Source organism: Triticum urartu, chromosome 1A (genome assembly GCF_056163025.1).
Source record: "Triticum urartu cultivar PI428250 chromosome 1A, HENAU_Tu73, whole genome shotgun sequence".
NCBI lineage: Eukaryota > Viridiplantae > Streptophyta > Magnoliopsida > Poales > Poaceae > Triticum > Triticum urartu.
This window is the reverse complement of record NC_141873.1, coordinates 579044395-579116483: the sequence shown is the minus strand read 5'-3', so window position 1 is coordinate 579116483 and position 72089 is coordinate 579044395. Positions and strand designations below refer to the sequence as shown.

At 45.9% G+C, this 72089-nt stretch overlaps 3 protein-coding genes, 1 long non-coding RNA gene and 1 pseudogene across 4 annotated transcripts; 4 read left to right on the top strand and 1 right to left on the bottom strand.

Annotated features, from left to right (window-relative positions):
• The first annotated feature begins 34508 nt into the window (after nt 1–34508).
• Nucleotides 34509–38444, top strand: LOC125531747 (uncharacterized). The gene is made up of 9 exons (XM_048696031.2): nt 34509–34851; nt 36065–36179; nt 36270–36376; nt 36756–36881; nt 36992–37112; nt 37216–37300; nt 37405–37518; nt 37611–37650; nt 37924–38444. Exons 1-9 carry the CDS (start codon nt 34648–34650, stop codon nt 38074–38076), a joined length of 1065 nt encoding a protein of 354 aa, XP_048551988.1. The 5' UTR covers nt 34509–34647; the 3' UTR covers nt 38077–38444.
• A 45-nt stretch (nt 38445–38489) lies between these two features.
• On the bottom strand, nt 38490–39330 carry LOC125533210 (putative E3 ubiquitin ligase SUD1; annotated as a pseudogene).
• Nucleotides 39331–40207: 877 nt separating this feature from the next.
• LOC147993001 (uncharacterized) lies at nt 40208–40607 on the top strand. Its single transcript, XM_087542121.1, has 2 exons — nt 40208–40332; nt 40429–40607. The coding sequence occupies exons 1-2, from the start codon at nt 40260–40262 to the stop codon at nt 40605–40607; spliced, it is 252 nt and encodes an 83-aa protein (XP_087398247.1). The 5' UTR covers nt 40208–40259.
• Nucleotides 40608–51216: 10609 nt separating this feature from the next.
• On the top strand, nt 51217–53289 carry LOC125540243 (AAA-ATPase At3g50940-like). Its single transcript, XM_087542114.1, has 2 exons — nt 51217–52374; nt 52511–53289. Exons 1-2 carry the CDS (start codon nt 51343–51345, stop codon nt 53198–53200), a joined length of 1722 nt encoding a protein of 573 aa, XP_087398240.1. The 5' UTR covers nt 51217–51342; the 3' UTR covers nt 53201–53289.
• Nucleotides 53290–58503: 5214 nt separating this feature from the next.
• LOC125540236 (uncharacterized) lies at nt 58504–59906 on the top strand. Its single transcript, XR_007297249.2, has 3 exons — nt 58504–58985; nt 59135–59266; nt 59599–59906. It is a non-coding gene; the product is annotated as an uncharacterized LOC125540236 (long non-coding RNA).
• The last annotated feature ends 12183 nt before the right edge of the window (nt 59907–72089 follow it).

Below are 72089 nucleotides of genomic sequence, written 5' to 3'. Positions count from 1 at the left end.
ACACGAAACACGTACGTGGGCCGGAGCAGCGGCGGCGGCGGAAGGTAGCCGGAGCAGCGGCGGCTGCTCCGGCAATGCAGGCTTCGAGGGCATGCACACCCATCGCATGTGGTTGCAATCCCACCCTCCTAGGATGCCATGTCAGCAAGTCCAATCCAAAAACAGGCACAAGGGCAACTACAACCGGGATCAGAGACGTCAGGGTACAGACTTCAGGGATTTAGACGTTGAGGTTCATTTGCGTCACGTTCTACATTCACTAGTAGAAAAAGGGTCATCTGTCCCGGTTGGTAAGGGACTTTTGTCCCGGTTTGTGAACCGGGACAAAAGGGTCGTTACTAATGCCCTGGCCCTTTAGTCCCGGTTCTTACACGAACCGGGACTAAAGGGCCAGGTTGGTGGATATCCGCGTGGCCGGTGCGCCGAGCCCAGGCAGGAGAGCCTTTGGTCCCGGTTGGTGGCACCAACCGGGACCAATAGGCATCCATGCGTCAGATTTCAGGGGTTGGGGTTTTTGTTTTTTTTTGAAAGGGGGGTTTTGGAGGTTTAATTTAGGTGTTTCATATATTGTGTTAGCTAGCTAATTAATAGAGAGAAGTGTCCTCTCTTTTGTCCGTGCTTGGTCGACGCTATATATACGTATATATAGAGAGGACTAGACACGCTAGCTAGTAAGCAAATGAAGGAAACAGAAGATCGTCATGAACATATGCATACAGAGAGAAGTGATATCGACCACCTCTCCTTCTTCGAGAGATTGGGCGAACAACAAGTTCTCGTATATCTATCCGACACTACCGGCTACATATATACAATAATTATCTCTTACAGTATAATCTCCTAATTATATATGAACACATGGTCCACATAGTATTCTCTGTCTTCAGCGATCACGTGGTCAAGGAAGAATGCCGCCAATTCCTCTTGAATTGCTCGCATGCGATCTGGTGCTAGGAGTTCATCCCGCATCCGAAACATGTAATTTAAACAAGGGGGCCAATACATATATATATATATATATATATATGAATAAATGAAACTCAACAAAAATGATGGTAATAAAATAAAATTGTGAATATTATTGCTTACGCACTTCATATTGTTCGTCAGAGTACCCCCGTTCACAGGTCGTGTGGCGGATGGACTCGCAAACGTAGTATCCACAGAAATCATTCCCTTGTTCCTGCCACCACCACTTTACAAGAAATAGAGGTCAATCAAACTGATAAGCAAGCATGCCAAATGGTATTGATGAAACTAGCGCTTGAATCACTAGGAGATGCGCGGAACATGTTACTATAGTACTTACTTTCGGGTGTCTAAATTACAGCTTCTTCGGCAGTCCCGGAACTTTTTTGGTGAATTTTCTCCAAACCCTGCCAGACAAACAAAACAATTACTTGATATCAGGAAATGAACAAAGTTGCTGATATGGTGGATAATGATCGATTTAACTTACTTCTCAAGCATTTGAGTCATGTCCGCATAGTCCTGGGGATCTTTTCGTCTCAAGTCTAAGACGGTTACTAGTCTCTGCTCAAGCTTAATCTCTAGGAGAATATAGTGGAACCTGCGCACACATGCATAACTCATAAATTACATTACTATAACCTGGAATAATAAGGGAAACCGAATATGCACAAGACAGTAACACTCACTTGAAGTTGTAAGGAAAGAGTATTATATCTTTGTTTTCATTTATTACCAACGATCGTAGCAAGTTGGCCTTGGTATCTTCGGCATGATATTTAACCTCAGTTGCATTTATGATATTTGTGTTAATGAACCCAATATCACCGATTTGTCTTTTCTTCAATTCGGCGATCTTCAATCTGCATAATATAGTGAGGATAATTATAAATACATGCAATGAAAGAGCTGACCTATATAGAGAGACTTAATGACAGAAGTAGTACTACTTACAGACAGTAGCAAGTGACCTTTGCTTTATCGAGGGCCTTTTGATTGAAAAACTGGAAGAACTCCTCAAATGGAACATTCAATAGTTCAATTCCAACGAGGTCATGCTCCTCTCTAACTCTCAGCGTCAAAGTATTCCTCCCCCGGACTCTCTGCAGGTTTTCATGTACCAATCATGGAATCTTTGCATCATTGTTGATAGAGATCTTTCATCTTTGACGAGAGGCTTCCCGTACTCGTATTTGTGTTCCTCCACCTCCAAGAAATCATAATGTACATCATCGGGCAGGTAATCTCCAAGATTGCTATAACCGGGCATCATCCTCGGATCATTAGCGACGATGTCGCTAGACACCTTGAGCGGGGGGCACGATTAGTTCACTTGTTCGCCGAGCTGGGCAATTTTTTCCCATCTCGTCGTTCTTTTATCCTTTGATCACTGACAGTACATCCCGACCAATCCGCTTCGACAAATGTCTTTGCAATAATGCGCTAATAGTTGCCTTTCGGCGGAGACTTTGGTGGTTTTTTCAGGGCAGCCAGAGTGCGCTTCGCTTTCACCAGATCTACCTTCTCCTCCGGAGGTGGATGTTTCTTTGCTTTCACCCCTTCAAAGAAGTTCGTCACTTCGGCGCGCGCGATCTTCACGTTCTCCTCCGGGGTCCTCTTGTATGATAACTTCTCTGGAGTCTTCAAAGAAGGACCGAATCTGTATTGCCTCCCGCCTCTGGCTGTACTGCTAGACGCCGGCAAAGCAAATGGAGCAGCTGCGGCTGTCTTCTTTCCTTCCTTACGAGGCGGAGGAGAAGGACTACGACGCGCCGAAGTAGCCGAGCGGCGGCGGGTCTCTTCCGCCCTTGCTGATGAGGCGGAGAAGGAGGAGGCTGGCTGCTCGGGCGCGCCGGCGCAGGCGGAGAAGGAGGCGGAGTGACGCCACGCGCCGGAGAAGGAGCCTGAGTGCCCTGATCACTCGCCGGAGGAGGAGGCACGGGAGGAGGGGGAGTGCCCTGACTTGCCGGAGGAGGAGGAGGAGGAGGAGGAGGCGGAGGCGTCCAGTTCAGAAGGTTGATGAGCTCCTTCCGCCATAGGCATGGAGTCAATAGACAAGAACCCAACCGAGTCTCCCCTTCACCGGTAGGGTAGTCAAGCTGGAGGTCCTCAAATCCCTCCGTTATTTCGTCCACCATCACCTTGGCATATCCTTCCGGAATCGGACGACAGTGAAAAGTTGCACCGGGTTCAGGAGGTCAAACAGAGCCGACGGCCGCCTTGACTTTGAAGTTCTGCCATTGCGTCATAAGGTGGCAATGTTGAGACTCCATGATAGCATCCACGGGGTAGCTAGTAGGAGCCGTCAAGACATGCTCCGGCTGAAGCAGCTCGGTGGAAGCCACGCTGCTTCTCCGGTGAGATGGCGGGGTAGTTTCGGCAGGTCGATTGCTGCGAGCTACTTCTCGTTCCTCTAGCGCTTGAACGCTTTCGTGCAGCGTCTGAATTTGGGCATGCTCCACTTTTTCCCTCCTCTCCTGGCATTTGTAACCGCATGCATCCGGAAAACCAGCCTTCCACAGAACGGAGCCTGGCGTGCCTCGTGTCCGTCCAGGGTGCATAGGATTCCCGAGGGCCATTGTGAGCTCGTCCTTCTCTCTGTCTGGAACGAACGTCCCTTGCTGCGCTGCATCAATATAGTGCTTAAGCCTCTTGACTGGTATTCTCATTTGCTCGTCCATCCAAACGTACTTCCCTGATACAGGGTCCAAGGTTCCGCCAGCCCCGAAGAACCAAGTCCGGCAACATTCTGGCCAGTTCATTGTATCTGGTTCGATCCCTTTATCAAGCAGATCATTCTCAGCCTTGGCCCACTTAGGCCGGGCTTTGAGGTAGCCACCTGACCCCGTGCGATGGTGAAGCTTCTTCTTCGCAGCATTTTTCTTATTTGTCGCCGACATCTTCTTACTCTTTTCCGATGTCTTGTGGGCCACAAATGCGGGCCAGTGATCTCTGGTCTTCTCATATTTGCCGATGAATTCTGGTGTCTCTTCTTTGTCGACAAACGTTTTCAGCTCATTCTTCCACCTCCTGAATAGGTCTGCCATCTTCTTAAGAGCATGAGACTTGATTAATTGCTCTTTAACTGGCTTCTCCGGATCCTCCTCTGGCGGTAGGGTGAAATTTGCCTTCAGCTCAGTCCAAAGATCATCTTTCTGCATATCATTGACATAAGACACCTCAGGGTCTTCGTTCTTAGGCTTATACCATTGGTGGATGCTGATCGGAATCTTGTCCCTAACAAGAACCCCGCACTGAGCAGCAAATGCTTCCTTTGTCCGGATGGGTTCAATTGGTTGGCCATCGCGCGTGATTGCTGTGATCTCAAACCTTTCATCCGAGCGCAACTTTTTCTTCGGGCCTCGTCTCTTTACCGAAGTTGTGCTCGATTCGGAGGGCTAGAAAAAAGAAGAAAGACGAGAGTTAATTAATATAATGAATGCATCAATTAGCTAGTCAGCATAGGCTTAACTAATATATTTACCTGGCCGGACTCTGTTCGGTCACCGGAGCCGTCACCACGGGCTCCTTCTTGCACCAGCATTGGGTTATCGGAGCCATCATAATCATGTCTTTCCTCCTCCATTATTTGATCACCGTAGCCTGCTTCTTCGCCATGTTCTTCCATACCATCATTATCGTTAAGATACGACAAGACATTACCTCCAGCTAAGATTATGTCCCCCAACACCCACTACAAAAAAATACACTTCCGTGATGATACGTGTTTGTCACAGTAGGTCGCGTTTTTTGTCATGCATGTACATCCATGACAAATTTATGATAGAATCAAGATAGTCATACCTGTGCTATCGTAGAAAGTGTTCCATGACATTACCAAAATTATCATCACGGAAATGTCCACTTCCATGACGATAAATCACGCATCACAGAAGTGCTTTTGTCAAGGGTGACCGACACGTGGCATCCACCGTAACGGAATGCCGTTAAGCTATCGGGTCGGGTTTTGGATCCGATAACCCATTAACAGCCCCGACCAATGGGAAATTTCCACGTGTAAAATTCTTATTGGCCAGACGAAACACGTGTCAGCTCGTCAATGGGTCAGATAGGCGCCTATGATACATCGACACGTGGCACGGCCCAACAGAGGCCCATTCCTGTGAAAAGGCCGGCCCGTTTGACTTGGTCAAAAGGTGGCGGGTCGGCCCATGGAAAGCCTGTTAACGGCCTGTTCGCATATAGCCCATTTACAGCCCTCTAACCCAAGGCCCGTTACGCCCTATCTGAATTAGGCCTAGTAGCGTCATCTGGGCCATCCAATATGATTCCAGCCCGTTTTCACTTCTGGCCCATGTATGGCCCATGACGTCTTCCGGCCCATATGAGGCCCTATGTAACTCTTGGCATATTAACGGCCCGTGGTGAAACTGACCCGTAATGAACAGTGTATCACTTTACACCCATTAACGGCCCATGGTGAAACTGGCCCGTAATGAACAGTGTATCACTTTATACCCATTAACGGCTTGTTATTCCGTTGGGCCGTTTCCAGCCCATGTTATCTTTCGGCCTTCTCAGAGCCCAATTATTCTTGGGCTCATTTCCAGCATTCGTTTACTTACGGCCTGTTATTGTCATTTTCTGCTTGTGGGCCAAATTCAGCCCGTGGTTACAGTCGGCCCATTTGTGGTCCGTTAATACGTTGGGCCGTTTTCATAGCGTCATCAAATACGACCTATTAACGATGGCCCGTTACGGTCGGCCCATGAACGGACGATTCCAACTCTAGCCCGTTTACGGCCATAATGCGGCCTGTTATTGGCCCATGTTTGGCCAATCGATCATACGGCCCGTATAAGGCCCATTGATGATACGACCCGTAGAAGGACCATTGTTTCTACGGCCCATAGAAGGCCTACTGTTTCTACGGCCCGTAGAAGACCCACTGTTTCTACGGCCCGTAGGAGGCCTAGTGTCACTATAGTAAATATTAGCCCATGGTTATTGTGGCCTAGTTTTAAAAAATAGGTTATTGCAGCCACTAGTTAACCGCGGAAAAAGAACTGCAATGACTACAAGCAAACAAATAAACAAGACAACAAGGAAATAAATAAGCAAGCAACTAACGCTAGGCTATCACGGCTATTACACATATTACATCCACTGGGCATCAAAGTTCGCCACCAGTGCAAATATATGGAACAAAGCAGCATATCATATACAATGGCCGTCAAAATTGGCCACCATTGCACATAAACACGGTAGCAAAACAAGAGCATAACTGAAACAACTTCAGAAGAGCTCAAGAAACATTATCCTGGGTATCCACCATGCTGGCAATAAGCTTAGCAAGCTGATTAGCTTTGTCCTGTTTGGTGCTAAAATCCTCCAACGCTTGTTGTTGCACCAGAAAGTATGCATCTGAATGCTCCAGGGACTTCCGTTGTCCTTCTGCTTCTTGTCGCGGCACAGCTGATCGATGTCTTTTAGCTTGTAGTTGAGACTCAAGAAACCGAACTGATTCAGACAGTGAGTTTGAATAGCTTGTGCAAGCGGTAGTGGCCAGTAACTCCAACACTAAACCAAGACAGGATGTGTCACTATCCTAAACCTTATCTACATTACTTCCTTTACCGTTGCTTAATAAGGCACTCTTCCCCAATATTCTGTCAGCATTCTAAAAGAAGAAACAAGCAGACACATAACAAGTTTAGCATGTACTAGTATATGAAACTCATTTCGGTGAACCAGTTCATTAGTAAGGTGGATAGGATTAAACTACCAAGTCTTCTATTGCCAAGTACTAGTACATAATAAAAGCATCAAACAAACATATATCTATGTCCTATGGTAGCAATGGAATCTTAAATTAGAACAGTTGTTCTTCAGGTTTAGGCACTTGTTCTACATGAACAGAGTACAGTAAGACGCAAGAATATAATACTTAAAATAGAAAATGAGCTCATAGACCTTACCACATTCTTGGTTCGGGACCAGTACAGAACAAGGCGTTCCCAGTCATCGTCCAGTAAATGTGTCTTAGGAGAACGTAAGGGAATTTGATGAGTTTCTTTGCCAGTGAAGTACGTTTTCTTCAGGTAATTCCGATACTGCCACCAAGCATTCTTGAAGATAGCAGAGGTATTAGCACAGGTTACCTCATCTGAGTTTCTAAATCGGTCCTTCTCTATAGAGAAAAATGGGAAATTTTGTTGTATTATAACCATCATGGAGGTAGGATGTATGGGACGAAGCAAAGTAATTGCCATGAATAACATTACTTACACATAACTCCTGGACAAACACCTGCAACTGGCATTTTCCTTCATCTTCAGTATAATATTTCCAAGATGGGAAGATACGCACATACGATTTAACAACATCAAATGCGATTGATGCTAAACTACGACTAGCTGGTTGTGCTTCCTCCACAGGAATAGGCGTACTAATTGGTGGAGTTGGGGTTCATCGTGATAGTACTAGCCCTTTGGGCACTGGAGCTGCCTTACTAACTGCTCTTGTTTGGGAGCTCTGTGGTGGAGATGGTGCTGTGTCAACAGGAACTGGGTTACTATCGGCTGGGGTTGGGGTTAGATTGGGTGAAGCTGGTTCTCTGTCCATCGTAGTAGGGGTACAATCTGCGAGAGTTTGGGTTATGTGTGGTAGGGCTGGTTCTTGTGCATGTACAACCGGGGTGCTATCTCCACCAAGAGGTAGCACTGTTTTATTTGAAGGTCGTGTTTTTAGTCCGCTAGATACTGGCATCACCCGCTCCAATTCAAATGGATGATAAACATGAAACATAGTTGAATGTGCAGACATTGTATGAGAGACAGATGCAACAGATAGTGTGGAAAAAAGAGGGCATGAAATAGTTGACATGCATATTGTTTAACTAAAACGGATAGCATGACATAATTTCACATATATGATGTCTATCTAAACTGGATAGCATAGCATAACATAATTCAAAGATATGATGAATAACTAAACAGGATCGCATGACATAATTCACCTACATGTTATCTAAGTAATCAGGATCGCATCATTTAATTCACATATGTGATTTATATGCTAAACAGAGGGCATTCGATAAGATGTCTAAACTAAGATCATGGTGTTGAATATTGTGTATATGATGTCTAAACTATGCAATGCAAGACACCATATGCATGATATGAGCAGTATAACAGTGCCAAGTTAGAGCATACACCTCAGTGGGGGAATAGGACTGGTCATCTGTCTCTGAATCCATCTCTGAGGAGCTATCGGTACCCAACGAGAGATCTGCTTCGACAGGTAGCACTGTCTGCTCTGAAGGCCTTGTTTTCACTCCATATTTTTCCATCTCCCACCCAAATGGTTGATTCACAGGAAGAGTAGTTTAATGTACAAACATTGTCGACAAATGGAAATGTAATGAAGAAAAGGATGTGCAAGATATCATTCAAATATATGATGCCTGGTTAAACAGGATGGCATTGCGCATTTCACATATATTATGGCTGGCTAAAAGTCATGAGACTGCATAATTCCCATGTATGATATAGAAACTAAATAGGTGGCATTACAGAACATGTCTAAACTAAGCAGATGACATATATGATGTCAAAAGTAGGCACTGCAAGGCAACATATGCATGATATGACTAACATCATCATGCCAAGGTAGAGCAAACACCTTGGGGTAAATAGGAGTGGTCAGCGGCGTCCGAATCCGCCTCAGAACAGATATCTTCCTCTGGATTACAATCTGGAGAGGGGTGGGGAGGGTTTGCCATTGAACCCATCATGGAGCGATGTCTGCATGACATTGTATTGCCGCGCAAAACTCTTCTCTTTTTCTCTACATGTTCAGCATGATTGTGTACAATATCTGACATGCATACGGAAAAAATATGGTGAGATTATGTAAGGAGAGCATGCAGAAATTTAGAGTGATGGTAACAACCAGTGGATCGATGTTTTTCCGTTGAACCAAAATAGCCCTAATGGATTGACGTGAATGTATAGTAATAAGTGGTGCAACAAGTGTACAACCTCTTTGCTGTAGCCGTGTTGACCTCGGCATCATTGGGTTGGTCGCTGAAGCAGTTGAGGCGGAGGTGGCTGTCGGAGGTGTGGAGGAAGATCTGAGGAATCTGTAGACGGCGTCCAGGGCACTGCTCTGTTGTGATGGATTGTTCTGTCGTTGGAGCAGCTCCGGTGAGCCGTAAGACGTCAAGGCTAAAGCAGCACAAGACAGACATCATCAATCTCAAGTGGGATTCTAATAGCATCTCCAATAGATGATGTAAAATGAATGTAAAATTAACATCACCAAAAACCACCTGACTACAACAGATGAGGTAAAAACTGTTGACTCTGAACTTAACTGTCGAAACTGAAATTTACTGTGGAATCTGAATGCTACTGTCGAAACTGAATGCAATGGTAGCAGAGAGGCACCTGACATGTAGTTTAGGGAGGGCCTGTAGTTCATCTTCAACCTGCACCCCCCTGAGCCGCCAGCCACCACCGGCCGAACCGCCGACCCCAGCGCCGCCTCGCCGCCCCGAAACAACTCGCCATCGCCGCCCCGGCCAGCCCTCTAGGCCCCCCGCCCCACCCTGAACCCTAAGATAGATAGTGGGGTACCTCTCCGGCGAGCCCCCGTCCCCGCTGCGGGTGGTTCTTCCTTAACTCCGGCGAGCCCCCCAACCCCTGAAAATCGACTGACCCAAAAGTTGATTTAGTCAACTGAAGTGTGGCTTAATCGGAGCAGAGCAGCAGCACGAGTGAGGGGGAGAGCAGCAGCAGCAGCTGGGCGAGCGAGCGATCGAGCGAGAGTCGGAGCAGCAGCAGCAGATCCGGCTGGTATGGCCGCCGCCGAAGGGGCCTCGCACTGGGGGAGAGCCGCCGTGGAGATGTCGCCCACGGCGCCGGCTTCAAGGTAGCCGCTCCATGGGGGTGCGGGATGGAGCACCGTCGGCGCCAGGAGATCGAGTTAAGGAGAAGGTGTGATGCGATGAGTGTACAACCTCTTTGGTGGTGCCTAGTAGGCCTCGGCTTCGTCCGAGGAGTTGGTGAGGATGCTGTGGTTCCGGTGGAGCAGGTTAAGGCGGCGTTGTGGGGATGGAGCAGCCGCGATAGACGAGGCGATCGTCGGAGCAGCTCCTTGGAGGTGGAGGACGGGGCGGCTGAACCGGCGGGATGGCGAGATGGACGACGGATCCTCATCCGGGAAGGTGGACGAGGGACGTCGACCTATTGCGGTGGACGACATCGTCGGGGAAGAGGCTCCGGCTGGGCAGCGGTGATGTGGCGGACGGAGGAGGATGGGGTTTCGCGGCTGCAGCGGAGAGGTTATGGCAGCCTGGGATTTCGAATGGCGAAAAGAGGGCGATGGGAGGGGGTGAAGCATGACTTAGGAACGCGCTTGTCCAAAATGTAGGGTGTGTTACAAAAGTACCCCCCACCGATTTGAACTAGCGATCCTTTCGGCTCGGGGTTAGAAGGGGGATTTCGCGTGTCGGGATTTGGCAGCTGGAGGGAGTTTTCACGCGCATTGTAATTTCGGGATAGCAAGGCGCGGGTTGTGAAGGCGCCAGTTTTGGGAGCACGATATCTGAATTTTCGGGATATAACAAGACGCGGGTTCAATTTTAGGGACAAGCCTAACGTGTAGTAATATTGTACTTGTACGTACCAAATCAATTCGCACTTCCCTCAACCAAAAAGAAAACGAAAAAAATAAAACTACTCACACCACACAAAGAGAGAGTCTTGCCCCGTTTTACTATACAAATGCTATTCAAAGCTACTCCCTCCTTCCATCTATATAGGGCCTAATGCGTTTTTCGATGCTAACTTTGACCAAATATTAGAGCAATGATATATGACATGCAACTTACACAAAGCACACCGTTAAATTCGTCTTTGAAAGGTTCTTTCAATGATATAATTTTCACATTGTGCATGGCATGTACTATTAATCTGGTCAATAGTCAAAGGCGGTCTTAAAAATCTCATTACGCCCTATATAGATGGAACGAGGGAGTATGAATTCATGTTATGTCCGATTAAATTTTTTCGCTTGCTGTCTAATGCATGTAACCTACTCATACCAACATTTTAGTGCATTCCAAATGTCTATACTGCCACTGCAATTCAAACTAAATTTGAATTCGTTTCTCTATTTCAATAAGAATCTACAATCATGATTGTTGCCAACTTCAACCATCATAGTTTCCTTGCTATCCGCCAGATATAAATCAGACGGCCTATAATGCAGGATGGCAGGCACACCATCATCAACAACTCCGTTTTTTTATAAGAGTAGAGATAAAATATATTAAATGTAGTATACCATGTTCATAACCACACCATGTGTATCACCGTTATATATATTCACACATCCGTCGGTTTGAAACACTATGATAAATTCTTCAAATATCCGAATTCGCTTTTTATAGTGAAGTATATACGATCTCTATTCGTCTTTTACACCCACACAACCCTCTTATCTTTGTATCTAGCGCTAACTTTCTCTTGTGCATGCACACGCCCGCATCCCTCTCACCCTCCCTCAGCATTCTCTAGCTCCATCGCGCAAATTCGTCTTTTCACTTTAGGTCGTTCACCCATGGTGTGTAGGCCCCCCAGCTCCTTCTTTGCGGCACACATCGATCGATATGCCTCTCTAGCCAGGTGTGCCTAGCACAAACACAAGCTTCCCCTCTTCTCTTGTCACCGTCCATGCCTCACTCCCACCACTCTTTTCATCGTTCTCATACTCGCACACTCCTCCCCCTCGATATAGTATGCCTCTCGTACCACCTCCTACATGCATCCCTCTCTCTCTATCCTTCTCCTCGTGCCTCATTTGCTTGTAACACACACATGCATGTATACCGATCGATCTCCCAACATATACCTAGATCGACTTTACCTACCCCCCCCAATCGATCGACGTATATCACAAGTTATGTCTCTCCTTTCTCTTACAAAGGGCGATTGATCTTCCTATGTAGTTACGTCTGCTTACCACAGCCACATCGTCCCCCCTCATCATTCGTGCATGCCTCCTGACTCGTCTCTCACACGCACGTGCACAGAAAACAAGCAGCCATCTCCTCTCTTATTTGTATTGCGGGCGTGCCCTCCGTTTGTCTAGCAAGCCTATCCCACCATTTGTTAGAAGCAACTCCACTACCACCCCCTCCAACACTCTAGCTCTGTCTCTCTCCCAACCTTATTCATCTCCTGCACATATGCATGGATGCCGATCGATCTCCCTTAATACATGAGGCAGATCGATCTCCTTAATACATGAGGTAGGCCTCTCTCCTCCTCCACACATATACCAGCCATTGTACCTCTATAGTTAATTGGGCCTCCCTCTTCCCCCACCACACACCGATAGTCGAGCGCTGCAGGTAGGTATCCATGCCACAGAGACGAACTACACATGTCCCATCTCACGTTCCAGTAGGCCAGCCACTCTATATCTTTGACGTGGTCACACACAAATTCGATGTCACTCTTTATCGATCGCGCGCGCACACACACACACATCATCCCTCTCTTTGATTCTATGGACACCTCAAGCCGATGATACCTCCACTCTCTTCTCGTGGATCGCCCCCTCTATATATATGTTATATCCAGGACTCTATTTCACACACATTGCATATGTTAAATTTTTTGATTGACCCCCCTCCCCACAAAAAAAACTCTCAAGAACCCACACACTATATCTCTCTAGGTTTGTATCTCTCTCACACAACCCCACGTAGGTGGTGTACGTATACAAGAAGAGAATAGGTGCACCGTGCACGTACTCACACTTCGTGCCTAGCCACACCCGCGCGGGTACACAGGGGAGCTCATTTCTTTACGAAATGGCAGCCCACGTGCTAATTTGAACGCCTGTAGCGGTTGTTTACCTAGGGAGGTCATGTACCACGCGTGCACGAAACAAAGTTCGACTTGACGCGTTGCCGCGTTATTTTTAAATAAAGTTATAGCACTCAATGGCACGTACACAGAATATAAAACGATTTTTATGGAGGAAAAGGTAGTGCGCTCTTCAGAGTATCTCACACAAGGCTCCGGTGGCCTCTCTCTCTCACTGTTGGTCACTGATCCGGCTGCATCCCGTCCATCGGGGGAAAGGGAGTGCGGTGGCCTCTCTCTCTCTCTCTCACCGTTGGTCACTGATCCGGCCGCATCCCGTCCGCCGGGGGAAAGGGAGTGCGGTGGCCTCTCTATCTCTCTCACCATTGGTCACTGATCCGGCCGCATCCCGTCCGCCGGAGGAAAGGAAGGAAGTGCATCGTTTCTCCGTTCGACGGCGCCGAGGCAGCACGTCCTGATCTGCGGTACACGCCGTTCTCTCTGACCAAGCTCCGGCGCGGCAGGGCCTACACCACCTGCTTGCAGATTCCGCCCGCCGCCGCTCACCTAGTTACATCCCGACGACCTCCAGGTATCCCCTCCGGCCTTGCTCCACTGCCCATTTTCCCACGTCGCTGCATGTGGATCTTCCATAGTTCTTTGCCCAAAACGTAGCTCGTCCGACGTATTTTCCATATTGCATTCTCGTCCTCACACCGTTTTAGACAAACACAACCGTGTTGTTATCTTCCCTTAGGACAAGGAATATGCTTATTTTTTGTCGTCGCATGTGTCATCAACTGTTATTGGCCAGTAATTGTTTCCTTTTTACCTCTTTTTTGCAAACAGGGCTATCCATTTCACCTCGTTGCTATTGCGACCTTTTGGTGAACTGCACAAATCACTTTTTTCTTAAGCGTGTTTTGTGCAGTTGTACTAAAATGTCACACGGGAAACGTCTCTACATTTCAGTGCGACTGCACAAAGGGAGATTGGTTTTGCTCTATCCTCCTCATCCAACTCCGAGCCTAATCTTCTCCAACTAGTTAGTATTAAGAGAGACTACAAAGGTGACCGGCTTCTATTTGTGTGTTTATTGTTTCATCGGCAGTCCTCTATTATCGTAATCACACTTGATATATTTGGAACAGGGACGCTCAGCTCTATTTTAGTGGAACTGCACAAAATGATCGGAATGTTGCATGCTCCAGACAGCTACTTTTTTCCCAACATGCCTTGTTGATTTAGACAGAGCTGGGGGGACGTTGCTGCCAATGAAAGCATGGATCAATTTTAATTTAACACCTTCTCACAACTTTGTCTTCAGTTGTGATGTAATTATTAGCTATGGTCTGCTAACAATTGACATGCATTAGCAAGGAAGTTAGTTTTTTTATTGTTTCCAAAAGAGCATCGATGGCAAGACACACGAAACAAAAGCTGAAAGCTCACACCATTGTACAATTTCATGTCGCTAGAAAATTATTTGTATAGTATGTCAATTATGTAAACAAATGATGGAAGCTTAATAGCATTGCCAGAAGCCTCTTCATCATCCGGGTCCATGTGCCATGCACAAAATTATACTCCTTCATTCCTAAATATTTGTCTTTTTACAAATTTCAAACGGGCATATTTCAGAGTGTAGATTCACTCATTTTGCTTCGTATGTGTACTCCCTCCGTTCCTAAATATTCTATTCGTCTTAACAGAGATTTCAACAAGTGACTACATACAGAGCAAAATGAGTGAATCTACACTCTAAAATATGTCTATATACATCCGTATGTGCCAATCCATTTGAAATCTCTAAAAAGACAAATATTTGAGTAGTCACTCGTTTAATTCTCTAGAAAGACAAAAACTCCGGAGTATATTTAAGAACCGAGGGGGTAGTGCACAACCGCATGGGAGACTCAGCCCGGTCGTTGCGCCGCATTAATAGTGAGTAATGAGCAGTCAAATCATAAGCCCCACCTTTCCCACTGTAAGTTGCTTTGAAGAAGCAACCATCAATACGCTCTTCTTTGAATCCGATCATACTACTCCATCCGTCACTGTTTATACAACACGCTTCAGAAAAAAGAAAAAAAATCTGTGGGACCAAGGCGACTAGCGATCGGCCTGAAAAATAACATTGGTAGTTATAGTACGGTGTCTATTACTAGAGGGAATAATGCGTACACACATGCATGCAGTGCTTCCACCCCGGGTACACACATGCATGCACTCCGTAGTAGTACAGTACATGGAGAGAAAATTGTGGACTTGATTGCGGTTACCACGCCCTAATTAATTGAGCATTAAACCAAACGCGTCTAAAGTCTCTCTGGTGGTGGAAATGCATCATAATGAAGCGCGCCCTGTAAACTATGACGGAGGGTGGAGTAGTAAGGTGCAAAACCAAGTACGCGTACTATTGCGCTTGGCTCTTCGCCCCTTCGTGAAGTCGAACAATGATGGTACTCCGTATGTTGGGTACTACAGTGTATGCCTCTGACAATCTAACACCGAATGGACTGATGCATGTCCACCGAGGGTAGGTTGCATTAGTCAAAAGGCGTAAGTGAGCTTCACCTTGTCCTGCAAGCTTCTCCTTGTTCTGCGAGTTGACGGGACACACCAAAAAGTAGTGCTAGTCCATACTCCCTCCTTTCCGGTTAATATGGCTTAATCTTTTTTGCGGGTAAATGAGAGAGCTTTATTCATATATAAGCATTCTTAGGACGATCAGCCAAGACACTGGTCACTAGGAAGTGACGTACCCGCAAAAAAAGAAGTAGGAAGCGAGGTGTTTCATCAAGCCAGCTCTCGGCCACATTCAAAGTGCAGCAAGCACGGTTCGCACGAAGATGCGCCGCAAGGTTTGCTGACCTGTTTACATGCTGAATAACAAAAAAAGAGGAAATATTACTGAGCGCTACTATTTGTAGCAGGATATGAGCCAGAATTAAGCGAGAATTGTGACGAGTGTTCCATGCAATCAACTTTCATTATCACATGCGAGAACCCTCGAAGAGAACCAAATGTGTTGAAGATTGCTTTATCACATTTTAAAATTATAATAAGAGTGCAGACGCTCCTCCATCTGGTTCCTAGTACTAGTATAGTACGTACCTTTATGGACTATAGTAGTAGTACTAGTAAACTTTGCGCTTGGCTGTTCGGGAAGTCGGACAATAGTAGCACAAGTAGTATAGTGTATGCTTCTGGCAATCTGACACCGAATGAACTATTGCACGTCCACCGCCTGAGCGAGGGAGAGCTTGCATTAGTCAAAAGTTTCTCCTTGTCCTGCAAGCCACCGCACGCAAGCTTCTCCTGTCCTGCAACCTTCTCCTCGTTCGGCAAGTTGATGGGACACAGTAAAGTAATGCTAGTCCATGCTGCCTCCTCTCCGGTTAATATGGCTTAATTTCAAACGAAATAAATACACTATCTATCACTGTATATTTGTAAAAATACGGTCAATGGACTTCATAATACGCTCATTGCGCTCAATATATATATTTTCCAGTGTTCATACGGTCACTAGCTCACCTTGACTGAGTATGTGTGTGCATGCACGTGAAGGTTGAGCACTTGATGTTTTTGAGTGGGACGCCCTTGTTGTGAGCAGCGTCGAGTGTTTTTTCCTATTCCTGTGTTCAGTTTAGAAGTAAATAGTTACTCTGCTGAGATATTCCTATGTTAAGAGTTTGTTCTGAATATTGTCCATGTAATGTCAGGCCTTGTGTTTGATTGCAAAGTTGAGCTTGGAATGTTGTGGCATGCGGCATCACGAACTGTTCACCGTGCCTCCTGAGAATAATGCTTCGTATTGTTTTGCATGTCGATCTAATGCTAGTGATTTGCTTGTTAAGAAGATCATCCTCTTCTGTTGTTTCCGTGCATAAGAAGTTCATCGTCTGATGTTTCATTCATAGCCTATACGACAAGTCGGGTAGGTTAGACGTGAAACCACATGATCTTCCGACCAACTCATGATATTAGGCCATGATTGGATCGTTGTTTTCCAACCAAAACCGCTTGTAAAACTGACGCTAGTAAATTAAAGCAGATAGTTTCGGGCGAAGGCGCTTGGTTGGTCGATTTCGACTTGTAAAATATCGGAAGTACTTGACACACGATAAAAACGCTGAACGACACTCGGACGATTGCTAATCCAGCCGTTAGCTGCTGTTTCAGCCTTGCCCATGGATGGCATGATACGCACGTCGTGCATGTATCGTCTGGTAATGTCGTCCATATAGCAGTGCTCGTAAAATATACACTGGTCTCTCAAATTACACGCGTAACCCGCCGGTTTTACTTACAGACCTGGGGCCCTCAGTTTCATTACGCCTGTATTTTACGCGTTGTTTTCAATGACGAGTAAATTACACTTGTATGTTAATACAGGTTTGAAATAAAACAGAGCTCCCAAGCGCGGCCTTACCGTTTCATGTCGTCTCAGCTTTTCGAAGGTGCTCATAGGTTTCCGATGATCCTGGCTTCCTGAATGAGTAGCGAGCGCTGTATCAGACCATCTGTAGGGCCCGCGAGGCCCTCTCCGTTGTCCTTCGAGTTGTTGCGCTCGCCGTGGCACCGAGCATTGTTAACATCGTCAACGAACATGAGGATTCAGGAGATGACTTTATTTTGACTGGATGACACTAGGGACCCACTAGGGCCATAGCCGTACGTACGCAAGTGCCTCCTTATTATGTACAACTATATTTTTTTTGCTCTCTCCTGGTTTCCTGACATCACGGTCCCACACTATTGTCAACCTATGTAGTCAATATAAACGAGAGAATTGCACAAGGTGCGGCCGACAGCTGGGACCAAGAAGCTCGAGCAGTATTTGTGTTTTTGAGGCGTGAGCACTGCAGAGTTTTTCTTGGCGATGATTTCATTGTTGTTCAGAGGAGAGCAGGGTATTCACTGGGCGGGCTGTGGCCCGTCTAGCCCAGGCCAGATATCCAGCCCAGATACTAATTTTTTCAAGATGAAAATGGCCAGCCCAGCTATACGTCTTTTTGATGAATACCCAGGCAAGGTCAACTTGTTATTCTCCACCCCGCTGGGCTGCAAATCTTTCCTAGGAGAGATGCATTAGGCTTAACAGGAAAATGGGCTTTAAAAAATAATAATGGGATGTAATTATAAAAATTGGGCAGTAACTATAAAAAATGCACCAAACACAAAATTAGTTTATAAAATATTAGTTATGGATTTTGAAAATCTTAAATTTTCATTGTTTCGTTGGATTTTTACGTAATACAAATTTATATTTAATCTGACTAGAAATTTCAGGATAAAAATATTTCTGAGCCCATCAAAATGTGGGAAATTTTATTGAATTCTATCTTCAACGGTTGGTTGAAATTAATAATCATTGTCCTAGCTAAAAAATGGGTTGTACTTTTAAAAAACTGTAAATGGGCTGTTGTAAATTCTATTAGAATTCCAAAATGGGCTGTACATTCTTACAAAACGCAAATGGGCTATAAGTTCTCTGCCACACACTTGTGGGCCTACTAAGTGACGTGTCCCCTAAAAAAATAAGTTGACGCGTATGCAGGGCTTTGCCAACTTATTATAGTCAACACACGGTTCTAGCAGCAGTGGCTGTTGGATGTCTATCCAACGGATGTCGTGCTTCTTCTTCAATCTCGGATATTCTTAGCTTCGGACGCCCAAAAAATGATTCCTCCCCCTGACATCTGGGGCGCACCGTTTCGGAGGCTGACCTGTGGGCCTACTAAGTTGGAGCTAGCGTACCAAGGGCTTTGTCAACTTAGTCAATAATAAACGTGTCTAGCTTCAGTGACCGTACGATGTCCATCCAACGGCCGTAGTGCTTCTTCAACCTTTGGTCTTCTTGCTCCGGTCGCCCAAAGCAGCGCCGGTCGTGCCACATGCTCCTGCCTCCCGTGGCCGGCTGTGCTGCCGCGGAGGCCTCGCCGCCCCCTACTATTCCCACCGCTGGCCAGGCCCTGCGGCGACGGCAGCCTCACACCGCAGCCGAACCAGTGAACCCTCGTACTCCTCTCCGCGCGGGCTTCCGCTGCCGCGTCTTCCCCGGCTCCCCGTCGTCCCCTTCCTAGGCCTCACCGTCGTCCACCGCCCTGGTGTTCTCGGCGCGGCATGGTCAACGTGGTCAAGGAACAACTTCCATCGTACGTGGACTGTACGTGGAGAGGCTGACAGCGGGGTCCACGGCCGCAGTAAGGAAGTGCCTCCTTATTACGTGTAAAATAATTATTCCTCCACCTGACAGCGGGGACCCATCGGACGGGCCACCGTATTTCATGAAAAAAACGTTTCCCCCCTAACTGCTGGGACCCACCAGCTACACCTTCGCACGCAAGGAAGTGCGTTCGGGCAAAAAAACAAAACCATTCACCCCCCCTGACTGCTGGGACCCACCAGCTACATCTTCGCCGCAAGGAAGTGCCTGACAGTCGGGACCCACCTGGTCGAAGCGTATGTAGCGTTGTCATTCTAGTCGTGAACATGTACGTACATATATACTGGTCGATGTAGAGGCGCGCACGTGTCGTAGTAGAGGCGCGCACGTAGCATGTACATGTACGTACAACGGTCAGGGTGCAAGAAAGAAAATACGGCCACGTATGTGTACATACGTGCGGGGTCTCGAACGCCTGCTCGCGCATACGTACGGCGAGGGCTCGTGTACATGGCTGGGTCGGAACGGAGAAACAACGTCGTCGTCGTGTTCATGGGGAGGCAACGGAATGCGTCGTGTTCATGGGGTGGCAACGAAATGCGTCGTGTTCATCGGGAGGGCTTGGACGGAACATGCGATGGAAACGAGGCCTGGCGTACCGCAGAACGGAGGAAACGGCCTTGTGTTCGACCAGACACGTTCGAAACGGGATCCTGTTCATCGGGAGGGGTGTGGCGTACCGCAAAACGGAGGAAACGGACCTCCTATGGTCGAAACGGGGGTCCTGTTGATCGGGAGGGGTGGGGCGTACCGCAAAACGGAGGAAGAAAGGAATAGAGGAGAAGAAGAGAGGATTCTATTCTCTCTTCTTCTCCTCTATTCCTTTCTTCTTCTCCTCTTCTTTTTCTTTTTTTTTTCTTCTTATTTATTTCTCCTCCTCTTCCTCTCCTCTTCTTCTCCTTTCTTCCTCTTCTTATTTTCCTTTTTCCTCTCATTCTTTTTCTTCTTCTTCCTTTCCTAGCTAGATATATAAAACTTTTCTAAAAATGTAACTTTTGCATATATATAAAACTTTTTCTTCTTCCTTCTTCTTCCTAAATATATAAATTTTTTCTAAAAATGAAACTAACCTAATACTTACTAAATGAGAGAACATATATATATATAACTTTTTTAAAAATCTAACTTTTGCATATATGTATTTTTAAAACATCATTACAATTGAAAAAATACATACATACATACAAAGCATATATCCATACATCAACATATATGCAAAAAACATTACATCAACATATATGCAAAAAAACATCATACATATATCCATACACCAACATATATACATGAAGATATATGAAAAAAAGCATTACATCCATTGAAAAAAACATCATACGACGGCGGCAGGGGGCAGGGCAGGGCGCGGGGGCTCACTATGGGCGGCGTCGACGACGGCGAGGTCGGGGCCGGCCTGAGGCAGAGGCGATGGCGGGCGGGGCAGGGGACGGCGTCGGGGCGACGCGGGGCACAGCGGTGGCGTCGAGGTGTCGAGGTCGGGGCAGCGGTGGCGTGGGGCGGCGATGGCGTCGGGGCGACGCGGGGCGGAGACGGCGTCGGGGCGGCGCAGGGAGGTGACGGCGTCGGGGCGACGCGGGGCGGCGACAGCGTCGGGGCGGCGCGGGATGGTGACGGTGCGGGGCGCGGGCGGCGACGGGGGCGGCGACGGCGTCGGCGGGGTGAGCTGAATCAGGCAGCCTGGCGGCGGCGCGGGGCAACTGCAGAGATGAAAATGAAAAACGCTAAGTGTTTGCTTATATAGGAAAGCCATTGATACCGGTTCGTGGCACCAACCGGGACCAATGGCCCCTTTAGTCCCGGTTGGTGCCACCAACCGGGACCAAAGGTCAGTTTTCGGCAGCCCAAAGGGCGGGAAACAGAGGCCATTGGTCCCGGTTGGTGGCACCAACCAGGACTAAAGATGGGCATTGGTCCCGGTTGGTGTCACCAACCGGTACCAATTCCCCCCTTTAGTCCCGGTTGGTGCCACCAACCGGGACTCACCAACCGGTACCAATTCCCCCCTTTAGTCCCGGTTGGTGCCACCAACCGGGACCAAAGGCCTTGCGCTGCCTGCTGCCAAAAGTTTAGTCTCACCTCGCTAGTTGAGAGGGGCTCGGAGTGGTTTCTAAGCCCCACTGCGGCTGCCCTCTCGAGCTCCTCTCAAATGTAGGCTTACGGGCCTAATCTCACACTATGCTGTCTGTGGGCCTATTGGGCCTTCTGCGGGCCTGAATCCTGGCCCAGGTTGGGTTTTTAGTCGTATTCAGGCCGTGGTGGCCCAATAGGTGGCGGTTTTTTTATTTTTTTCAGTTCTTTTGTTTTGATTTTTGCATTATTTATTTTCTTCTGTTTTTTGCTTTATTTTTTAATTCTTTTTGGTTTTAGGTCAGAAAAATTATAAACTTTCTGTTAGTGCCATTAGTTTTCAAATTTGAATAGTTAAAATTTGAATTCTTTGAAATTTGTGTGAATCACAAGTTTGTGATTAACTTTACTATAAAAATAGTTTTTTCCATTTTTTTTGTTTTGTTTTTTGCATTATTTATTTTCTTTTGTTTTTTGCTTTATTTTTTAATTCTTTTGCTTTTAGGTCAGAAAAATTATAAACTTTCTGTTAGTGCCATTAGTTTTAGAAAAATTTATAAACTTTCTGTTAGTGCCATTAGTTTTCAAATTTGAATAGTTAAAATTTGAATTCTTTAAAATTTGTGTGAATAACAAGTTTGTGATCAACTTTACTATAAAAATAGTTTATTCCAGTTTTTTGTTTTGTTTTTTGCATTATTTATTTTCTTTTACTTTTTGCTTTATTTTTTAATTCTTTTTGCTTTTAGGTCAAAAAAATTATAAACTTTCTGTTAGTGCCATTAGTTTTAGAAAAATTATAAACTTTCTATTAGTGCTATTAGTTTTCAAATTTGAATAGTTAAAATTTGAATTCTTTGAAATTTGTGTGAATCACAAGTTTGTGATTAACTTTACTATAAAAATAATTTTTTCCCAGTTTTTTTGTTTTGTTTTTTGCATTATTTATTTTATTTTATTTTTTGCTTTATTTTTTAATTCTTTTTTGCTTTTAGGTCAGAAAAATTATAAACTTTCTGTTAGTGCCATTAGTTTTAGAAAAAATATAAACTTTCTGTTAGTGCCATTAGTTTTCAAATTTGAATAGTTAAAATTTGAATTCTTTGAAATTTGTGTGAATCACAAGTTTGTGATTAACTTTACTAAAAAATGAGCATAGATGCACCTATAGAGAGAATTCAACCTAAATTCATAATAAATTTCTATGAATTTCAGAGAAATTCACTCTGAATTTAGGTCAAATTCCCTATATAAGGGCATCTATTTTCACTTTAAGAGGAGCTCAACAAGGCAGAGAGGGACGGGCTTATAAACCGGTGTGAGCGCCTTTTGGTTGGCGAGGTGGCACTAAACTCTGACCGCGACGAGGACCAACCCTTTAGTCCCGGTTTGTGGCACAAACCGGGACTAATGGTCATGGGCCAGGGGCGAGGCGCATTGGTCCCGGTTGGTGCCACGAACCAGGACCAATGCACCCCTTTAGTCCCGGTTGGTGGCACCAACCGGGACCAAAGGCCTTGTGCTGCCCCGCGTCAAAAGTTTAGTACCACCTCGCTAGCTGAGAGAGCTCGAGAGTGGTTTATAAGCACTGTTGCACCCACCCTCTCGAGCTCCTCTCAATTGTAGGCTTTCGGGCCTAACCATACGATGTGTGCCTGTGGGTCTACTGGCCTCCTGCAGGCCTGAATCCTGGCCCATGGTAGGGTTTCTAGTCGTATTCAGGCCGTGGGGGCCCAGTAGGTGGCCTTTTTGTTTTCTTTGTTGCTTTATTTATTTTATTTTGTTTCTACTTACAACAAAATACTTATTGTTGCTATTTTTATTTATTTTATTAAAGTTTATTTTTAATTATTTTTCTTTTAGGTCACAAAAATTATAAACTTTCTGTTAGTGCCATTAGTTTTCAAATTTGAATAGTTAAAATTTGAATTCTTTGAAATTTGTGTGAATCACAAGTATGTGATTAACTTCACTATAAAAATAGTTTTTCCCAGTTTTTTTGTTTTGTTTTTTGCATTATTTATTTTCTTTTGTTGTTTGCTTTATTTTTTAATTCTTTTTGCTTTTAGGTCAGGAAAATTATGAACTTTCTGTTAGTGCCATTAGTTTTAGAAAAATTATAAACTTTCTGTTAGTGCCATTAGTTTTCAAATTTGAATAGTTAAAATTTGAATAATGGTATTACGAGGGCTGAACCATAAGACATTAAAGCATTTCAAATGAACTCTGAAAAAGTTGAAAGTTCGCATGGTATCATAATTTCACCCACATAGCATGTGCATGTACAAAACGGATAATGGTATCATACTTGTCTGTTACAAAGTTGGCATGGTATCATCATAATAGTTGCGAGAGAAAGTCTTCACTTTTTCTTCGCTTGTGTCATTTGCTTATTGCGCCGTAACCATGGATAATCTTCATCGTTTATCAGGATGCTTGGGTCAGCCTTGAATTTGAAGGGAGGAATTTCATGAAACTTTTCATAATCTTCAGACATGTCTGTCTTGCCCTCCACTTCCATGATGTCCCTTTTTCTTGAAAGAACTATGTGGCGCTTTGGCTCATCGTGTGATGTATTCGCTTCCTTATCTTTTCTTTTTCTCGGTTTGGTAGACATGTCCTTCACATAGATAACCTGTGCCACATCATTGGCTAGGACGAACGGTTCCTCAGTGTACCCAAGATTTTTCAGATCCACTGTTGTCATTTCGTACTGTGGATCTACCTGTACCCCGCCTCCTGACAGATTGACCCATTTGCACTTAAACAAAGGGACCTTAAAATCATGTCCGTAGTCAAGTTCCCATATGTCCACTATGTAACCATAATATGTGTCCTTTCCCCTCTCGGTTGCTGCATCAAAGCGGACACCGCTGTTTTCGTTGGTGCTCTTTTGATCTTGGGCGATCGTGTAAAATGTATTCCCATTTATCTCGTATCCTTTGTAAGTCAATACAGTCAAAGATGGTCCCCTGGACAACAAGTACATCTCATCACAAACAGTGTTGTCACCTCTGAGATGTGTTTCCAACCAACTGCTGAAAGTCCTGATGTGTTCACATGTAATCCAGTCGTCGCACTGCTCCGGGTGTTTGGAGCGCAGACTGTTCTTGTGTTCATCGACATACGGGGTCACCAAGGTACAGTTCTGTAGAACTGTGTAGTGTGCTTGAGACCAAGAATGTCCGTCCCTGCATATTATTGAGTCCCCTCCAAGCATGCCTTTTCCAGTCAGTCTCCCCTCATACCGCGATTTAGGGAGACCTATCTTCTTAAGGCCAGGAATGAAGTCAACACAAAACCCAATGACATCCTCTGTTTGATGGCCCATGGAGATGCTTCCTTCTGGCCTAGCGCGGTTACAGACATATTTCTTTAGGACTCCCATGAACCTCTCAAAGGGGAACATATTGTGTAGTAATACGGGCCCCAGAATGACAATCTCATCGACTAGATGAACTAGGACGTGCATCATGATATTGAACAAGGATGGTGGGAACACCAGCTCGAAACTGACAAGACATTGCGCCACATCACTCCTTAGCCTTGGTACGATTTCTGGATCGATCACCTTCTGAGAGATTGCATTGAGGAATGCACATAGCTTCACAATTGCTAATTGGACGTTTTCCGGTAGAAGCCCCCTCAATGCAACCGGAAGCAGTTGCGTCATAATCACGTGGCAGTCATGAGACTTTAGGTTCTGGAACTTTTTCTCTGGCATATTTATTATTTCCTTTATATTCGACGAGAAGCCAGTGGGGACCTTCATAATGAGCAGGCATTCAAAGAAGATTTCTTTCTCTTCTTTCATAAGAGCGTAGCTGGCACGACCTTCATACTGCTTCGGAGGCATGACGTCTCTTTCGTGCAAACGTTGCAGGTACTCCCGTGCCTCAGGTGTATCTTTTGTCTTCCCATACACGCCCAAGAAGCCTAGCAGGTTCACACAAAGGTTCTCGTCACGTGCATCACGTCGATTGAAGAGCGGACCTCTAGGTCTTTCCAGTAGGGTGGACCCAAAATATAGATTTCTTCTTCCACATGGGTGCGTGTCCCTCAGCGTCATTCGGAACAGCTAGTCCACCGGGACCCTTTCCAAAAATTACATGTAAATCATTGACCATAGCAAGTACGTGATCACCGGTACGCATGGCGGGCTTCTTCCGGTGATCTGCCTCGCCTTTGAAATGCTTGCATTTCTTTCGACATTGATGGTTGGTCGAAAGAAATCGACGATGGCCCAGGTACACATTCTTCCTGTATTTGTCTAGGTATATACTTCCAGTTTCATCTAAACAGTGCGTGCATGCGTGGTATCCCTTGTTTGTTTGTCCTGAAAGGTTACTGAGAGCGGGCCAATCGTTGATGGTTACAAACAGCAACGCGTGCAGGTTAAATTCCTCCTGTTTGTGCCCATCCCACGTACGTACACTGTTTCCATTCCACAGCTGTAAAAGTTCTTCAACTAATGGCCTTAGGAACACATCAATGTCGTTGCCGGGTTGCTTAGGGCCTTGGATGAGAACTGGCATCATAATGAACTTCCGCTTCATGCACATCCAAGGAGGAAGGTTATACATACATAGAGTCACGGGCCAGGTGCTGTGATTGCTGCTCTGCTCCCCAAAAGGATTAATGCCATCCGCGCTTAAACGAAATCATACGTTCCTTGGGTCACTTGCAAACTCAGGCTAGTACTTTCTCTCGATTTTTCTCCACTGCGACCCGTCAGCGGGTGCTCTCAACTTCCCGTCTTTCTTACGGTCCTCACTGTGCCATTGCATCAACTTAGCATGCTCTTCGTTTCTAAACAGACGTTTCAACCATGGTATTGTAGGAGCATACCACATCACCTTCGCAGGAACCCTCTTCCTGGGGAGCTCGCCGTCAACATCACCAGGGTCATCTCGTCTGATCTTATACCGCAATGCACTGCATACTGGGCATGCGTTCAGATCCTTGTACGCACCGCGGGGATGCAGTCATTAGGGCATGCATGTATCTTCTGCACCTCCAATCCTAGAGGGCATACGACCTTGTGTTGTTGCGTATGTATTGTCGGGCAATTCGTTATCCTTTGGAAGCTTCTTCTTCAATATTTTTAGTAGCTTCTCAAATCCATTGTCAGGCACAGCATTCTCTGCCTTCCACTGCAGCAATTTCAGTACGGTACCGAGCTTTGTGTTGCCATCTTCGCAATTGGGGCACAACCCTTTTTTTGTGATCCTCTAACATGCCATCGAACTTCAGCTTCTCCTTTTGACTTTCGCATTGCGTCCTTGCATTGACAATGACCCGACGGAGATTGTCGGTGTCAAAACCGGCGGATCTCGGGTAGGGGGTCCCGAACTGTGCGTCTAGGCCGGATGGTAACAGGAGGCAGGGGACACAATGTTTTACCCAGGTTCGGGCCCTCTTGATGGAGGTAAAACCCTACGTCCTGCTTGATTAATATTGATGATATGGGTAGTACAAGAGTAGATCTACCACGAGATCAGAGAGGCTAAACCCTAGAAGCTAGCCTATGGTATGATTGTATGTTGTAGTTGTTGTGTCCTACGGACTAAAACCCTCCGGTTTATATAGACACCGGAGAGGGCTAGGGTTACACAAGGTCGGTTACAAAGGAGGAGTTCCATATCTGTATTGCCTAGCTTGCCTTCCACGCCAAGTAGAGTCCCATCCGGACACGAGACAAAGTCTTCAATCTTGTATCTTCGTAGTCTAACAGTCCGGCCAAAGGATATAGTCCGGCTGTCCGAAGACCCCCTAATCCAGGACTCCCACAGTAGCCCCTGAACCAGGCTTTCAATGACGATGAGTCCGGCGTGCAGTATTGTCTTCAGCATTGCAAGGCGGGTTCCTCCTCCGAATACACCACGGAAGAATTTTGAATATAAGGATAGTGTCCGACCCTGCAAAACAAGTTCCACATACCACCGTAGAGAATAATATTTCCAAAAATCTTTAATCTGCTGACACGTTTTGGCAACATGACATCATGCCATGGCCCGGTGCTTATTCGAACCGTTTTTCCTCAACCAGCTCCGCACATAACGCGAGGCGGTTTCTTGACACGTCTTGTCAAAGCAGAGATCGTGTTCCCATAATTACGGGATTCTCATTAATACGGTCATGGGTAACCCAACTGTGTCTAGGACTCCTAGATTATAGGCAAGTCCAAACGGCTACGGAGAGGACGCTTGATATTCACCCTCTTTATAAAGGGATGAGGCTTTTACTTTTTCCCTCCCATGCTCAATCGAATCCTTCCCCCGCCTCGAGTTCTAACACCCAAAGCCCAGGTCAGCACTAGTAGAAAAAGGGGCTTTGGTCCAGCCAGAAAAGAGCATTAATCCCGGTTGCATTACGAACCAGGACTAATGTGAGCATTAGTCCCGAGGCCTGCTTAGAGAGGAGCTCGACACTGTAGCCGCGGCGGGGCTTATAAACCGGTGCGAACTCCTCTCAACTAGCGAGGTGGGACTAAACATTATGCACTGCGGGTGGCAGCACACCACCTTTAGTACCGGTTGGTGGCTCCAACCGGTACTAAAAGGGGGGGTCTTTAGTACCGGTTGGAGCCATCAACCCATACTAAAGGCCACCACCTTTAGTACCGGTTGGTGGCTCCAACCGGTACTAAAGACCCCCCCCCCCTTTAGTACCGGTTGAAGCCACCAACCCGTACTAAAGGCCACAACCTCTTTAGTACCGGTTCGTGGCACGAACCGGTACTAAAGGTTCGCCACAAACCGGTACTAATGAGCGCCGCCCGCCTAGCCGTTGGAACCGGTACTAATGGTCACATTAGTGCCGGTTCAATTACAAACCGGGACTAATGAGTTTCACATTAGACCCTTTTTCTACTAGTGCAAGCCATTCGTCACAGATGCTATGCTTAAAAGCTGCCAAGGCTTCGGCGTCCGGACAGTCAACTATTTGGTTCTTTTTAGTAAGAAACATATTCCAGAGCTTTCGGGCTGACTCTCCGGGCTGTTGAGTTATACGACTCAAATCGTCCGCGTCCGGAGGTCGGACATAAGTCCCTTGAAAATTTGCCCGGAAAGCGTCTTCGAGCTCTTCCCAGCTTCCGATGGAGTTTTCGGGGAGGCTTTTAAGCCAGTGCTGAGCTGGCCCTCTGAGTTTGAGGGGTAAATATTTAATGGCGTGGAGATCATCTCCTCGAGCCATATGGATGTGGAGGATATAGTCCTCAATCCAGACCCCAGGGTCTGTTGTTCCGTCATATGCCTCTATGTTTACGGGTTTGAATCCCTCTGGAAATTCCTGGTCCAGCATCTCATCGGTGAAACATAGGGGGTGTGCGGCGCCCCTGTATCTGGGCGTGCCGTGGTGTTCGGATGTTTGGTGTGTTGCATCGTATGCTAGAGCGCGCTTGTGTGGTCCATATATGGATCTAGTTGCTTCGTCCTTTTGATGCGAGCCCTCACGTGGATCGCGTATTGGCTTATGTGCGGCATTGCTTGCCACTCCATGTTGGCCGTGAGGTCGTCTATCCGGCCGGGTGGCCGTTTTAATTTTTGGTTGCGGGGGATCTAGGGCCTCCTCATCGAATTCGGGTAGCAACTTCCGTTTCGGGTAGCTCTTGGTGGGGCGATTACCACCATACTTCGTTGCTGTGTTGAGTACTTTACTCCATCTGATTTGGAGTGTGTCCCGTGTAGCCTTGAGCCTTTGCTTCTGCTGTTTTAGACTCCTTGCGGTGGCAACGAGCCTTTGACGGGCATTCTGTTGCTCCGGGTGCCTGTCCGGTGTTATGTCATCCGGACTGTTATCTTTGACAGAATCGGTTTGTTCGGTTTGATTCTCCGTATTGCCGTGGTCCGGCAGTGGTTCGCCCTGCTCCAACGCTGGGTCTGTATGATCGTTATTTCTGCCAAGGCGAGATTTGGGGCGGCGCTTACGCCGCCGCTTTGATTGCTTCTCGAGGGGACAAGCCTTCGTTGTGTCCTTCCATTCCTCGTCGTCGTTTTCCTTTGGTGTGTCCACCATGTATACGTCATGTGATGAGGTGGACGTCCAGTGCCCTGTAGGCAGTGGTTCCTCTTCGTCTCCCGCATCATCGTCCATACCGTCGATGTCTTCGGAGTCGAAGTCGAGCATGTCGGCTAAGTCATCGACAGTGGCTACTAAGTGGGTGGTGGGTGGGTCGCGAATTTCTTCGTCGTCCGCATCCCAGTCCTGCCGGACATGGTTCGGCCAGGATCCTCCTGATAAGGAGAGATACCTTAACGAGTTCAGTATGTCGCCAGAGGGCGAGTGCTGAAAAATATCCGCGGAGGTAAACTCCATGATCGGCGCCCGATCAGATTCGATAGGAACGGGCGCAGGCGGTTCGGAGTCCGTGGTCGGAGAAGGATCCGGCAGTTTATCAACACGACTCTCATGCAAGGTAAGGTCGATATTCGGCTCGATCGCCGCTGAGGGTAAGGCCTCCGTGGCGGGGTCCATCCACCCGTCCGCGGAAGGCGCAACTGGCTCCGCATTGAGGGTCGGAGCGGCTGCCGGTGCGATTTCCTGAACACTGTCCGATGGTAGAGCTAAATCGTACTCATCGTGACCGCGTGACGCACAAGGCAGAGGCTCGAATCCTTCGAAGATCAAGTCTCCGCGGACATCGGCCGTGTAGTTTAAGCTTCCAAACCTGACCTGATGGCCAGGGGCGTAACTTTCGATATGCTCTAGATGGCCAAGCGAATTGGCCCGCAGTGTAAAGTCGCCGAACACGAAGATCTGTCTGGGGAGAAAGGTCTCACCCTGGACTGCATCGCTATCGATGATAGTAGGAGCCATCAAGCCTAACGGCGACGACACAGAGGAACTCTCAATGGAAGCACCAATGTCGGTGTCAAAACCGGCGGATCTCGGGTAGGGGGTCCCGAACTGTGCGTCTAGGCCGGATGGTAACAGGAGGCAGGGGACACAATGTTTTACCCAGGTTCGAGCCCTCTTGATGGAGGTAAAACCCTACGTCCTGCTTGATTAATATTGATGATATGGGTAGTACAAGAGTAGATCTACCACGAGATCAGAGAGGCTAAACCCTAGAAGCTAGCCTATGGTATGATTGTATGTTGTAGTTGTTGTATCCTATGGACTAAAACCCTCCAGTTTATATAGACACCGGAGAGGGTTAGGGTTACACAAGGTCGGTTACAAAGGAGGAGATTTCCATATCCGTACTGCCTAGCTTGCCTTCCACGCCAAGTAGAGTCCCATCCGAACACGAGACGAAGTCTTCAATCTTGTATCTTCATAGTCTAACAGTCCGGCCAAAGGATATAGTCCGGCTGTCCGGAGACCCCCTAATCCAGGACTCCCACAGAGATCATCATCATCGGGCACATCGTCTGGTTCCTCTTGATCTTCAGCAGCTTCCCCCATTGCAGCATCATTGGGCACATCGTCTGGTTCCTCTTGATCTTCAGCAGCTTCCCCTGTTGCAGCATCACCGTATTTAGGGGGCACATAGTTGTCATCGTCCTCTTCTTCGCTGTCTTCCATCATAACCCCTATTTCTCCGTGCCTCGTCCAAACATTATAGTGTGGCATGAAACCATTGTAAAGTAGGTGGGTGTGAAGGATTTTTCGGTCAGAGTAAGACTTCGTATTCCCACATTTAGGGCATGGACAACACATAAAACCATTCTGCTTGTTTGCCTCAGCCACTTCGAGAAAATCATGCACGCCCTTAATGTACTCGGAGGTGTGTCTGTCACTGTACATCCATTGCCGGTTCATCTGCGTGCATTATATATAATTAAGTGTGTCAAAAACCATTACAGAACATCATGAATAGATAATTAAGTGACCAAATTAATAGAAGTTCATCATCACATTAAAACCAAAGTACATACATAGTTCTCATCTAACAACATATAGCTCTCCAGAGCATCTAATTAATTAAACCATATATTGAAACTATGTAAAACATTTCAATGCGAAAACAAATGCGATCATAATCACAACCAAGGTAACAATTGATCCAATGACATAATGATACCAAGCCCCGGTATGAATGGCATATTTTCCAATATTTCTAATCTTCAAGCGCATTGCATCCATCTTGATCTTGTGATCATCGATGACATCCGCAACATGCAACTCCAATATCATCTTCTCCTCCTCGATTTTTTTATTTTTTCCTTCAAGTAATTGTTTTCTTCTTCAACTAAATTTAACCTCTCGACAATAGGGTCGGTTGAAATTTCCGGTTCAGCTACCTCCTACATAAATAAAATCTATGTCACGTTGGTCGGCATAATTGTCATAAACAATAAATGAACCAAATAATTATAAAAAGATAATATATACCACATTCGAATCATAGACAGGACGAGGGCCGACGGGGGCGGATACCAAAACCATCGCACTATATAATAACAAGCAATAAAATAGTAAGAAAATTAGACAAGTATCTATCTAAAGTAAGAATTTTTTTTCTTTCAGAAAGAAGATAAGAACAAGAGGCTCACCACGGTGGTGCCGGGCGTCGAGATCGGCGCAGGCGATCGACGACGGTGAAGACGGGAATGGGACGTGACGGGCCGCTAAACCTAGACAAATCTCGAGGAAAATGGAGCTTTGAGGTCGAGCTTCAACAGGAGAAAGCTTAACTAGTGTGGCTCGGACATTTCATCGAACACCTCATGTGCATAGGAGGTGAGCTAGAGCACCACAAAGCCCTCCCCTCGTCGGCTAGAGAAAAACAGAGCACTGGAGCGCTCTGCTCGCGGGCGAGGGGTATATATAGGCACCTCATTGGTCCCGGTTCGTGGCATGAACCAGGACTAAAGGGAAGCCTATGGTCCGGGTTCAAATCACCAACCGGGATCAATGGTGGTGGGCCAGGAGCGAGGCCCAATCGTCTCGGTTCGTCCCACCAATCGGGACCAAAGGGGTCAGACGAACCGGGACCAATGCCCCCACGAGGCCCGACAGGTCCGTGGCCTCACGAACCGGGACCAATGCCCCCATGGATCCCGGTTCTGGACTGAACCGGGACTAATGGGATGATCCGGCCTGAACCAAAGCCTTCTTTTCTACTAGTGATTCTCAGGGTTTAAAGCAGACTTCGCTAAGAATTACAAATGGTCGGAATAAAAACCAATATTGCACTTGTTGTACCAACAAAAACACCACGGTAACTATGTAGCACACTTACACAAGAGCATGTAGATGTAGCTAAACCAAAACTACTAACTAGGTAGCCAGTATCGCGAACCAACATGTGGTTGAATGGTTAGAGGGACTGTGGTATCCCCAGCCCGTCAGGGTTCAAGTCCTGGTGCTCGCATTTATTTCTGGATTTATTTCAGAATTTCTGGCGATGCGTATTCAGTGAGATGTCGGGTCAGTCTTTTGAAGGTGCTCGTAAGGGTAGGGTGTGCGTGCATGCGTTTGTAAAGGTGAGTGTATGAGCGCTTGCGTTTGTACTGTATTCAAAGAAAAACTAGGTACCCAGTATTGTACTAGAATAGCACCACAACAGTGCAGAGCAAAATGTGGAAAAGTTAACAGCAGCAAAACGGCATAACTTTTTAGTATTTATTTATCAAAATCAACCAATCACTAACCGCAACGCGGTTTCACACACATTAAACCTATCCAAGCGAGGCTCATCCACCGGAACACTTCCACAGAACACACACCACAAGAACACAGGGTACATACATCGAATAAAATTGGGGATCCCTCCCAGCATCGACACTTACCTAGAATCTGTCTTGGAAAGGTTTGGGTGTGGCCGGTGAAGGTGGCAGCGAATGGATGCTGTCCGGGGTTCGTGGCTAGGTGGCGGCGAACCGAACAGCTTGGGGTCGGAATAATCGTTGCCCACAAGGGCGGGCGGGATGTGAGCCGGTGGACTCATGGATCTGGTGGTCGGGGGGCAGCGGACGGGTGGAGTTGCGACCCCTGTGGCCAGAGGACGGGGTGCGCGAGGATGGTGGCGGCAAGGAGGAGGGTGTGCAACAACGGACGGCGCGCGACAACAGGTGGTGAAACGGCGGTGGGGATAGGGTGGCACATTGACAGCGTGTTTGGTTGGGGGTAATTAGAGATAGGAAATGGGAATTGAAAGGGTATGAGACTTTAAATTTATTGTTTGGTTAGAGGAATTGGAAATTCACAAGGAAAGAGGCATGAGACTTGAGACTCTAACTCCCACCGTTTTAGGGGAGGGGGTGGAAGTTAAAAGGGAATTGTTTAAGTGAGTCGATCTTAACCGCTCATTCTAACTTCCGTTGTCTAGTCCTATGTCAATTTCCACGAACCAAACAAGGAAGTACAATTTCTTCTCAAATTCTCACACATAACTTCTATCATGCACCAAACAGAGAATTGGGAATAAAACGACTTATCCCATGTCTAATCTTAACCCAACTCCCTACTTAAACTCTCATTCTCCTTCCCAAATATTACCAAACACGTTGTGAGGACCATGGGTGGAGCGACAACTGTGTATTAGGTTTGGGTCCTTGATTTTGGGGGCTGGTCTAAATTGGACGGCGTAGCCGAAATTTCCACCACTCGCGCGCCAATATTTCGGGCGCTTGCATTGACTGCCTCACACGTGTTCACCTACGCCGACACTTATCCTATGTGCATACAAGCTACCAATGTTGGTCCTTAGTCGTGCCCATGCGTCTACTTACGTCGAGTGAGAAACCTGCTGCCAGATGAATTGTTGTTGTCGTTAAGATGTTGCCGACACATAATTGGTCGACGATGGTGCATGGTTGCCGATCGACAGATGATGCGACAACAAAGCTACATATCTATGCCGGCAAATGTTGTGTGGAGACCAGTGGACCTTTGCCTACAGAGGTGTGTCGCCAAAGCTCCAGCGTGGTGCAGTGACAGTTGCCGCGCAGGCTGTATTGAGAGCAGAGTTTTGCTCTTGTAAGAAAACCAGATTGTTGTAGTAGTAGTAGAGATGTAGCTGAGCTTATATCAATGGAACCCCAAGGTGATTCAAACAAGACATTCAAACAACACCAAATGATTTGTGGATTCATTGTGAGAACATAATACACACTCGAGTGATTTGCTTTCTTAGATTATCTGTAGTCATGAGCTTCTATTATCTTATATTTTCTCCGTTCCTAAATATAGTTTTTGTAGAGATTTTATTATGAATCACATACGGATGTAGAGACCTGACGCGGACGGATGGCGGGATTTGCATTCGCGCAAAACACAAAGGGCCGACGACGACGACAGAGCCCCTGAACAAGCTGGACGTCCCAGATTCCCAGCAAGGAGCATCTACAGGCCCAGCGAGATCGATTCCATCCATCCGCCGAAGGCCCAAAGAGCGAGCGAAGGGAAAGAAAGAAGAGAAAGCCGCGTCGAGTCGTCCGATGCGGCGGTCGCGTCATCGAACCGAGCAAATCTCCTCCTCCTGAAATTCCCCAGAGAAGACAACCAACCACCCACCACTCCCAAGTCTCCAAAGTCGCCGTCGACGCCACCAGCAGCAGCGCGGCCGAGATGGGGGGCGGGGACGCGGGCCCGGAGGCGGCGGCGGCAGCGGCGGCGGAGCAGGAGGCGAAGCGCGCGGCGGCGGCGGCCTACGACTACGAGGCCGACCCGCGCTGGGCCGACTACTGGTCCAACGTCCTCGTGCCGCCGCACCTCGCCGCCCGCCCCGACGTCATCGCCCACTTCCGCCGCAAGTTCTACCAGCGCTTCATCGTGAGCATCTCCCCCTATCTCCCCTTCCCCCCTCGCTCCGGTCGATTGGCGCCTAGCTAGTACCTAGTAGCCCGAATCTGCCGCCGCCCTTCTGTGCCGCGGCTTGCTGGATCGCGGTACCCTAGTCGGGGTGCTTCGCGGTAGGCCGCCTGCTCACTAGTTGGCGCCGATCTGTTCGTGCTGCTCGTCCTTGACTATTTCAGACCGGGAGATGTCTTCAGCTGCTGCTTAGTGCTCTACTAGCTGAGATTAGTACAGATGGAGGTGTTGTAGCTCCTTTTGCTGCATCTCGAGATCCAGATGCTCTGAATTTTGGTAGCAGAATTGGACTACTCCCGGCAGGCAGGTCGCAGGCTGTATTCAATTGCGATCTGCAGGCGTTGCTTGTTTTAGGAAAATGCTACTACTTACTAGTAGCTGATTAGCTAAGGGGAGGTTTGCTGTTGCTTGTTGCTACAATAGAACCCTCTCTCTGGTGTTCTCCAGGTCGACCGGTTACTGCTTCTCGAGCCTCAGCAGGCTCCAGATACGCTTGTTCGCTTGAACAAACCAGCTGTTTGGTAGATATATACATTTCCTTCTTGCTGCCTCTCTGTGGGGTTAGGATTTTTACTCCATGTCGGATGTCGCAGAGTCTAGAAAATGGCAAACACAGTTATCCACTCGAATCTGGCCATTTCTGAATCCCCCCCTGTTGGTTTGAATCATATATCCTGCAAAGGGTGGTGATGTCTAACGCTGGTTGGTTCGCTTTCTCGACTGAATAAGATAAGATCGTGATTTGTGGGTTGGGGATTGCTAAGGCTTCCTTGTCATAAGTTTGAAAGCGGTGTTTCCATCTGCTACTTACTATCTGATTAATGAGATGGAGGTGCTGCAACTTGATATCACAACCCTCTGGTGCTCTCTGCTGCTGCATCTTGAGCTCAAGCTCGTTCAAACCTGTATTATTTCGAAAGCAGGGAAACCGTAGTTAAATTGCCCAAACAAACCATCTGCTAAGTAGATGGAGATGTTTCTTCCACTGTGCGGGGGGGGGGGGGGGGGGGGGGGGGTTAGCGTTACTCTGTGTCAAAAAGTTCTATAAAATGAAGAACAGAAGTTTGCCACTTGAATTTGGCTGCTTTTTAAATTACCGATATGAGTCATATCCTTCAAAGTTCAAAGGATGATAATGTCTAAATCTGCTTGGTTTGCTTTCTTGACTTGATAGGATCGTGATTTGGTGGTCGAGCCTATGTCAACCACTGGTTCCACTCAGCCCAGCAGGCCAGACATAAGGTCTTCACCTTCAGCATCCAGTGAGAGTGTCAGGGCTCGCAATTCAGGTAAAATATACTGCACTTTTACTAGCCACATAAGATCCAACAATTTCATGGACTGTGTTTGACAGCTGAGTTCATACATATCATGTGTAGGTTCTAGTTCCAGATCAGCTGCCCCGCCACCAGCAGCACCACAAGCAGGGGCTGCAAACCCTTTACGTTTCGATGCAAAGACTATACATTTCTCCGTAAATGCCTGGGTAAGGAAGAAGCCACCTTTCTCTTCACAGTATGAATGCGTAATTGTGTAATATTTGCTGAAAGGCGCAAATTCATTGGTTCTGGTTGCTCCTACACTTACGGCAGACCTTGTGGACAACCTAGTTTGCTCCTACAATTACGGTGATTGTGTGGATAACCTGACATGGCATCTCTGTTTTTAGTCTTCTCCTTATCAATAACTCTATTCTGCGTTGGAAAATCATCTCTTATATATAAATGCTATAACAATGGTTTCATTACATAACTTGCGCATGTTACCCTTGCTCTTACCTTTATTTCTTGCTTGTTGGTATATTGTAGTTGAGTTTTGTACATTGTAGTTGAGCATGACATGCTCAAACTTTTCCATCTGATCAGGTACTGGTTGTTGCTGGTCTGGGAATGCTTCCGATCTTGCCAAAACATCTTGCAGACAGAGCTTGCAAGCTTTCGTTGCTGGGAACAGTCCTCTCCTCAGGATATTCGTTATACAGTACCTATGGGGTAAAATACCTTCCTACCTGAACCTTGAATGGTCCATCCTATTTTTGTTGTGTTTCTTGCCCTGATGGTGTTGATCTAATTCACCTTTTTTTTCCCCGTTGTGCATGAAGAAACCAAGAGAATTGAACATGGCTGCAATTCAGGGTTGGTTGCAGTCAGTACTTGGAGCCAAGGACTTTATCCATTTAATGTTCTCTTTGTTGCTCGTCACATCTCAGCTGCACTTAAAGAGTAATATACAGCTTTTCTCTTGCAAGTTCATGATTCTGATATCTGTTTTCCGAAACTTTCACATGAATGTTTACAAGTTCCGATCTTCCTTTTTTTTTCACAGTTGCTGCGCTACCTGTCTTCTGCTGGGCGCTTGATCATGTTGCCAGATTCCTAAGGCGTAACTTTTCCCGCTCATCTTTCTACAGGTAGTTATCTGTTGAATTATCTCTGAATTCCATTTGTGTAGTTTGCTGCACAACCAGTCTCCACTGCCCTGTGGCTAACATTGTCTTTCTGTTATCTCGTTTAGGGGATACTTGGAAGAGCCTTGCCTTTGGGTGGAGACAAACAACACCACGCTCAGCCTCCTTAGCTCGAATGCTGAACTTGCCTTGGGGTTCCTTCTGATCATATCACTGTTCTCGTATGTTGCTCTGACTTTCCTTGGAATCATGAAGACTTTATTTCATCTTAGTTAGTGCATCTTATGACTTACAACACCTTGTTATCTTGCAGGTGGAGGCGCAATTTCATCCAGACATTCATGTACTGGAACGTAAGTTATCTTCTGCACATCTGATCTTTATATATGTTCTCACTGATTCCATGCATTCACTACATAGCTGGGGAATAAATAACGCGAGGCACAATTTGATGTGTTTTGTGGCATGTTATCAAGCCATAGTTGAGTGTACACCTAGCAACCATCAATCTTCAGCTAGCGGCGCTTCCTTTAGCAGTTGCGACTTTGTTATGCTGATAGTTGCCTTTCCACTGCATCGTCACTTACTGGTCGTTTTTCCTGGCTTGCTTGTCTGTTATTATTCAGGTGCTGAAGATGATGTACCGCGCGCCCGTGACATCCAGCTACCACCAGAGCGCGTGGGCCAAGATCGGGCGGACCGTCAACCCGTACATCGACCGCTACGCACCGTTCCTCCAGACACCCATCTCCATGGTCCAGCGGTGGTGGCTCAGGTAGCGAGCGAGACACGGAGGAATCTGGCATGCGAGGCCTGTGGCGGAGAGGGGAAAAACATATACTATCTACTACTACTACTACTAACTAGCATCGACCTTCCCTGGTGATTTCAAACTATAACGCTCGAAAGTCGGGACTCGAAACACGACGTGTACGTGGTTGTGCGCTTTATTCCCATGTTGGAGTGGTAGGCTTGACAATGAGAATGGTTGGTCGACTTATGCATCTCAGTACCTCTGTGGTCCTGTGCCGTGCCGAGCTTTCGGAAGGTGCCTTGGAGTAGCCTGAACTTGAATCACGGTGCTGTCAGACCATAGTCCCTGATTTGTGGCGAGTACTTTTGCGTTATACTGGTTTAGTTCCCTGTATCATACGTGGTTATCTGGTGTAGTTTGTATGGTTCCGTATCATCACTGGTAGAATTCCCCACTGTTGATGCTTGCTTGAATTCTCCACTGTCTTGTGGAGCAGCCAAGTTAAAGGCCATCCATCCAAACAGATGTAGTATGTGAGCTATCAAGTTGTCAGTTGGGAAATTTATAAATCTATCTGGATTCGACGAACAAGCAAGTGATTCATTTTGTTTCGTTCGAACTCAACCAGCAGCAGAAACACTCAAAATTCCACACGCATGTACAACTTCTTCCGCTGGAAATCTATCCATCTTTTCTTGCATCATCCTTGTTCCCATTCCTGTCTGAACTAACAGTAGCAGAAACTCCAGAAAAGGGTATTCAGTTGCCATCGTCTCCAACGTCTTCAGGACTCCGGCCGATGGCGTAGCGGTCTTTTTTGGATAGAATCATGGAGGCTGACGCACAACGCCTTGGCCAGCCAGCAGAGCGCGCAGAAGCCGAGGCCGCCCAACCATGCGAAGCGGCAGACCGTCGAGTTCACGGCGGCGGGTAGCCCAGCCATGGGAAGACACCCCTGGCGAGCACGTAGGGGACACCCAGGGCGGTGATCAGCTTCGTGATGACAGGCGTGCACACGTCCTGGAAGAACCACCACATGGGCCTAAGCTCCGCGGAGAAATCTTCCTTCGCCCGGTTGAGTTTCGCCTCCCACCTTTCGTCGACCAAGCACTTTGATCCATACTTGCTTCAAGATCCTCCCCGGGAGCCAAGTGCGGAAGAAGGTTGTAGCTGGGAATTCATCGTTGGACCCGACGACGAAGGGGGATATCAGTGATAGATCAACCAACAAACCAGTCAGGAGAGGAATTAGAACGACGACGCTCTGGCAGCAGACATGATCAAGTTAGACTCAGCTTCAGCGTAAAATAGAAGAAATATATAAATTCCTTACCCATATGAAGAGAAGTACTCCCTCCGTCCTTAAAAAAATATACTTCCAACTTTGTTGAAAAGTTAAACTTGTATGTTTAACTGTATTTATACAATAATAGACCAACATTTATGCCATCAAATTAGTAGCATTAGATTCAGGATAAAATATATTTTTGTCATATACATATTTGGTTTCACAAGCATTGATATATTTTTGCACAAAATCGATCAAACTTTGAGATAGTTTGAAGCTCCAACAAAGTTGAAAGTACACTTTTTTAAGAACAAAGGGAGTAGACGCCTCTTCAAAGCGAGAAGGCATGTCCCCCAGGAAGTCACACGGGCAGATAAATCTCAAAAAGCGGCAATTATATTTGATATGACGCAAGCTCCAACATCGATAGCAAATAGATCTACAAGAAAAGATCTGCATGAGTAGGAGAAGATAAAACATTGTACTTCCATTGCAAAAAGGCATATGTATGGGGGGAGCAAATGGTCGGCGGCTTAGCCGATAAAATATTATGAATGTGGCTAGATCTCATCGTCAATCCACCAAATCCCGGTCAAGTGACACGACATATAAAAACAAAGTAAGAAAAAAAACTAAATGAAATTTCGCACGGATATCGAACGAGCCTTCAGCCGAACCGAGATTTAGCAATCCTGAAATATCATATTACGGCATCTCTACTATATCAATGGATGGAAACCGTAGCAAATCATGCATGTACCATATTGATTTCTTTTATTTAAGGAAAGGAAAATCCAAAACGAGGGCATGTATGAATCGACCGGGAGAATATAAATACTCAGTAGATGCTACGAGAATCGATCGGATCGGAGATTAAGAAGACACACAGCGTCACAAGAAAGGACCGGACGATCATTGTCATGGCTCGTATCGCCGCGAGATGGGTGGCCCTTGTTCTTGTCCTCGTTTCGCTGGTCGCCTCCGCCTCCGCGAGTACGTTGTATCGTCGATCGATTCTTGTTGCATTATTACGCGCTGCCAGCCTTCTGGACTGACGAACGCTTGATGATTCTGTTGGTTGTGCTGCAGCGTCGTCGGGGGAGCCGCACTGCTGCGTAGACCACCACGTGTGGGGCAACGCGCTGGAGAACAAGGGGTGCAAGCGGGAGGAGAAGGACGACGAGTGCGACGCGTGGTGCCAGTCGGCCTGCCGCGGCGGCGAGTGCAAGAGGCGCGACAAACTGCACTACTGCCACTGCTACTGCTGACCTCGATCGCACGCACGCTAGCTACATATCTCCAATTCTGCACGCGGCGACCCTTGATGCATGGCACATTGCTTATTGCTGTGTGAATCGATTGTTTTGCAATAATTAATATAAACTAACTAGATGGTACTCCGGGGATTGCTGCCGGAACACTTGCTCAATGCCAAGATCCCTACTACTTGAATCATCAATTGGAAAACACGATATATAGATTATACATACGATAGAGAAAACAAGCTTGTTTCCAAACACACATGATTATTATTTTCTTAAAGCAAAAGACTAACGCCCGACTTTATAATTAAAATCACATGAAAGTCTATCCAGCGGATCAAGATCCGCTTGAGACTGTCCTTCTCCATTGACAATTGTTAGGGGACCCTCTTTTGGCCTGACTAGTGGATGGGCGGGGCCATGTTATGTACGTGGTTTTCAAACTTGTTTGCCATCTGCTATTGGTGTTAGTCTCCATGGTTGTCCACAATAGCCATTCTGTTGAACATTTGGGCCCTGGAGACTATAGAGTGGGCTAGTTTGCGGGCTGCCCTCCCGCCGGTGCTCGTGGATTATCTAGACATTGTATATATCTTGGTGTCTGGCCTCTTCTGGGGTTTCCTCAGCTTAGTATGTCATGCCATGTGCCAGCGGCTATCTATTGCTTGGACCTCTTTGCCATGGAAAGCACACTTACGCCTCGAGATTGAAAATTTTGTTTGGCAATTGTTGCGGAATCGCCTCCCATCTAGGGGCAGAGGTGATCAAACGGCATGACTCTGGGATGGGTTGTGCCCACTTTGTGGTGTCCCAGAGATGGGGGCACACAAGATTTCTTTGGAATTTTTCCCATGATGCTGTAGGGCCGGACTAGGAGGCCCTGGATCTGGTCGGGTTCCTTCAAACTTGTCCCAACCAACCCGGAAGGAAGAGACATCTCTTCAGGCTTGTGTTCACAGAGCTAGCTTGGACCATATGGATGATACGCAATAAGATGATCATTGAGAGGGTCTTTCTTAGGCGTGCCTCTAACTGAATTTTCAAATTTGTTGCATTTTTCGTCACTGGCACCCGTTTTCTAGATAGCGAACTCGTGGTTGGATGGGCCTTATGATGGACGCGATGACTAATGTCACTCGCCGTCATGCCTCATTGCAGCCTCTCGAGACTCTAGCCACTTGGTGGTCCTTTTTCTTATTTCTTTTATGCTTCTTTGATTGTGTTTATGTTGATGCCTCAACAGACTTTTTTATTCCTATTCGACACTTGAACTTGTTGTATGGACGTGGTGGCCGCCTTATTTATAAAGCGAAGCGAAATCATATTCCGAGAGGGTTATTTTATATAGACTAGGTATTTGCATGTGCGTTGCCATGGGGTATAAATATTATAACGCATTAGCCCATAATTTACATGTCCATATTATATGATTGTGTAAATATTTTTTTTATCAAATTCTGCATGTGATTTTATTTTATAATCACTTATTGACTTGCCAAAGAAAATATAGTTTATTTGGTAAGTCAATAAAAGATGAGACAATTAAGACAATTTTCAAGGAATGATCATCAGGAAAAATATGAAATGTTGGAAAGCACTTCGTCTGGTAGGAAAAGTAACGCTGTTCTTTTCTAATTTTATTTATATAAGTAGTAGAGATTTCAGTACAAGAGTAATAAAATAGGACCTGAATTTCAGCGAGCGTCAGATTTTTAGACATTGTAAATCGAATTTTTATGGAAAATATTCGCCGAGGAAGACAGATTTAGTTGGAGTATGGCAAATCTACCTAAGTTCATTTTCTACCAGGAAATTATCGTGCTTGCAGAACTAAATTCTAAAATCGGATTTTTAGCATTTCAAAGTATATGCACGCACCTTATATATGCATAATATACTAGTATTATTACGGGTTTTTTAGGCAAACTAGTACTGTATAATTAGGTGGAGATGTGAAGTCCTGGACTTACATTGGTGCTTGCATTTTCCTTCTCTTAGGAACACATACAAGTAAAAGGATAATGATAGCCCTCCCATTAACTACTTCATTTTCATTTATGAATTTCATAGTAATAGAAATCCATATCCTTCCGAGACAGAATTTAGAACTTGCTATCCGCTTGCCTAATAGGCAAAGATAGCTCTTCTCTAGCCCGGCTAGATAACAAAACAATGAAATAGCACGTCACTGTGGTGATAAATCTTCTTAATGAAATCTTACTGATTCGACTCGTGAACCTTTTCCAAAGAGTAGTGGCCTTCGTTCGAAAGGTGAAAACAACCAGTCAATACCTTATATAGTTTTGGTTGTACGCATCATGCATGGATATTAGACTAATAATGTTATAATGGAACATGATTTTTATTCCGTTGTTTTTGTTTTTTGTTTACTTTTTATTAATATAAGAAAGCATTGCGTAATACTAAGTAGTAGGAGGTGCCATTAGTGACGTAGTAGTAGTCAGAAAAGAGATTGGCGCCATACGGCAGGTGTGTGGTCAACTCTTTCATATTTTTTCAGGGGAACTCTTTCGCGTTGATGGGTATTTGAGTGATGTTGAGAAGGGAGAAGAAAATGAAAAGAAAACAGATTAGAGCATCTCTAGCCGATCCCCTAAAATCTATAAAGAAGATCTTAGTCCTTTAAACTGAATGTAGCCGAAGTCCTAAGGCTGGTCCTAATGGGAGTATCATAACTAGTATCATGCATGCCAAATAGGCAATTTTGATGATGTGACATAGCATTAAATGAAGAAAAAGATGGTTGAGTATCATATCATGATACCGTATCATAATAAATGCAATGCTACTATGTGTCATGCATGGCAATAAATAAAGTCATCTATGATACTAGTACATGATACTATGCATTAGGAGGTAGTATCACACACTAGTATCATATGCATGGTACTAACTTATGATACTACCCATTAGGCTAGCCATAGTGGGGGTAACTTAGGTAGTAACTTAACACACCTCAAGACAATTTTGCTTATGTGGCAAGTATTTAATAAGGAGAGAGGTGTTTGGAGTAATATAATATGCTACTGTAACATAGCGTTTCCCGAGGTAAAATGAGTCTATAAGGTAATAAATGAAACAATCTATGACATTACTACTAAGATACTTTGCACTATGGAGGTAGTAACTTAGACTAGTGTCATATGCATGACACTAGTATAAGTTACTCCCCACTATAACCAACCTTACAAGCAGCCTAAGTCAATAGAGGAGTTTTAACTGCTCGGCCCCACGGACGAGTAAAAACACTCGGAATGGAGGCGGCCGAGTAAAATCTCGTGACTCTTCTTGCTTCCCTCCGACCCCGATTCCGCCAAGCTGAACCAGCGCGACGTATGTATGACCATGTATGATTCCGACATAGTATCATAACTACTATGTGACCATGTATGACGACGTCGCTGAACCAGCGCGAGCATGTGTACACAGAGCAGAAGGCTTGTAACATGATGAGCAGTAACATGTTGATGGTGGCGAGGAAGGTGAGCATCTTCCACGAGCTGAGCACGTATTTGCGCATGAACCACTTCGTCTTGACGCGCCACCCGCCGGTCGTAGTAGCAGTTCACGTCCGGCACCTTGGATTGCTGCACGGCCCGGCCTTGATTCATTAGCTGCGCTGCTTTTGTGAGTTCCAGTGGCGTGAAACTCCGAAGGGAGAGCCCGGAGGGGGCTTATTCATTCCTTTCGTGGCTTGCCATGCCGTCCAGGTCTAGCATTCCACTCTAGGTAAACTAGTTTCTTCTTTTTCTTGCTTACACATTCGATTCTAGGCTGCATGACAAGTGTTGGACGATATGCATAACCCAAAAATAAGTTTAACTCCACTAAATTTAGAAAATCGGCTAGAAACAATCAGAATTTTATGGAGTAAAACTACTCCACTACCATGTACGCGACCGCTTACTCATCTATGTTTTAGGGGATTGGTTAGATATGCTCTTCGTGGGGTGTATACCACAACCTTATGATGAAGGTCACCATACACGATAAGACTGACACAACGGTGTTTTTTTGGGTCTGTTTAGGGCACATTTAGACGTGTCATAAATATTGCATATATAAGTTTTTTTTCGAAAAAGGGACTCCCCGGCCTCTGCATCAGAACGATGCATACGGTCATCTTATTAAACAAATAAATAGGTTCCAACAAGATCTTAAAGTCTCAAAACGAAAAAAGAAGAAGAGCTCACACAGAGCCAAAAGGGCTAGAGGCAAACTAGCCAAATAAAGGACGCCACAACCGGCTGGCAAAAGAGAGGTAGGTAAACTAATTGACTATTCTATTACATGACCACCATCCAAACCGGTTGGAGATATCCCGAGCTACCATCTCCTAGCGGATAGATCCAGTAACCAAACGCTCTCTGGCCTCCGTCGGGGTGAGTAGCGACCACAAACGGATCAACGCCGTGGCTCGGAAAATAACCTGCAAAAAATGAATGTTTGTTGTCCTGTTAAAAACTAAATCATTTTTGCAGTTCCATACTGCCCACAATAAAGCACAGACTCCTACGCGAATATGTCTCGCTGTTTCGGGCTCTATCCCGTTAAGCCACGTTCCAAATAACGTGTTGACAAAACTCGGTGGAGTAATATTAAAAGCAATATGAATTGTCCGCCATAAAACTTTGGCTAGCGGGCAATCAAGAAAAAGGTGTTTGATCGTTTCATCCCGGTCACAGAAACTACACCTAGTAGGTCTTGTCCAATTACGCTTTGTCAAATTGTCCTTGGTTAAAATAACTTGTTTATGGACAAACCACATAAATACTTTGATTTTCAAAGGGACTTTGACAGCCCAAACATGTTTAGAACTAGGAATCGAGTTTGAATTGATAACATCAACATACATTGATTTAACTGTAAATACTCCAGACCTAGTAAGCTTCCAGCGTAATTTATCGGGTTGTTGCGAAAGCTGAATCTCCATCAGGCTAATTACTAGATGGAGCCATTCTTCCCAACGATTGCCCACTAGCATCCTTCTGAACTGTATATTAAGGGGGATAGATTGAAGTACCATTGCAACGAACACCTCACATCGTTGAACAATACGATACAGAGACGGGTATTGAATGGCAAGGGATGTCTCTCCGAGCCAAGTATCCTCCTAGAATCGCGTACTAGCACCGTTACCAATGATAAACTTTGTCCTATTAAACAAGGTTAGTTTGACTTTCATAAGCCCTTTCCAAAAAGGTGAGTCAGTCGGCCTTACTGTCACCTGAGACAAAGTTTTGGAGTGGAGATACTTGCTACGGAGGATTTGGCCCAAGTGACATCAGTCTCGCTCGATAACTTCCACAGCCACTTGCTGAGAAAGACATCTGTTCTTGACCTCAAGATTCTCAATACCAAGACCCCCTTGGTCTTTCAGTCGACATATGATATCCCATTTGGCGAGACGGTATTTTCTTTTTAGTTCATCACCCTGCCAGAAGAATCGTGATCGATAGAAGTCCAATCTTTTCCTAACTCCAACTGGGACTTCGAAGAACGACAAAAGAAACATAGGCATACTCGTGAGAACTGAGTTAATCAGAATTAATCGGCCTCCATATGACATGAGCTTGCCCTTCCAGCAACTCAGTTTCTTTTTAAATTGGCCCTCGATGCACTTTCATTCTCTGTTAGTCAGCTTACGATGGTGGATTGGTATTCCTAAGTATGTGAAAGGTAAGGCCCCCAAATCGCACCCAAACAATTGCCTATATGCCTCTTGTTCGTCATTGGCTCTACCAAAGCAGAACAACTCGCTTTTGTGAAAGTTAATCTTTAACCCGGTCAATTGTTCAAAGAGACATAACACCAGCTTCATATTTCTCGCTTTGGCCAAGTCATGCTCCATAAAGATGATTGTATCGTCAGCGTACTGAAGGATGGACACACCTCCGTCAACGAGATGAGGTACCAGGCCACCCACTTGACCAGCCTCCTTAGCCCTTCCTATCATGATTGCCAACATATCAACTACAATGTTAAACAGGATAGGGGACATCGGATCTCCTTGTCTCAGGCCCTTATGTGTCTGGAAATAATGACCTATTTCGTCATTCACTTTAATTCCAACACTCCCTTTTTGCGTATACGATTCAACCTCGCCGCGCCAGGCTTCATCAAAATCTTTCATACGCAATGCCTGTTGAAGGAATGGCCATTTGACTTTATCGTACGCTTTTTCGAAATCCATCTTAAAAACAACTCTATCTAATTTTTTCGAGTGAATTTCATGAAGCGTTTCACTATAGCTCATATATAAGTAACTCAATCAATATAAAAAGAAAAGAAGTAAAGAAATACTCATACGGATCTTCATGTAAAATCAGTGATATAGAACTTAGATGTGCAATAGCAAACCCGGTCTATAGAGCACAAGCCAATCTATGTTAGGAAGGTATCGCGGGATGTTTGGTCGTTTGCGACTCCTCGCCCACTCTCCGAACTTCTTTTTCTTGAGGGAGATCCAAGTCAAAACGCCTCCCTGGACTCAACCCTAGAACTACATAGGAGCTATAGTGCCCTCCCCTTCATTTCACCCAATTGAGAGAGAATGCAGTACATGCCTACGGAAGGGCTTATAAACATGAACAGTTAGTCTATGGTGACCTTTGTCAATCGTCAAAGGTGAAGTGTCTAGTCCACGCGGAGTCAAGTCAATCCATCTAATCCTTTCATGAATCTGTCTTGCATACTTGGGTCCTGCTAGGCTTAATCATTTGTTTGATTCAATTATATGAATTATAACCCGTAACAACGCACGGTTGCTCTACTAGTCCCTATCAGATCGTCAGTCCCGCGTTGCATTTAACCACCCCTACCTGGCTGCCTCTTCCCAACTGCGCACTGTCTCTTACACATACGGCATAGCCTTTCGGCTAGTAAGGGTGGTAGGTGCATGTTCTGTAGGAGTACTCCCCAACGTCGACAAGCTTGATTTTTGTATAAAGGATAAAGCTACCGTAGACAGTCTTGGTTAGCTGACAGACGTTTATCAACCGTAACAAACTATTTGTCTCGGCAAGAAATTAGGCCTGGAAAACAAGAAAGCATCTGCTAAATTTCCTCACATAAGTTTATGAAAATTCTCCCCTATTTCAACTGTGTTGTGTCTTTTTCGATAATGAAAAATATTAATATCAAACGGATATCAATTACACCAGCCTTTGCAACAACATAACGTCAAGAGCTAGTCGAGACATTAAGGATGCACACAACTAAAAGAAAAAAAAGAAAAGAGAAAAAACGCCGAACTGATCAGCGAAGCAGCATGAACTAGCACTACCAGAGGCCACACCCGGACTGCAAAAAAGGTTCTCCTAGAACGACGCCTCGAAGAAGGAAACCGTGCACCAACACCGTTGTCGCCTGATCATAGATCATGGGTTTTCACCTTGAAGAAAGTACAACTGGACTCTAGGCAATTCCTTCAACAAGGAGACGAACAGAGATCCGCCATTAACAGGTACAATTAGTGAAGGTCGAGACTTTGTGCGCAAAGAGCAGCACCAAGAAGAAGTCCTCCTATGTTGTCGCCCCTGCTAACCAAGACTGCTGCAAAATACTGATCATCCGGTCCACAGTGTTCACCACATCCAAACTCTCCTCCGTCATCACTTGAAATCTCGAACTCAACATGAGCCATCAAGATCCATTGGTCATTCGATCCGGCACAACCATTTTGAAATTCCCCGTCATTGTCAGCACTACAGCAATCGCCGGTGAATACATCATGGTGTACCAAATGGTGCTGACATATCGGAGTGTGACAGGTCCACAATGATCATCGATGACAGTGACATATAGGAATCTAAATTCGCCTTTGTGAGTATTTGAACCCAGGTGTTGGGTTTGTACATCCACTCCCTCAACCAATTTCAACAGTCCTGTGCTCCATAAAGAGCCATTAACAATTTGTTGGAACCTCCTTTTCTTACTGAGGGCGTGAATGCTTTCCCAATCTTTCACGGTACGGTGTCACCAGGAACGATGTGGCGCTCGTGATCGGGTAGATGCAATCACCACAGAAACAACACGTACACCCAAGAGAGGAAGTACGTGGACGATCCTCCACAGATCAGCAACAAACTAGAGACGGCGTCTCTAATCCCTCGCCAAAAACACAAAGCAATAATTTAAGCTCCTCGACAAAAACACACGAATTAACTCGCTACGGGGAGATACCCCGGCTTGCCAGCCTTTGTTCGACAACCAAAAACTCAAACTGCCCCCCTAACGATCAGATGTGATATAGCTATAAATACTAGTCCAGCCGGCCGGACCGATCGGAACCGACTTGTACTACCTTCTTCTAAAAATCCTAACCGAACCAATTCTTGTTTAATTACAACCGGCCAATTAGGCACGTAAGCCAATTAACCTTTTTAACAAAAACGTGTACATGCTGGAGTCCTTTGCTTGGACGCACACGTTACATGCATGTAGGTTTCTTTCGGTAGAAATTAGCATACATGCTTTTGGACCCAACAAACGGTAATCCCTTCTGCAGTTTACCTATCCATGTTGTACAGTCTGACAATCTCGTCATTTTAACTTGTTGACGCAGTGCAGACACAATATACTTCTCCTGTCTTCCAGGCTTATTAACAAGATCAGTACTGACAACATAAGGGGTCACATCATTACTAAAAAAAATTCATACAGATTTTTTAATCACATAATAATCTATCGCCTACTAATTCTTTTAACTCTAAAATCACCAAGATTTTCACTGTGCTACAATTAATCTGAATACACAAAATAGTACGTTAAATATTTCCCTGCAAATATGAAAATAATAGAGCTGCAGAAATTTCTATCATTATTTTCAAATTTATTTTTCTAATGAAAATTTTACTAAATAAATAACACACATATTTGTTGCTATTTTATCATGTGCTGATATTTTTAAATTGTATCTACCTTACCACGAAATATATTCTCTTCACATTTTATTTCATGTGTCCGGGTGAAAAAAAAAGGTCAGCACGAAAAATCTTTTATCACTAAAACCACCATCATTTTACTGTGATACATTTCAATCTGAATATACAAACCATATCATTTTCCCTGACTCAAAGTAGTACATTAAACATTTCTAGTAAAATCCTGTTTATGGAGCCTGTTAACTGGTGCTTCTATTGTTTTTATTTAAAAAATCTCGTTGGTTCTTGGTACTGCGGTCAGTGTTCGGCTATACGCAAAGGTGATTCCCTTACAAATAATATTGCTTCAATCATAATTTCATTCAACAAGTTCACAGCTACTCCCTCCATTTACTTATACGAGGCCACTACAAAATATATATTTTTGCATCTATACAATGCCGCCTATAGTAATCGAGTCAAAATGAATAATATTTTTTTTGTAATAGCAACCTATTTAATGCTTGCATGCATATAGTCTTACTGACAATCAACTACTTTCTTCACTCAGTTTCCTTCTATGCATGTGTCTTATTAATGATCCTAGTAAACAAAGAGAAAAACTGACTTACAAAGCAGGCATTAAATTTTACATTGATCCTCCCTCCGTTTCTAAATATAAATCTTTTTTAACATAGTATAGATGCAAACGCCCATACATACATGCATACACTCACCCATATGAACGCACACATGCACACTCTACCCCTATGAGCACCTTCGAGAACTAAGCCGACATATCATCTTGAAATTTACGAAGTTGCCGTAGGCGCCTCGTCGTTGATGGGAGCATCTTCTTCCACTAAAAGCGCATCGCCGGAAATCGTGAAAACAATCCATGAGTAATAATGCGATCACCAACACCTGAACCCTGGTGGGCTGGAGATACCACTGTCCCTCTAACAATCCAAATACAGGTTGGTTCCCAAATAAAAGTCTTTTTAAAGATTTCAATATTAACTATATACGAATGTATATAGACGTAGTTTAGAGTGTATATTCATTCATTTTGCTTCGTATGTAGTCCATATTGAAATATCTAAAAAGACATATATTTAGAAACAGAGGAGGTACCTACAATTGAGTTTGTGGCTTTGTATAAAAAACGAAGATAATAATTCGAAGACCCTAGCTTGCACGGGCGGCCCTCGCGAGGCAGAGCAAGCACCCTCTCTACCTCGTAGGGTTTCATTGCCTCCCGTCAAAGGCCGATCCGCCTCATCCCTGGTGGCCTTAGGGCCATGACAGTATGGTGGATTCAGGCTCTTGCTAACGAGAGGCTCCGTTTTTAGATGTTGCTTTGATTTTGATCGGACTCATCGATGGCCTCCGCGACCATCTGATCTGATTTTGATGACGAGGCTCGGGCAGAAACCGCCAACCATAGTCCATGTTTGCAAATTGGTCCCTGTTACAATCCTTTGGACCGGAACAAGGGGCCTCGCCTTGATACATGCTCAGCCAGCCCCTGCCGCACCGGGCGACTCCTACGGATCGCCTCGTGCCGATGCCCGCATAGGGTGAGATTCGGCCTAGTAGCAAATTTGGCAAGTTTACACACAAAAAAGGTAAATTTGGCAAGTTAGACAGCCACGTGTAGTTTGATCTCTAATCTGTCAAGTCCTTCTTTTTTGAGAAATCTGTGTCCTAATATGATATACGGAGTACAACACTACCACGATTGTCCCAACCCCAAGAAAGAAAAGGATTTATCAGGAGGAAGACGCACGCACGCCTTGTCCTACCTTCACGCTTCGATCCGCTCCTCAGTGCTACCGTCGATCAAGTCCTGCGGCATGTCGTCCGGCGAGTATGAGCGCTACGTGGCCATGGCGGCAACGGCGGCGGGGGCGGCGATGGTCATCAACGGCCTGATGAACGAGCTGCTGCCCTACGAGCTCCGCGACGCGCTCACCCTCTCCACCGCCGACGTGGTGCGCCGCCTCCGCGCCCGCCTCTCCCCCACCCACACCGTCGTCATCGACGAGGCCGAGGGCCTCGCGCCCAACCAGCTCTTCGACGCCGCCCGCGCCTACCTCGCCTCGCTCACCGGCACCGCCTCCGCCGCCCGCCGCCTCCGCGCCTCGCGCGTCGACGAGGCCCAGGGCATCCTCGTCACCATGGACCACGGCGAGGAGACCGTCGACGTCCACGACGGCGTCACCTACACCTGGCGCCTCGTCTCCCGCGACGTCGCCGGTAACAGCGGCTCCTTCGCAAGCCACGGCTCTGGCGCCGGCCAACACGGGCGCCGCGGCCCTCACGGCGGCTGCCACAGATCCTTCGAGCTCAGCTTCCACAAGAAGCACAAGGAGCAGGCGCTCGCCTCGTACCTCCCGTTCGTCGTGGACGCCGCCAAGGCCATCCGGGACCGGCACCGGGACCTCAAGATGCACATGATCGAGTACGACGCGTGGACCCCCGTGGACCTCCGCCACCCCTCCACCTTCGACACGATCGCCATGGACGGCGACCTCAAGCGGTCCGTCATGGACGACCTCGAGCGGTTCGTCGGGAGGAAGGACTACTACCGCAGGACCGGCAAGGCGTGGAAGCGCGGGTACCTGCTCTACGGCCCGCCGGGCACCGGCAAGTCTAGCCTCGTAGCCGCCATGGCCAACTACCTCAAGTTCGACATCTACGACCTCGAGCTGACCGAGGTCAAGTCCAACTCGGACCTCCGCAGGCTGCTCGTCGGCATGAGCAACCGCTCCATCCTCGTCGTCGAGGACATCGACTGCAGCGTCGATCTGCCACAGCGCGGCCACGAAGGCGGCGAGAGGCGTGCCAGGCACAGCTTCATCGGAGGAGAAGACAACGAGGACAAGGTTTGTCTCAATTACTAGGAGTTCAATCACGATCGATCATACGTATTCATGCATAATATTGGGTCTTTGATATCTTTTTTTTTACCATATATCAATGCTTCCGGGGATGAACTAATTTGTGTATTTTGTCGAACAGGTGACGTTGTCCGGGCTGCTCAACTTCGTCGACGGGCTGTGGTCGACGAGCGGGGAGGAGAGGATCATCGTCTTCACCACCAACTACAAGGAGCGGCTCGACCCGGCACTGCTGCGGCCTGGTAGGATGGACATGCACATCCACATGGGATATTGCACCTCGGAGTCCTTCAGGATCCTGGCCAGGAACTACCACTTCGTCGAAGATGACCACACCATATATCCGGAGATCGAGAAGCTGATGGAGGAGGTGCCGATCACACCGGCAGAGGTTGCCGAGGTTCTGATGAGGAACGACGGAGCCGACGCTGCGCTTAGTGATCTCGTCGGGTTCCTCAAGGCAAAGAGGGGAGAAGTCGGTGCGAGCAAGGGCGTGAAACATCATGGAAACAACAAGGTGGAGAAATATGAGCAGACAATGGTGTTGTACTGCACTCCGGAGTACTTTAGGGGCGTGTCCCGTGACTACCAATCACTTAAAGACCGTGCCATGATTCCCGAGGTCGAGCAGTTGCTGAGTGAGGTGCCGACCACGATCGAAGAGGTCACCGATGTTGTAGGGAGAAATAACGGCGGGGCGGACGCCGCAATCCGAGATCTCATCGGGTTCCTCAAGGCAAAGAGGGGTGACGACGCCGGCGAGAACAATGGTGCGAACCAAGATGGAAACCACAATGGTGATAATAAATAGGAGAAGACAATGAAATCATATCGTGCTCTGGACATTTTACAATATAGAGGATTATAGAAGCAATTATAGATGATGAAATACTCTGCTATATAAATGTACTCGTGCCAAACTAGTTATTGTTATGAATTTTCAGCATTTTTTCAAGCAACTATATACATCTCGCTAACATTCTTGAAGCTACTAATAAGGCACCTAGTGCGTTGCTACAGCACTACAAAGCAGCTTATTAACAGCTTTTTTTTGTAAACACATGCATTTGTCTCAAGCGCAATGTCTGAACTATCGCCATGTCTTGATGCTAAGTGTGCGTCAAGCACAACATCGTAGTCACTCGTCTTTCACCCACAACATCTCTCTTTAACAACCTTCGAGCAACTCTTGTCCTATTTTTACCTTTTAAGATTGAAAACGGAGAAATCAAGTCGCTCGAAACCAACCAAACTCTTCAAAAAACTCTGCATAGACCATTTGATTTTCAAAACCATCATGAAGTCACAACCTTCTCTCTAGATTGCTTGGTTCTTTTTTTTACGGGGCCTCGTTAGAGTATGGACAGCTCCCCGATTGCACGGAGAATAAGAAATCTGATATAGTTAATGTGTGAAATTGAATTAAAAAGCCATATATCTCGATTAAAAATGAAAAATCGAGTGAAAAATCAAACACAAACATGAAAGACAGAAAAGAGAATGTCGCTTTGGGATACCTGGATACATGAAAGACAGAAAAAGATATTAAAATTTATTTGGATAGACTTTTGCAGGAACAAAAGGCATATTGGCAACCGCGAGAGAAAATTAAATGGGCTACTTTAGGAAGTGAGAACTTAAAAAAATCCATGCTTTGGCTACTGTTCATCATAGGCACAACTATATATCTTCATTGCTTGGATCAGATGGTACTGGGGTCTCCAATCATGTCACAAAAGCCTCCCTTAAGCATGAAACTTTAAAGACATGCTGGGCAAAATAGAACATTACAATATCCCTCTAGAGTTGCTTTACCTCTCGCCAACGCATCATGGTTTATCTTTCCTAGAAGAAACTTTCTCTACTTTGGAGATACATGTCATCATTAAAGACTTGCACTCAAATAAATCTTGAGGCCTAGATGGCTTTAACTCTGATTTTATCAACAAGTGCTGGTCAATAATCAAGCAAGATTTTTATGATCTTGGTAACCAATTTTTACATATGCGAGGTCTGCCTACAAAGCATCATTAATTCTTTACATTTCTCTTATTCCCAACAAGCCTGGTGCTTCTGATGTCAATGATTACAGACCCATCTTCCTCCTCAGTTGCACAATCAAGCTGCTTACTAAACTTTCGGCCAATAGACCGCATTCTATAATTTTGGAGCTAATTCATGTCAATCAATATGGATTCATCAAATCTAGATATGTATAGGATTGTATTGCTTGGGCATATGAATATTTGTTTCAGTGACATAAAAGCAAAAAAAACATAGTGGTGTTAAATCTGGATTTTGATAAAGCCTTTGACAAGATGGAACATGGTATGATTTTAGCTATTATGAAGAAAAAAAGATTGGGGATCAAATGGTGCTCTTGGATTGAACAAATTCTCAACACTACAACTTATAATGTACTATTGAATGGAGTGTCTGGGAACTCTTTCAAATGCAAAAGAGAGGTGAGACAGGGAGATCCCCTTTCTCCCCTCCTTTTTGTTCTATGAGCTGATTTTTTATAGACAATATTAAATTATGGAATGCACGGAGATATTATTCAGCCCCAAGCAAATTTAACTCCTGCCCTGACTTTCCCATACTTCAATATGTTGATGATACTTTGATCATCATGCCATCATGTCCAGAACTATTGGAGAAACTGTAGAATTTGGTGAATCTCTACTCCAAAGCCACTGGATTAAAGGTGAATTACCATAAATCAAGCATTTTATCCATCAATACCCCAGATGAGACCATGCAGGTCCTATCCACCATCTTGGTTGCCCCATGGCACTTTTCCATTTACTTATTTAGGTGCTCCTCTCAGTTTCACCAAGTCAATAATGGAATTTTTTTTATGTTTATAATTGATAGAAGACAAGGTTAAACTTTTGCTCTTAGTTCTTAAGCTATGATGGGAGATTGCTCATGGTCAATGCAATTTTATCCTCTTTGCATACTTTTCTTATGAGTTGTTTACTTCTATACAAAGGCATCATAAAACATATTGATAAATATAGTGGACAACCCTTTTGGAGAGGTAAGACCTGGAAAAGAAAAACCCTCCCTTGGCAGCTTGTATTTTAATATGTATGCCAAAGGACAGAGGAGAACTGGACATATTGAATATGTCCTTGTAGAACACTAGCCTTGTTTTGGAATGGTGCATAAGTTTATCAGTCACATGGATATTCGATGGGTCTAAGTTGTTTGGGAAGTATTTTATGATCATGGTTTTCCTTCCAACTCCTACACCCAATACATCCTTCTAGGGGAGAGATTGCATGAAAGTCTCTCCAATTTTATAAGGAACATGCCTCTAGTACTCTACACAATGGTCAGACTCTACATTACTAGTCTGACAAGTGGAATGGGTTCCTTTGATTAAAGTATGTCCACGCCTTCATTCCTTTGCTATCAACCATCACATATCCATCTTTGATTTGCATCAAGCTAAGGATTCAACAACACTTTTCCATTTTCCACTATCTGGAGAGGCTTATGTGCAATTCCAAGAACTTGAGCTATTAGTTCAGGAACTAAATCTCTCCTTAGAACCAAACCAGTGGCAATTACCTAAGGGATCCAATAAATACAAAGTTTTCAAGGTCTTTAGGTTACTTACCATTGTACCTGAGGTTATGCCCGTGATAAAATGGATATGGAAAACCTGTTGTCAACTCAAGCACAAGATCTTTTTTGGCTACTAACAAATGACAGGTTAAATACTAGACCTCTCTTACAAAGGAAACAATTCTTTATTCAGGATTACAATTGTGTGTTATGCAATATGCAGGTCCTGGAAACAAGAGATCACCTCTTCTTTCATTGCCCTTTCCACGCTTATGCTGGTCTTATATCTGCCCAACTTGGGCACCAACTGGCGATGACGATGGCAAGACTTCGGCTTGTTCCAGTGTTTGTAGTTGTCTCTAGATGGTCCATGGACCTGGTTGTAATTTGTATTACCTCTGGTGTTCTTTGTATTGCCATGATTGATGAATAGATTGGAAATGTCTCTCGCAAAAAAAACAATGCTGGGCATACAGGATGAAATCAACAACCACAAGAACTTGTTGAATGTTCCTTTCTCGTTGGAGATCATCATCTTAGTTTTATGAGCTATCGGGACTACAATAAATGACTGCATATTCCCCAAAGTTTATATATCTGCAGGAGAAAGTTCAAAGATGAACTCAAATGGACACTCTATAGAGCAAAGAGGGAGTAATACAATGGCTTTGAAGATTGGGCAAGAAGATTTAGATAATTATGTTTAGATATGATCAGCTTCCTGCTGATGTTGTTCTTGTTATACCTTTCCCCCCCTCTTTGTATAGCTTCCTTCCTTTTTCTTCTTTATTTTGTTTTAATCTATGTGCATGTAGTTGTATTTTTTTGAGACATTGCTTTGTACTAATTTTTTGAAAGTCAATAAGAATACATAGCAGAATCCCATTGTTTCCCTCAAAAACAAATGTATGAGCTAGAGCCAAGAGCGCCACTCATCCACGTCGTGGTTGGTGACCGCCTTTGGACACAAAAAAACATGGACTGGCATTTTGCAATGTGATTATCGTTGATGCCCATCAAAGTGTGGCGGCCTTTTTGCAGATGTCCAACTACATAGGTCTTCATCCTATTCTTATCCCTATCCTCTTTGTTCACCTTTGGCAACTCACCAAAATCCTTCATCATCCAACATTCCATGCATTTTTTCGTCAGAATATTGCATGCCTTCTTCTTATCAAGCCACCCGAAACACTGCTCCGTGTGAGAGTCACCATCTTTGTTCCACCTGCAAGGGCGTTGGGTCCCAAGTCGTGGCGGCTAGATAACCTCACTGAGAAACTCCTCCAAAAAAAGACCAATATTTATCACATCATCTTCGACATGCCTCTCGTGAGCTTGAGAGCCAACCACAACATCAGGCTTACCGAAGGCCCCATCATGCGCTCCATAATGACCTCATTTCTCTCCAAGGAAGCAGGCGGTTCATCTAAAATGAGCACCTGAAGCGCAGAGGAGGGCACAACAACGATCGGGGAACATTTACCCAGGTGGGGCAACACCAGAGTCTCAGAGCATATGAGGTCGATAATATCCTCGCTCCCACCAATGAAACCAGTCAAAGATCACATCATCACACTAACACAGAGCAAATTGGTAGACACTTGATCATAGGTGCACCCTGAAGAGACACGACGCCATGGCTTTGACAAGCATAGGGTCATGCCGCAAATTGTCATCATCGAGCGGTCAAACCATGAACCAAGAGCATCACATCCAAAAAATCATGTTTATCATAGTCGATGAAGCGCAATTCCTATGGCATGTCTAATCGGGTTCTACAGCTTGTATCCGTATTTTTTTAACACAGCACAATCAAAGTCGCTCACATATATGAGCATACACTCAATAACCATCTAATCATAGGTTGGTTCGCTGTAACCTTATAGTTGAGGATTGTATGAAATTCAGTTTTGCTGAAGCACATCGATATGTGCTCTAAGTATTACACATCTAAGTCTTATGTCATTGATTTATAGCTATATATATATATAAAGTGGCACTATTCTAATTCCGGGATTAGAATAATTATTTGGATCACGACACCCTATATAGGCGTCTTCCTGAACTCCCGAACCGTGGCAAAGAAAAAGAAATAAACGCAGCGCCCCCACTGTCCCCGCCGCACCCCCATCTCTTCCGCCTCCCGATCTCAACCAAGGTTTTGGTTACCAGTCGAAATTTCAAGATTTCCCATGGTTACCACGTATTTCCGTGCCCCTCGGTAAATCGTCATACCGAGCAAAAAATACCATTTTTTTGAAATTTTTGAATTTAAACACTCGATTTACAGTAAGGTATGTAGGGTCTAATTAATGCAATGAAAGTTGGTTATGGCATGTTGGTAGCAACCTAGTTCCTGTTTTGAGAGGTCTCTGGTTTGAATATTCGTTCATTTTCTTATTTGAATTCAAAATTCAACTATAAAATTCGCTCGAAATATTCTCGGTATTTGTCGGTATTTCTCGGTAACCGTGGTAACCACATTTATCAGTCCCCCTCGGTAAAATTACCTCATTCGGTAACCAAAACCTTGATCTCAACCATCCCACCTCCCCACCACCGGGATCCAGCCAACGGCGAGTCGGCGACCGCCATCAACCCACCTCCCCGCCGCCGGGATCCAGCCACCCAGCGCGCCGGCGCCGCCTTGAACCCCACAGGCACCTCATGTGCCGCCGTCACGTCTCCTTCACCGTCGCTAGCGAGCGCACCGCCACCACAACCACCGCCTCTCGAGAGCGCCGGCACGCACGGATCCGGCAGGATCCCGACCGAAGCGGGCCACCCCTGCACCCCCCGGTGACGCCCACCCCCCTGCGCACCGCCTCCTGGACCTCCCGGCGTCGCTCAACCCTCTCCATCTCCCATTGATGTGCCGCCACCTCCACCTCCCACCGGCGCGCTGCCCCTCCCCATAAGCGCCACCACTTCACGCCCCCACACCGCTGCCCCTGCTTCAGCTCCACCCGTCGCCGCAGTCCAACATCTCCAACTTGAGCCGTTCGCCGCTGCTGCTTGAGGTAAGTCGGGTCTCAACTTCTGCTCATCCTTCTTAGCTGATGATGTTCAACAACAGGAAAGATCAAGTCCTTCTAACGCTACTTCACAAGTTAGAGGCCAAGTCGATGAACCATGCGGTTGCTAACAAGACATTTCCTTGGCTATTTAGGTGATGCATTGCTTTCCAACAGACATCGACCCAATGACCCGAGTCAAGGTCCAGCTTGCCAACTCCAGCATCCTCTCTGCACTGTGGAACATGAAACTCTTTGGAAGCTGTCGGTTGTCACTGAAAGCACAGGTGAATGTGGGTGATTTTTCTTGGGGTAGTGATATATTTGTCTCAGTAGCTTACATGCATGTTGCAATGTGAGAGTATTTTTACTGAGCATTCGATGTAATGGGGTTCTGCTTACATACATATCCTGAATGTTCGTTCCATCACACATGTCCTTGAATGTTCGTCCCATGATGTAATGGGGTTATGCTTACATACATGTCCTGAATGGCCGTAGGACGTTCGCTGCCGCAGTGATCTTGATCACACTGTCACGATGCACCGCGAGGCCGAGATCTTTCCATTCTCGGCCTTATTTAATTGCCTTATTTCAAGATTCTTTTGTGTATTTTCAGGCTTAAATCATGTATGCTGTACACAGGAGTGAAGTTCAGTTTGCCGGAGAAAGAGGCGTTGCCACGACGATGCTGGCTGTTCGTGCATGGAAGTCCGTGTATTCTGTTTGAAAACCTGGGAGCATGCCCAAAACGTTCAGAAATATCAATGACAGAAGTTCGAATATAGGGAGGTTGATGCTTTGTGTGTGTATACATTTTTAGGGGAGCCTGTGTTTGTATACATGGCAGCACAATTGTTTGTGCATGATATGTAGTTCTACAATAGCAGTTGAATAAGGAAACAATTTCTTTTGGCATTTTCTTCATTTAGCCATTTGTGTTAGTATCATATTTTGGTACTTATTGTTTGCAAAAATAATGACATTGTTTTCACTAAAAAATCATGAAAAAAACTGTGAAAGATTGTGCTATCAATAGTGTTTGATATTGTATCCGTAAGAACCTATCCATTTTTTCATTCTTCACGTTTTGAGTATATGTGATAATGGATAAAACATAATTACAATAACTGAAGTTCAAATTATTAATGATCTGGTTCAATATTACAAAACTCGAAATTTCCAGTTTATAAGAATCAACCCAAGAGGTTAAAATTTAAACAATAGTGTATTTAGAAAAACAAATTTAACCCACTTTTTTAAAAAAGAGCCTAGAAGTTCAAATATAAATAACGGAGCGGTTCGATGTTTATAACAAACTCAGATTTCTCTCGTTAGTACCGAGTAAAACCAAAGAAATTTATATTAAGAAAATGTTTTAGTTCGATGTTTATATACAAAGAAGAAAGCGAGCATCACCTAGGAAATGTTAACTCTCAAAGTTCAAATTTAATAATTAAAGAGTACAAAAAATATTATGGGTGTATAAGTTAATCCCCCATGGATTCTCCCGTTATTAAAAAAGAAAAATAATAACAAGAAGTTCAAACTAAAAATAATAGAGTAGTTCAATATTTGTAACAAATAAGATTTTTTCACATTTGAAAAAAACATGGCGGTTCAAAATGTTTAGGAAAAAGAGATAATTTTATCGGTTTCTAGGGAAAACATAGAAGTTCAAATTTTAATAATGAAGTGGATCAATGTTTATGAAAAACAGGAAAAAATTCCCGTTATTAATAATAAACGCAGAAGTCCGAATTTCAAAAAAAATCCTAGTGCAATATTTCTACAAAACCTTAGATTTTCCTTGTTACCAAAGAAATTAAATCAAGAAGTTCAAATAAAAAATATTAGAAGTAGTTGGATGCATACGAAAAACCCAAAATTCCTTACTGTTTCTAGGAAAAATAAAAGTATCAAGTTCAAGTTTCAAAAAACTATTGATTCTTATATAAAAATATGTTTTCTAAGAATAAACTTAAGAAGTTCAAATTTAAATAACAGATAAGTTCCACGTCTACAAAAAACATAGATTTATTCTCATTACTAAAGAATAAGATGAAGAAGTTCAGAATAAAAAAGGAACAAATAAAAAAATGGTTTAAAAGAATCCCCCCTTTTAAAAAAAACTAGAAGGTCAAACTAAAATAACGAAATGGTTCGATGTTTATTTAAAACCTAGGATTTTACCTTTTAAAAAAGACACCTATATTCATCATTTCCAAAAAATACACAAAGAAGTACAAATAAAAAAGTTAGGTATTGATTTAAATAAAATCTAGGAAGTTCAATTCAAAATAACGAAGAAGTCCAATTGGGAAAAGCATAGCAGTTTGATACTTATTTAAAAACATGGATTTTTCCAATTAATAAAGAATAAAACCAATAAGTTCAATTCAAAATAACGAAGAAGTTCGAAGTTTCTAAGAAAACTCCAATTTTCACATTTCTAAAAATACTAAAAGAAGTTCAAATAAAAAGTTAGAGAGGTTCGATGTCTATAAAAAACTCAGACTTTTTCTGTTACGAAAGCGAAATAGAGAGAAGTTCGGTTTGATAACTGTCAGAAGTTCATTTACTGTGTGGTGTGCATTTCGTATGAGAGAAAAAAATAAAATTTCAAAGTCCAACAAATTTGTTGCTAGAAGTTCAAGTGCTCGACCCGAGAAAGTTCAAAAATTCTTGTGAGAGAGGTTGAACAAAAATATGTGACAGAAGTTCAAGGTGAAACAACGAGAAGTTCAACTAGTGCAAGGAATGAAGGAAATATGCCCTAGAGGCAATAATAAAGTTATTATTTATTTCCTTATATCATGATAAATGTTTATTATTCATGCTAGAATTGTATTAACCAGAAACATAATACATGTGTGAATACATAGACAAACAGAGTGTCACTAGTATGCCTCTACTTGACTAGCTCGTTAATCGAAGATGGTTATGTTTCCTAACCATGAACAAAAGAGTTGTTATTTGATTAACAGGATCACATCATTAGAAGAATGATGTGATTGACATGACCCATTCCATTAGCTTAGCACCCGATCGTTTAGTATGTTGCTATTGCTTTCTTCATGACTTATACATGTTCCTATGACTATGAGATTATGCAACTCCCGTTTGCCGGAGGAACACTGTGTGCTACCAAACGTCACAACGTAACTGGGTGATTATAAAGGAGCTCTACAGGTGTCTCCAAAGGTACATGTTGGGTTGGCGTATTTCGAGATTAGGATTTGTCACTCAGTTTGTCGGAGAGGTATCTCTGGGCCCTCTCGGTAATGCACATCACATAAGCCTTGCAAGCATTGCAACTAATGGGTTAGTTGCGACATGATGTATTACGAAACGAGTAAAGAGACTTGCCGGTAACGAGATTGAACCAGGTATTGAGATACCGACGATCGAATCTCGGGCAAGTAACATACCGATGACAAAGGGAACAACGTATGTTGTTATGCGGTCTGACCGATAAAGATCTTCGTAGAATATGTGGGAGCCAATATGAGCATCCAGGTTCCGCTATTGGTTATTGACCGGAGACGTGTCTCGGTCATGTCTACATTGTTCTCGAACCCGTAGGGTCCGCACGCTTAAGGTTTTGATGACAGTTATATTATGAGTTTATGAGTTTTTATGTACCGAAGGAGTTCGGAGTCCCGGATGAGATCGGGGACATGACGAGGAGTCTCGAAATGGTCGAGACGTAAAAATCGATATATTGGACGACTATATTCGGACATCGGAAAGGTTCCGAGTGATTCGGATATTTTCGGAGGTACTGGAGAGTTACGGGAATACGAGGAAGAAGCAATGGGCCTTAATGGGCCTTACTGGAAAGGACCAAGAGGTGGCGCGCACCCCTCCCAAGCCCAGTCCGAATTGGACAAGGGGTTTGGGGCGCGGCCCCTCTCTCCCTTCCTTCCCCTTTTCCCCCTTTCCCCCCTTCTCCTAGTTGGACTAGGAAAGGAGGAAACCTACTCCAACTAGGAGTAGGAATCCTACTCCCTGGCGCGCCCCTCCTAGGGCCGGCCTCCTCTCCCTTGCTCCTTTATATACGGGGGCAAGGGGGCACCTCTAGACACACAAGTTGATCCACGTGATCGTTTTCTTAGCCGTGTGCGGTGCCCCCCTCCACCATAATCCTCGATAATATTGTAGCGGTGCTTAGGCAAAGCCCTGCGACGGTAGAACATCAAGATCGTCACCACGCCGTCATGCTGACGAAACTCTTCCCCGACACTTTGCCGGATCGGAGTCCGGGGATCGTCATTGAGCTGAATGTGTGCTAAAACTCGGAGGTGTCTTAGTTTCGATGCTTGATCGGTCGGGCCATGAAGACGTACGACTACATCAACTGCATTGTGCTAACGCTTCCGCTGTCGGTCTACAAGGGTACGTAGATCACACTCTCCCCTCTCGTTGCTATGCATCACCATGATCTTGCGTGTGCGTAGGAAATTTTTTGAATTTACTACGTTCCCCGACAGTGGTATCAGAGCCTAGGTTTTATGTGTTGATGTTGTGCACGAGTAGAACACAAGTGAGTTGTGGGCGATATAAGTCATACTGCTTTCCAGCATGTCATACTTTGGTTCGGCGGTATTGTTGGATGAAGCGGCCCGGACAGACATTACGCGTACGCTTACGCGAGACTGGTTCTACCGATGTGCTTTGCACACAGGTGGCTGGCGGGTGTCAGTTTCTCCAACTTTAGTTGAACCGAGTGTGGCTACGCCCGGTCCTTGCGAAGGTTAAAACAACACCAACTTGACAAACTATCGTTGTGGTTTTTGATGCGTAGGTAAGATTGGTTCTTGCTTAAGCCCGTAGCAGCCACGTAAAACTTGCAACAATAAAGTAGAGGACGTCTAACTTGTTTTTGCAGGGCATGTTGTGATGTGATATGCTCAAGACGTGATGAGATATAAGTTGTTGTATGAGATGATCATGTTTTGTTGAAGTTATCGGCAACTGACAAAAGCCTTATGGTTATCTCACTACTGGAATCAGCTAATTTGCCATCTGCCAGATCTTTGCCGTCTGCTAGCTGACGGCAAAGAAGCTCTTTGCCATCAGCTACCAAAAACCAGACGGCAAAGATCAGGCTGACGGCAAAGAAGCTCTTTGCCGTCCGCCAGATCTTTGCCGTCCGCCAGCGGACGGCAAAGAATCTTTGCCGTCAGCTGGCGGACGGCAAAGAGAGAGGTGGCCCCCACCCCCCGCCCGTTTGGGAAAAACTTAACGGCCCACCTCTTTGCCGTCTGCCAGCAGACGGCAAAGAGGCAAAAGGGCGGACGGCAAATAGGGGCGGACGACAAAGAGGCAGTATCTAACGGCCCGTGCCCCCCGCCCCTCTCTGTTCTCTCCTTGCCCCGCCACCACTTCCCACCCCACCGCCGCCGCCTCTCGCCCCCGCCACCGCCTCCCCGTCGCCCACGCCGCCCCGGCCCCCCGCCGCCCCGCGCCCCACCGCCCCGGGCCCGGCCCCCCGCCGCCCCAGGCCGCCCCGGCGCCCCGGCCAGCTCCTCCACAGCCCCGGGCCCGGCCCCCCGCCGCCCCAGGCCGCCCCGGCGCCCCGGCCAGCTCCTCCACAGCCCCGGGCCCGGCCCCCCGCCGCCCCAGGCCGCCCCGGCGCCCCGGCCAGCTCCTCCACCGCCCCGCCCCCCTCCTCCACCGGCCCTGCCCCAGGTGAGCCCCCCTCCTTTTTTCTGTTTTTTTTCTTTTTTTTCTTTTTTAGTTTTAGTTTAGATTTATTTTTAGGTTTAGTTTTAGTTTAGTTTTAGGTTTAGATTTAGTTTTTTCCTTTTTTTCTGTTTTATTAGTTTTAGGTTTATGTTTAGTTTAGATTTAGTTTTAGTTTTAGGTTTAGGTTTAGTTTAGTTTGAGGAAAGAAGAAGAAGAAGAGAAAAAGAGGAGAGGAGGAGAAAAAGAAGAGGAAAAAGGAAAGGAAGAAGAAGAAGAGGAGGAGGAGAAGAAAAAAGAAGAAAAGGAAGAAGAAGAAGAAAAAAGAGGAGAGGAGGAGAAGAAGAAAAGGAAAAAGGAAAGAAGAAGAAGAAGAAGAAGAAGAAGAAGAAGAAGGAAGAAAAGGAAGAATAGGAAGAAGAAGAAAAGGAAAAAAGAGGAAAAAAACCCGACCCGACACGGCACCCCGACCCCGACCCGGCACCCCGACACGACACCCCGACCCCTAGACCCTGACCCCGACACCCCGACCCCGACCCCGACACCCCGACCCCGAGCCTGACCCGACACCCCGACCCCGACACCGACACGGCACCCCGACCCCGACCCGGCACCCCGACCTGACACCCCGACCCCGAGACCCCGACACCGACACAACACCCCGACACCGACACCCTGACACCACACCCACCCTTACCCCGACACAGACACGGCACCCCGACCCCGACCCGGCACCCCGACCAGACACCCCGACCCTGAGACCCCGACCCCGAGCCTGACCCGACACCCCGACCCCGAGACCCCGACCCCGACCCGGCACCCAACCCGACACCCCGACCCCGAGACCCCGACCCCGACCCCGACCCGGCACCCAACCCGACACCCCGACCCCGAGACCCCGACCCCGGGCCTGACCCGACACCCCGACCCCGACACTGACACGGCACCCCGACCCCGAGACCCCGACCCCGACCCCGACCCCAACACCCCGACCCCGAGCCGGACCCGACACCCCGACCCCGACACCGGCACGGCACCCTGACCCCGACCCGGCACCCCGACCCGACACCCTGACCCCGAGACCCCGACACGGCACCCCGACCCGACACCCTGACCCTGAGACCCCGACACGGCACCCCGACACGGACAGGACACCCCGACCACCGACACCTCCCGAAAAGGTGTTCTTTGGCCTTCCAGAGGCCGACGGGGTCATATATTTGTGAATTATTAGTTAGGTCATATATTTTTCGATTTTGTTATGAAAAACATCATATATAATTGTGTTGATCGTGTAGTTTTAAATGTGCAGTTGTTTCATCGCTGCGAGGTTTGGTGTTCGACGACCTCGCCGTGTGTTTGACGAGCTCTGCCCCTTCATTTGTGGGTGAGCACAAATGACAAGTCCTCCTCCCCCATTAATTATTTGATCTATTCCGATGAAACTTGATAGCTAGCTATATATGTGTCTTGAATCATCAGTATGCGTAACCAATATGTGTCTCCCGTTCGAAAGCGTCATAGTTATAAATATGCATGCATTTGCATATTTATAACCTTGATTCTTTCGAATTGTCCAACGCTATCCATGGACAGCCCGAGTATGTGTAGATTGGGTTCGTTTTTCCATATGCTTTGCTCCGGATCCGACGCATATATTTCGTCAGTGCCTCCCCTGTTGTTCTCCGGGTAAACATCCTCTCTGTTTATTGCAGAGACGTGTATCAGGAGAACAGCGGGGAGGTGCTGCCGAAATTTTGCGTCGGATCCGGAGCATAGCATGGGAAAATAAACCCAATCTACACATACACGGGTGGGATTAGGACCTATCATTACCTATTAGAGTGTAGGTTGCATGGACGTAATAAAATTGACAAAGTAGATCAACTGATGAATATATACATGGTGAATTACATATATAATTGTTGTGTGTCCAGTAGCTCTGAAAGTCAAGATGAGTGACCGTGCTTGGATGTATACCGGTCACACTGGTCAGAACAAATGGAGCGCTGAATGGTTCACAAAAACTAAGGGGTTTGTGCAAGCCGCATTTGCAAATGGCCAAAAGAAAACCTGGTGCCCCTGTTTCCGGTGCGGCAATTGGGAAAAGAAGACAGAGGCTGAAATGGGCAAACACCTGCAGAAGAGTGGTTTTACGCCCGATTATACGGTGTGGACATTTCATGGTGAGTCTGCCCAACGTGACCGAGCTGAGGTGGATCGTCGTCGCACCGACGAGCATGGTACCGGGATGGAAAACATGGTGCAAGGCTATGATGATGCTCGGGATTCGGACGAGGAGATGGAGGAATCTGCAAAGGCCTTCAATGAAATGTTGGAGTCTTCGAAACGTCCGCTCCACGAGCACACTGAGCTTTGTCAGTTGGATGCCATCTCACAAGTAATGGCTCTGAAGGCTCAGTTCAACTTGGGCAGAGAATGCTATGACGCAATTATGACAGTATTTGGACGCTTTCTACCCAAAGGCCATGTAATGCCTGCAAACCTGTACCAGTCGGACAAAATCCTCCGTGCACTGAAGATGCCCTATGAGAAGATACATGCCTGTGAGAAAGGATGTGCCTTATTTAGGCTTGACTATGCGGACTTGAACTATTGTCCCATTTGCAAGTCTTCCAGGTATATTGTGGTAGACAACGGTATGGGTGAGAAGACACAGACCAAAATCCCCGTTAGTGTTCTTCGGTATATGCCAATCGTATCAAGACTTCAACGTCTTTTCATGGTCGAAGAGACGGCCAGACAGATGACATGGCACAAAACAGGCAAAAGAACCGAACTAGATGCAGATGGGAATCTGATGATGGTACACACATCGGATGGTGTTGCGTGGAAAAAGTTTGATGAATTACATGCTGACAAAGCGGCAGATCCGAGGCATCCTCGAGTCGGCATCAGCACGGATGGGGTCAGTGTGTTTGGTATGACAGCAGCCCAATACAGTTGTTGGCCCGTATTTGTCTTTCCACTCAATCTCCCCCCCGGACAGATTATGCAAAGAAAGAACATTTTCCTGACGTTGATAATTCCAGGACCCAACTATCCGGGCAAAACTATGAATGTGTACATGCAGCCGCTTAAGGACGAATTGCAAGAAGCCTGGGATAATGGGTTCAAGACATACGACACCTTTAGCAAACGGAACTTCATAATGCGTGTCTGGTACATGTACTCGATGCATGACTTGCCGGCGTATGCGCTATTCGTTGGCTGGTGTGTGCATGGAAGGTTCCCGTGCCCCACATGCAAGGGAGCTCTTGAGTTCCGTTGGCTTCAGGCCGGTCGCAAGTTTTCTTGCTTCGACATGCATAGACAGTTCCTGGATCCTCGCCATAAGTTCAGGAAAGACAAGAAGAACTTCATCAGGGGTAGAGTTGTCAAAAACTCTGCACCACCTGCATTGACAGGCCAACAGACCCTGGATCAGTTAAACGCTGTCGAGCCAGATCCACAACGTCCAGGGTACTTCAAGGGGTATAATACTAAGCATGCGTGGACTCACAAAACATGCTTATGGGATCTGCCTTACTTCAAAGACCTCCTTTGCCCACACAACATCGACGTGATGCACACTGAGAAGAATATCGCCGAGGCACTTTTTGATACATTGTTCGGCATAGATGGGAAGTCAAAGGATAATACTAAGGCTAGAGTCGATCTGGAGGCGCTATGTGATAGGCCGTTACAAAACATGAAAGAACTGAAAGGAAAGCAAAACTGGACGAAGCCAAAGGCATGGTTCAATCTTGGAAGGCCAGCTATGAGGGAAATTCTCTTGTGGGTGCAACAGCAGTTGATGTTCCCCGATGGGTATGCAGCGAATCTAAAGAGGGGAGCGAATCTTGATAAACTGAAGATATTTGGTCTCAAGAGTCATGATTGGCACATATGGATTGAGCGGGTAATGCCGGTGATGTTGCGTGGCTTCATCCCTGAGGATGAATGGCTAGTACTGGCAGAACTCAGCTATTTCTTCCGTGTTCTTTGTGCGAAAGAACTATCGCCTGGCGTGCTAGAAGAAATGGAAGAGTTGGCGCCGGAGTTGATCTGCAAGTTAGAGAAGATCTTTCCACCGGGCTTCTTTAATCCAATGCAGCATTTGATTTTGCATCTCCCGACCGAGGCAAGATTGGGGGGGCCCGTGCAAAATCGTTGGTGCTACCCAACTGAGAGGATGCAGAAGACGCTTCAAGAAAAATGTAAAAATAAACGTAGAATTGAAGCATCGATGGCTGAGGCATTCATCACAGAGGAGGCGGCAAACTTCGTAACAGCGCACTACGAAGCCAAAAATCGTCATTTGCATAATCCGAAGCCTCGGTACAATGCTGACGAGCCTACAAAGGGTGGATCCAACCTCGGCCTATTCAAAGGGAATCTCGCACCAGCTAGTGTTTCACATCCAGTATCTTTGGATAACGAAGAATGGCGGACCATTTCGTTGTATATCTTCAACAACCTGATAGAAGTGCGGCCGTACATCGAGTAAGTTCTCGGTACATTGTTTCGCAACTTCTATTTCCTTTGAACTACTCTTATTCCTGGATATGTCATACAGTCGATACGTCACCATATTCTCGTATGAAGCGGAGATCCAAAAGGATTCCGTCGAAGAGTATGAGCTTCTCGCAAAGCAAGGAGGTGGCTATCCCGGTTTCATCTCTTGGTTCAAACAAACGGTAATTTCTATTAGACAATTTCATATCATTCGCTAATTTGTGCATAATGCAACAATCCTTTCATATTAAACTTGTAGGCTAATTCAGAGTCTATGGACGCCGAATTGAGACAAGTCGCTAATGGTTTTGACTATAAGGTCCGTTCATTTGACAAGTATGACATCAACGGGTATCGCTTTCGTACCTATGGCAAAGAGCTATCTATGGCCGACCGAAAGTCAACAAATTGTTGTGTATCTGCTATCGGCGAAGGAGGTACCGAGTATTATGGGAGAGTTGAAGCAATTTATGAACTTCTGTTCTATGGTGAAAATCCACCGAATGTCGTAGTCTTCAAATGTTATTGGTTTCAGCCGAAGGAGACTAGAAGGACTCATGAACATGTAGGGCTAGTTGAAATCAACCAAAGCACTCATTTAGATGTTCCTGATGTCTATATTATGGCTCAACAGGCGACCCAAGTATTCTATCTACCGTGGGCCTGCCAAACTAATCCAAATCTGAAAGGTTGGGATGTCGTTTATGAAGTGCCGCCACGTGCTAGACTTTCTCCCCCAAAGGAAGAGGATTATGAACCTCACATTAACCCAGACACATATGAAGGAGAATTCTTCCAAGAGACACGTCTTTCCAAAAAGCGTTTCAAGAACCGCTATACTTCACCCCAAAACATTGAAGTAGACAGCGACAATGAATCCGACATCACCCCAAAGGAGGAACAAGAAGAGCCGGAACAAGAAGAGGTTACTGCTACGGATGACCTGTCAATGCTTGACCGATTACGTCAAGGTGGCCTTGCACATGTTGATGCCAATGAACCCTATGAGCCCGTCATTGATTATAGTGATGATGATGATTATGCATTTATTGATGATACTGATCGAGATTATTAGTAGTGTCAGGTATTACATTTTTTTATGTTGTACTTGATGATGATACACTTAAGTGATACACATATTATTATTCATGTCGGTCTTTTTTTATGTTGTACTAATTTCGTTTACTGTTTGTCATGGCAGGTGTTGAAAGATGGTGGGCGCTGGTCGGGAGCGTGGTCTGAGGTCTTCCATTCCAGACGCACCTCTCCTCCGAGCGTTGCTGGACAGTATGGCCACACCGCCGGGCCCTTCTTCGTCGACCGCGGTGCCCAGCAGGGGACGAGGTAGGAAGAGAGGAGGTGGGGCACGTGGTCGTGGGAGAGGAGGTAGGGTGACTGCTACGGCGCCTTCCTCGCCGCCACCCCCAGCCGTTTCACCCGAGCACGTGACTGCTAGGGTGGACTCGTCCGAGGAGGAGGCTACACGGACTCCGGTCCACGAGCCTCTGGTCCACGGGTCTTGGGCCCACGAGCCTCGGGTCGACTGGCCTTCGGCCCACGAGAGTTCGGCCCACGTGACCCCAGAGGAGCACACGTCCGGATGGGGTACCTGGCCGGATCAGCCCGAGGAGCCGAGTGGCCATGCTGATGATGGCGGGGAGCCGACTGATCTTGAGGAGGAGGGGGGCACCGTCTACCAGCGAGGTGCTACACGGCTCCCATCCGTGCCGGTGACCCGCAAGCAGAGGTGGTTGATTTTCCCTGATGGGGAGAGGTACGTAAGTGCATTTAATATTTTTGTACCTTGTGCATTCACGTTTTTTCAAATAACTAATGCGTTGGCCTTGTCATGCTGCAGGGGTTGGGACCACCATCATAGTGTCCGCTGGCCCAACTCCGTCCTTGGAGTTCTCTGCCGGCAAAACTTCCCGGGGTTTGTCACGTTGCCTGGTGAGGGTCGGCTTCCAGAGCTTGGATTGAGCTGGGAGCACTACGTGGCTGCCCCGGCCCCGCCGGATGAGATTATTGACGGTGTCGTGTGCAACACGAGGGCAGACATGGTGATCAGAAAGTTCTGGGTAATTTCTCCTTTACACATTTAAAAATCTTCAACTAGCTAGTTATTAATTGTACTAATCAATATTGTCTCATTTGATTGCAGACATTCTACAGGTGTGAGGAGGGATACGAGGAGGACGCGGCACATGTTATCGAGAACGTCTGCAAGCGCCTACTCCAGAACTTACGGCACGAGGCTCGGGTGCAGGCTGTTCGAGACTACTACGCCTTGCGTGGTATCAAGAAGACCAAGCCGGCGTGCCGCGATAAGTTCCTGAGTAAGGAGCAGTACATGAAGGTAATTCTTAAGGCCTTCTCTACTTAAGTTCCTTCATTTAGTAATTCTTAGCCGTAGCGCTCAAGTTTCTATTTGCTAACTTAGGCGCCTCCGAGATGGTGTGCGGATCGCATGGATTGTTGGGAGGTGTTGGTCGATGAGTGGTGCTCACAACGATGGCTAGCCCTCCACAACGAGGCCAAGGACAAACGTGCCCAAATGGAAGGTGTGCCACACCATCAAGGCAGCTCCAACTTATATCAGTTCGGGCGCAACTGGGTATGTGGTTTGCTTCATGATTCATGCAATTCATTCATCATGCTAGCTTGAGCCCTTTAATTACTAATTTTCATTGTTTCTCTCTTTCAGGCACGCTACAATAAGGCGGATAAGGTGCCAGAGGTGTACGACCTGTATGCCATGGCCCACACTGCCTCTTTCAAGAAAGTCAAGGCTTTCTCTCAGTCTGACCTCGATGATGCAAACAACTTCACCAACATCTCCTCCCACAACAAGCTCGTGAGATATAGAGATGAGGGGAAGGCGAGGAAAGGGGAGGACTTTAACCC

Coding starts and splice junctions, on each gene's coding strand:
- LOC125531747 (XM_048696031.2), top strand. CDS start 34,648: ATGGGGGGCGGGGACGCGGGCCCGGAGGCGGCGGCGGCAGCGGCGGCG. Junction 36,377..36,755: donor ATTTCTCCGTAAATGCCTGG/GTAAGGAAGAAG, acceptor CCATCTGATCAG/GTACTGGTTGTTGCTGGTCT. Junction 37,651..37,923: donor AGACATTCATGTACTGGAAC/GTAAGTTATCTT, acceptor GTTATTATTCAG/GTGCTGAAGATGATGTACCG.
- LOC147993001 (XM_087542121.1), top strand. CDS start 40,260: ATGGCTCGTATCGCCGCGAGATGGGTGGCCCTTGTTCTTGTCCTCGTT. Junction 40,333..40,428: donor GGTCGCCTCCGCCTCCGCGA/GTACGTTGTATC, acceptor GTTGTGCTGCAG/CGTCGTCGGGGGAGCCGCAC.
- LOC125540243 (XM_087542114.1), top strand. CDS start 51,343: ATGTCGTCCGGCGAGTATGAGCGCTACGTGGCCATGGCGGCAACGGCG. Junction 52,375..52,510: donor GAGAAGACAACGAGGACAAG/GTTTGTCTCAAT, acceptor TTTGTCGAACAG/GTGACGTTGTCCGGGCTGCT.